The sequence below is a fragment of the Henckelia pumila genome, chromosome 4 (assembly GCF_033568475.1).
Source record: "Henckelia pumila isolate YLH828 chromosome 4, ASM3356847v2, whole genome shotgun sequence".
Classification (NCBI taxonomy): Eukaryota; Viridiplantae; Streptophyta; class Magnoliopsida; order Lamiales; family Gesneriaceae; genus Henckelia; species Henckelia pumila.
In genome coordinates, this window is record NC_133123.1 from 116,265,461 (window position 1) to 116,337,549 (window position 72,089).

General features: G+C 38.3%; 3 protein-coding genes across 3 annotated transcripts in view; 1 reads left to right on the plus strand and 2 right to left on the minus strand.

Annotated features, from left to right (window-relative positions):
- The first annotated feature begins 16,187 nt into the window (after positions 1 to 16,187).
- Positions 16,188 to 16,607, plus strand: LOC140861603 (polyadenylate-binding protein RBP47B'-like). Its single transcript, XM_073264625.1, has one exon. It carries the CDS (start codon positions 16,188 to 16,190, stop codon positions 16,605 to 16,607), a length of 420 nt encoding a protein of 139 aa, XP_073120726.1.
- Positions 16,608 to 28,215: 11,608 nt separating this feature from the next.
- On the minus strand, positions 28,216 to 35,257 carry LOC140861604 (uncharacterized). Its single transcript, XM_073264626.1, has 7 exons — positions 34,483 to 35,257; positions 34,163 to 34,255; positions 30,577 to 31,044; positions 29,605 to 29,796; positions 28,922 to 29,289; positions 28,513 to 28,689; positions 28,216 to 28,404 (listed from the first exon to the last, which is right to left on the minus strand). Exons 1-7 carry the CDS (start codon positions 35,255 to 35,257, stop codon positions 28,216 to 28,218), a joined length of 2,262 nt encoding a protein of 753 aa, XP_073120727.1.
- Positions 35,258 to 66,398: 31,141 nt separating this feature from the next.
- Positions 66,399 to 72,089, minus strand: part of LOC140863416 (probable ADP-ribosylation factor GTPase-activating protein AGD9) — a 5,781-nt gene continuing 90 nt past the window's right edge. The window contains exons 1-7 of the mRNA XM_073266839.1: positions 71,988 to 72,089; positions 71,663 to 71,781; positions 69,055 to 69,520; positions 68,653 to 68,922; positions 68,038 to 68,163; positions 67,069 to 67,167; positions 66,399 to 66,781 (exon numbers count right to left, since the gene is read on the minus strand). The exon at positions 71,988 to 72,089 is cut by the window's right edge and continues 90 nt beyond it. Of these exons, the coding sequence (XP_073122940.1) occupies positions 66,674 to 66,781; positions 67,069 to 67,167; positions 68,038 to 68,163; positions 68,653 to 68,922; positions 69,055 to 69,520; positions 71,663 to 71,781; positions 71,988 to 72,056 (1,257 nt within the window). The 5' untranslated portion in view covers positions 72,057 to 72,089 and the 3' untranslated portion in view covers positions 66,399 to 66,673. The remainder of the gene's footprint in view (positions 66,782 to 67,068; positions 67,168 to 68,037; positions 68,164 to 68,652; positions 68,923 to 69,054; positions 69,521 to 71,662; positions 71,782 to 71,987) is intronic.

Genomic DNA, 72,089 nt, shown 5'->3' on the forward strand with positions numbered 1-72,089 from the left:
CCTTGTGTTCCTCAAATCAAATCTGATCTGATATCGACAAATCATGGTTGATCTGATATTATATACTTCAATAGTAGCATTTCAACACAAAGAAATCGGATTTTCTTTCATCATATCATCATAACATTATCTCAAAATCGACTCATTAGCTGTTACATGAATTGTAATCATTAAGTGGCAACACATCAAGACAAATAATACCGAATCAGGTATTAAAGTTCTGAGAATAATCTCAAAATCTGGAAAATCAAGTCAGATAATCCATCAATCGAACAATGGTATAATGTAATCACATATAACCAACTCTCAGAACATTAATCAATCAATCGATGCCACATCTGTCGAATAAATCTAAAGTCTTAATCCTGACAATAGATTTTAATCATTCCTGTAATTTCATCATATCTCTATCTTCTTCACAGATCTGAATAGATAGCTGTTATTCACAGCTCATACAGTGTATTCAGAGCTGTTGATAATCGGTATCATGTCAGATAAAATTCATTCTCGAAATTCAATTCATCTACTCTGATTATTCTTCCAATTCAAGGATATCATGTTTTACCTCAAAAAGTACTCAAAGTCTTCGGATCATCTGTATTACAATGTAATAGTAAACCCAATGTTTCAATCTGAAATATTATTTCTTGGCTTACTGTTTGTCTTGTAACGAATCTAATCACAATTCAGTGATTTGATCATACAGACAGATTATCGTATCCAGTAATTTCAATCAATCTGTTCATAACTACCACCTGTTTACTTCATATAAACTGTTTCATCTTGGTAGTTTCACAAAATACTCTTTCAAATCATGATCTCAAACCAATTCTGGAATTTCTAAACTATCACTGAACTCATCTGGTCAACGATTTTCAACTTCATTAGAAACTCTCTGTACGTTTAACTTCGAAAACGTACTAATTCTGTTACCTCTATTTGCTTTATCTTCTGATAAAACAATTATTGGATGAATCTTAAATTCATTATCGTGCATTATCTTCAAAATCTGATATTGCTTTTCTGACATATCAATCACAATCAGATAATCAATCATAATAGAATTCATTCATTCTGATCTGAGGCTTCAATTCATATCTCTATATGGAATTCTATACTGAATTCTCATCGCTTCAGTTTACTTTCTGTGTTTCTTTCATCTTCTAAACAGTTCTGGATTGCTTTCAATCAAAAATCATTCTAATTGGTCATATATTCATCTGAATATTCAAACCAATCTGAAATCAATTGATCGAATGCCTGTTTCATTCTTCATTTATATTTCTCAATTGAATTCTAATAACTTGATCTCATCTCAATGTGCTTTAATCCTTCCAAATCAATTCTCACTTAATTTGGATTACAGCAATTCTGACTGTTTTAGTATCTATCTCGATACTTCAAGCACATAAATTCAAAAGATCAATCAATCACGCATTCATCTCTTCTTTTCGTTCTATTTCCCAAATCTCAATTGGAAATTCTATCAGTTACAAGTAAAAAATATTATAATATACTAAATGTATACATCAAACAATCAGTGACTCTTGAAATTCATAATCAGGGAAACTCACTTAAGTCAAGATCATCCACAGAACAATAATATGAATGACAATATGCTAAGTGAAAACAACTCACTAGCATCTCAACTTAAGACAAGTAAATCAAATCAGACCCTAACAAAGAATAAGAGTCCATCAAAATCGATTGAGGTCGGTACCAAAACCTCAAAATCAATATCAAGAATTTCAAAAATCATGATTTATGATGTAATAACTTCAGTAAAATCAAATAAAAGACTCATCTGTAACTGATTTTCATATCATCATCTATTTTGTAAACCTCAAAAGCAGTAGTCAATTCACAAACTCATCAATTCTCTGATAAATTCCAGGTCAAAACTTAAACTAAAGTCAAGAATCTTACTGAAATATATCTGCCATCTCTACTCATCGGCATATCTTTCAATTCTGGTTTAGATCATGAACATATCTAGTGCATTGAATATACTTATTTCAGAATATTTCTGTAATCAAACATCATATATCGAACCGAAATCACATAATCTTAATTCGAGATTCTATATCATCATATTCAATTGCACATTATGTTCTTACTGATCTAATTTAATCGCTTCTTATCATCAATTCCTCTACTCATGTGTATTCAATTATTGCATCATCATCTATCATGCAATATAAACAGATATTTCAATACGAACAAAATCATTTTCAGTTTCAGTTCATCAAAGCAATAGTTCCATTCTTCAGTTCAATTCACACAGTCTCTTTTCTGATACAGAGGTGATCATATAATAAGCTTTCAGCTATCATGAATCTATTGCACCAATAATAGACAGGTCAAAACAAAATAAATCTGTTACCTGAAATTTCATTCTCAGGTGCAATTTCATTCTGATTCTCTGTATACTTCTGGAATAGAAATTGTAGCTAAATATGTGGTTCTCTCACACACCGTAGCATCTTTACAATTTCAGTCCTTTTGCTTCATCATTCAGCTTCAGTTCTATTAAACAAGACTATGTCTTTCATAACATGTTTCAGTCGTCAACATTTATTCAGACATATTCTTCGAATTCAAGCCATAATTAAACAACTCAATCTTGAGCTTCATTATTATTATCCATAATTCAAAGAATTATAATAGGCTTGAAAATCTAATAAGACATTCTTCAAAATTCAAAATATTCAGCTTCAAGAGGGTATATTTTTCCTTCTCATCATTTTTATCTGTTGTGGCAAAGAAACATTAATAAAACTCTGTTCTAAGCACTTACCAACAAATAAATATACCTTTATTTTGTCAGAATTTCTTCGTCAAACTCTATCAGTTGGTTGCTAGGTTTCGAAGTTGGTATACAATCCATCTGATACATCATTCATCGGTATCTTTCAGATATCCGAACATAGGTCTTCAGAACAACTTCTACCTGCAATACCTCTATTCATTCGCTGATATTCTGTTTTGTTCAATCAGAGATACTTCATTCAGCTGAGCAATAATACAGTTCTGTTCAATCTGGCCATACCATTCTGTTCAGTATGGCCATACAACTCTGTCAGTCTGGGGTGCTTACGTCACCCAAAGAACAATGTTCTCTTCGATTCTGGGTGCTTACATCACCCGGGGAAATTCTTATAATAACATCGATATGAATTCGAAAATTTACAAATCAGTAAATTAATCAATTCAATTTCAAAGGTAGATCACGAGCACACGCCTTTTATCAAATCATCGAATCAAATACTGCATAATCATGCAATACTAAAAATGCATGTGACTCACTCTTCCCCACTCAACTTCTATCTCAGTCCAGAACCTACGCTCTGATACCACCTGTTGTGGGGACCTCGGGTTGCTAATCTTAAATCTTAAGGGGCAATTAATGAATAAGCATCATTAATCTAATAAGGATCAAACAATTTTTTTTTTTCAAAGTGGGGGTGCGCCCGGGCGGTTAAAAACAGCCGCCCGGACGCCCCTGTTTTTTTTTAAAACAGTAGACTGAGCCCCGGGTGCGCCCGGGCTGTAATTTTTTGCCGCTCGGGCGAATCCTGGGCAGAAAAATCTGCTCTGATCTTTTGTCAACAACTTGATCCTTTCAATCCATCCAACTCAAGTCTAAAACATGATATATAAGATCCAAATCATGCATATAAACATTAACAAGATCTCAAGCATCTATACATGCATTTGTTACATCGAACAAGTCTCTAAATAACGATAAACGGCATAAACTATCTCAAGTTCATACATGCATTTCAAAACCAACAAGTTCTAAGGTTTGATGCTTCTAGATCTCAAGACTTCATCTACAACCCGAGTCCTCACGTGCTAGACTCTCTCTCCCAGCTGTCAATAACGTCGTTGATCAGCTCCTGCCCTCTCTGTTGTCATGCACACATACAAAACAAGACAACAACCGGATAAACTCCGGTGAGAAATCATTCTCAGTATAATCGACATATAAATGCATTAAATAAAATTCATATCAACTCTAAACATGTCAATTCAAAAATAGAGTTAAAATAACACATATATCAACTCAAAATTCAAGACTTCAATTTATATAGCGCGCTTATCTCAAGAATTGATTCTTATCACTTCATTGCCATCAAGATTCGTAACCGATCTTGACATGGATATCCATCTATCGTAGCCATTCCGGGCTAGAAAATAAGGTTAACCGCAATCTTGGCATAGAATCAATTCAATATACAATCATATCAAAAGCAATAAAGATCCACTACCTGTGATGGATCGACAATAACATAAGTTCTACCTCAAGAACAAGTATTTAAACAAGTATGTGATTTGTTCGGGATAACTCAAGAATCATCATTCTCGAGTATCGAATCCCTGACTCTCGATGTCATCTTATACCTTTCATTCTCGAGTTTGTCATGTTCCACATCTGGATAGGAAGTACCACAACTCCTACAAAAAATTTGATCATTCAAACATCAATCAATCTTCAATCAAATTCACTTCAATCTTGATCACTTCTTCTTCGGTTTCAAGTTGAGGTTCTTGAGTCAATAGTCTCCTATTAAACTCTGAAACATATAATCAAAACATGCATATCAAACGTCATTCTATTCAATCATTTCAGAATTGAATCAAAATCATCAATATAGATTCAATCAACATCATTTCAAACTTCAACTTCTTCTTATTCGGTACAACTCGGAGTCGTGAATCGTTAGCCTTCGAAACTCAACTGAAATCGAGAAATAAAAATGCCATAACATTCATAACATCTAAACAACTATCTCAACTCAGTTATAGGCTATCAAAATGATGTCAAAACATCAACCGGCGGCATAGCGATTCAAAATCGATAATCGACTTAATATCGACTTCGAAGCTAACTTCTTTAACTTCAATCCAATTCATACGTCCATTCTAAATCATTAATACATCATTCTAATCCTTATAACAGCAACTAAGTATATTAAATACAAGCTGGATATCATAACAAATTCATTCCTTAATCCATATTCGATCCGGTTTCGAAAATAAACAATACAACACGTCAAGAACATAATCATATACCAAAGTACTGATCTCTACCAAATTTCGTTCTTCAAAACATGCCAAGATGATTAAATACTTACATCAAATCGAAGGCCTCATTGCAAGGATTCCAGAACACTTTTCGGAATCGAAATCGGACAATCGGATAAAAAATTACGGGGTTTTGAAAATTGGAAATCAAAAGAACTTGAAGGTCTCGGCTACCTCTGTTCAAAATTCTGAATGAAATATCTGAATTACACGTTGAAGCTGACTAAGACATGTAATTTTGGATATATTCAATCAATATTGCAATTTAGTCCCTCAAGTCTTCATTAATTTCAATTGAGTTCTCGGCCTTATTTTTAATTCAATTTCAATCCAAAATAATTTAAGAATATTAGAATTAAAATCGAAACTCTAAATATTCTAAAATTAAATATACTCGGATTAAAATTAAATAAATTTGGATTAATTAAATAATCTTGGATTTTTTCACTTTAGCCCTTGCAACTTCGATATTTGCAAATCAGTCCCTGATCGGGTTGTATCTTCAAAATTAATCTTCTTTAATTCCCGAAACATGGAATTTAATCTTAAATCCCATAAATATTCAAATTGAATATTTATTCTTTTAATTTAAGAATTCTCGGAATTTAATTCTCAAAATCCGTAAATTCTCAAATTAAATATTTTCGGCTCGGAAATTAAATCTATCATGTTCATAACTTCTCAAATCAATATTAGCCCATAATATGGAATTTAATTCTCAAATTTTATAATTAATAATTTAATATTTTCGGGCCTTACAAGTGAAGAGTCTTTCGGGGTGGCTTCCTTGGTCGACTCAGAATGGATGGCTACATGTCACACATTCCTTTCAACCTAGAGAAGCGCCTGATGTTGAAAATTGGATCTTCTCTTCCAGCTCCATCCTGCTGGGATCCACATAATACGAACTTCTGATGCCAACCTTGGCAATGACGATCTTGGAAAAGCCTAGACTTCCTGCTATTCCAATTCCTGATACTGCTATCGTCATTGAAACCAAATTGTAATCCTACAAAGGATAACCCAAAATCAATACTATGTCCCAAAGAATCTTATTGCATGCTCTGATACCATAAATGTAGTGACCCGCGCCGTGATCACCTACTAATCAGAACTTAAGCATGCAATTAATCAATAAAATAATCTTAATCAGAGAAACTGCGGAATATTAAAATAAAATAATACCAGGTATGCAAAACCTAGTGGTCAACCCTGCTATCCAGCCTTGGTCACAACCTAACCTCCCTGTCTCCGGGAGAACTACCTGCAACTGCCCCATGGAATAGGACATCCAGCCAACAGAAAATAACCGGAAGTGAGCCTAACATGCTCAGTATGAGAGTATGAGTATACGATGTTATGTGTGCATGTATGCAAGTGAACTGGATACCAAGACTCTCAGGTCAAGAAACATGCTCAAATACCAGGCCCAGGGTATATAGCACGTTGTGCCGTCGCATCAGGAGGTGGCTCATATACCCAGTGGATAATGGTGACCTGATACTAGTACATGTGTCCAACAATAAAGGTGACCTGACACAAGACTTACGTATCCAACCATCCACAAACTCGTAGGGTGAGCACCCTACTACAGGATACCTCTAAGGTAAAAGCTCAATATGCTTATGTATGCAACATACAGTCATGACATGCTGTATATAAAAACATATAATCCATGCAAACACATAATACATGCATACTCAATCTGGATATCTCGAATAATACTTCCGTACCTTTCTAAGGCAGATCCTAGAAGCTCCCATCTAGGTCCAAGCCTACCATGCAACACTAAAACATAAATAACCATGCATTACCTAGCATGCCAAACATCACCTACTAGGCTCTAAAAGCCTTAAATAAACTATAGCCTACTCCCTATTTACTATAGGGGACCAAAGCCATACCTTTGTCCGTCGTCAGCCTGCTGATGACGCATGCCCCAGAGCCTGGGCATAGCCTAGCTACGACCCCTAGACGCCTCGCCAGAGCTCCGCCGCCTGGCTGCTACTGCGGACACTGTCCGCTATAAAAAATACTATTTCCTACTCCAACTCTTAAAGAAAGAGTCCCGAAGCCCTTAAAATAGAGCCATTACCGGGAGAGGAGAGGAAATTGATATTCCAAAATGAGAGCCTCGGACCCCTTTTTATTGGCCTGGGTTTGGACGGTCCGAACTGGGTTCGGAGGCTCCGAACCGGGCATGATTCCCACGTGTAGAGTGCATTTTTGACACCTCAATCAGGCGGGAGTTCGGACGGTTCGAACTGGGTTCGGAGAGTCCGAACTGTCACTTGTCCGAGCCACTTTTGACACATGTTCTGTACTGAGTTTGGAGGGCCCAAACTTGGGTTCAGAGGGCCCGAACTGGTCCGTGTGCTCCAAACTGTTTTGGTCCTTCCAAAGTCATTTTTGGACCCCCGGGACCTACCCCACCATTTTCGGACGTTTCGGATCTGATTTTCCACTTATTTTCACCAAATAAGGACTTTTTAAACATGTTTTGACACTTTTAAATTATATGTCATTTTCTAACATGTTTAAAATCACTTAATCTTGTAAAATGGAACCGGGCTACTACACCCACTCTAGGTTTCAAGCCTATCATCAGCTCTACAATGCAAATACCCATGCATCATTCATTTAGCTCTAAAAGCCTTAACTAAGCTATTGCATACTCCTAAATAATTTAAGGAGACCAAAGCTATACCTGCGTCCGTCGTTAGCCCACTGATGGCGACTATCCTGCAACTAGGGGCACACCTCTCCTGCAGCTCCACAGCTTTGAGCAAGGCTCCACTACACGAGCACTGCTCCGCTACTATGTCAGACAGTGTCTGACTATGCTAAAATATATTTCCTACTCCAACTCTAAAATAAGAGTACCCAAAACCCGAAAATAGAGCCATGTGGGTAAAGGAGAGGAAAATGGTGCGAGTTGAAATGAACTCCTCGGCCCTCTATTTATGGAGCACGATTAGGCTGTCCGATCATGCATTCGGATCGTCCGAACTCGATCGGAGCCTCCGATCCTGCATCGGGCCGTCCGTACTGTGCCACACGTCAAAATCCTCACATGCAACCATATACCTGTCCGAACACGATCGGAGCCTCCGATCCTGCTTCGGAGCATCTTATCTCCTGCTGACGTTTCCAGTGAATGAAAGAGTGGGTGTCCGGTGAGCCAACTTGTGGCTAAGGGCTTTGATGACTTTTTGTATAAACAATCTTTTGTTTAATATAATTTACACTTTTATTAATGGCAATGACTTTATCTTTCTTCATATTGTTATATTGTGATATACTATTGTTGTTTTGATAAAGACCTTGAATATACTATAGTGTATGTAAGATGTGGTAGAACATGGAGATGTCTATCATGAAACACATCTTATAGTCACTGTATATTCTAAACTGTTCCTAGTCGATTGAGCCGTCCGATAATAAGGATAAGGATCGCTCGAGTTTGAGACTAGCATTTGCGATGCGGAGTACCACGTTTCATTGGTAAGGAACATAGAGATGTTCAAAGCATGCAAATGGATATTCATACGATGAATGATCGAACTACCCTATCCGGACTTTCCAAGTGGTTATCACTTATCGAGTGGATATAGTCCGCGGTTTTGGTTGTACACCATTAGTCCTTACTACTTGAGACATCATTGAGACTCTATATGCTAGTACTGTGCTTTGACTCGTTTACCGACTCTATTGGGGTCTTCAGGTGTCGGGATTGGGTACAGTTACAACACATGTAGGAGTCGATGCTTTGTTGTCAAGGATTCACCACATACTTGCGAGTGTGGATATCCTATGCGATCTGAGGAGATATTAGTGTGACGAATCTCTGGCCAGAGTACATGATGTGATTTAAGAAATGGTTTCTTAGTAGAACATGCGATGTCACTATTTGATCTTCAAGATGCATTGCATAGTTATCGAATCTCGAGCGACTCTCGATATACCAATGGTTGTTGATTCGATCGGGATATATGGATGAAGGGACCGTACTGTACGCTAACCAAAATCTACTGGTTCTTGTAGGCACTATCAGTGATACCTAGGGAATCATGGGGCGATGTTGCTAGGCGCTCATACCATGATTCGATGGGCAAGTCGGAAATTGTTGTTCCGAGTCACAAGGAGTTGTGAGCCCACGGCTAGCTGTATCCCTGAACCATTGAGGGTCACACAGTGTAATGGATTTTTAATCCCCGTTGAGATAGTTAAATTTAAAGAGTTAAATTTAATGAACGAAGAAGTTGGACTTCTTATTTAAGAGTAGAGGAGTAAGATTTCCTAAAATGACATAGGGATGGCCATTTTTGGAAATAACTGAATTCGGATTCAGAAAAATTTATCTTGACTTTAAAAGGTGCAGAAATGGTTTCTGTGCACATTGGTAAAATCGGTTTATCAATCGGAGTCACGATGAATTTTATATTAATTTCTGAACATGCGGGCTTTGCTTGTCGGGCCTGAACTTATGACTAATGGGCCCTAAGCTGTTAGTGGCCTACATTATAAATAAGTTATTGCAGTACAGAAATTACACACAATAGGTCACAATTTTCGAAAACCTAAGTAATTTTCTAATGTGTGTGGCCGCCCCCCCTTACCCTCTCTCGGTCAGAAAAATCCAGCCTGTGATTTTGAATTACAGTCTGGTTTAACGAATCAAATTCGTTAATCTCTTCGTAGAAAACTTCTGATAGATTTTCTAGTGCAATCTATCAGAGGGATTAAATCTCTATTCGTGGACCTGATTGAAGAACAGTTCATCCATCGGTTCCAGGGAGATACAACAAGAGCAGAGAAATCTGTTGGTGTCCAAAATCTCGATTCGAGATTAAAGGTAAAAATTTTATAATTGTTATTTAATTTTTACACACACGTAATTTAATCGTAAAGATTTGATACCCAATATGGAATTGTTTCATATAATAAATATTTTTAAACTTCCGCTGCACCGGGTATCAATCTTGTTTGATCTGAAAGCCGCGTTTTCCAACAATGAAGTAATATTTCAGGACAACTGGAAGGAGGGGTTAGGAGCCTCCGAACTCCGTTCGGAACGTCCGATCACTTTGGAGCTTCCCGGCTATTTTCGAGTGTTCTGGATTCATTTTCGAACTCCGTTAATCCATTTGGGATTTTTTTAATCATGTTTTACTAAATCTAAACATGATCACTTGATTAATTACTTATTAATCGTTAATTCTGGATACAGGTTACTACAGTGTAACACATAGTGGTTAACATCATTTCACTCGCCTCTAGCATGCGTCCCATGGTGTTCAACATGATTTCGATCATCTTCAGTTCCTTAGAGCTGATGGAATCGAGATGAACTGAATAGATCATCGCACTTTCTGATCCATAATGTTCTGGTGGTTCCTCGGACTCTTTTTCCTGTGTAGAAAAATCTTCACCTCCTTCGTAATGCTTTATGTGGTCTTCGACGACATTGATCCCACCGGGCATGCCATTTGTTTGGATCAGATTTTTGTTTGCATACAGGCGTGCCAGAAATGAATCGTACCAAAATTGAAAAAAAAATAAAAAGAAAAATCTAAATTCTATAAAAAAAATGATTACGAGTCCCGGTTCCACCGTCGGTCTCGGTTTCTCCGGTTTAACGCTAAAGAACATAAGAAATAACGAATGACAATTCTTAATAGCAATCGAAAATATTAACTTTGCTGCTAAAACTTGAAAATGACAAATGTTTTTCATAAAAAAAACATAAAAAGATACCACTGGAAACATGAAGGAACTAAGGAAATACATGCTGGAAATTTATACTGATATTCTAATAACATGAAAATAAAAGCTTGAAAAATTATGCAGAAAGTTTGCTGTAAAAATCGAGAGCTTTTGGAGCTTGATTTGTATTGATTGATTGTTTATTCTTTGTGTTCTACATGAATGCCCCTTTTATATGCTGGTTCCCGAGTCAGATCCTCAAGTGCTCACCTTCATTAGCCCACTAATTGCAGCACTAACAACCCCACTAACTCTTAACTGCTTTGACTTGGTTTTCCTCTCAATCTTTCTCAACTTAGTTCTTCGAGTGCCGAAGGTTCCCCGAGTGCCCAACTTTAACATTCCACTACTTGTAACAGTTTTGACTTGGTCTTCTATTCTTTTTTCGCTTGGTTCCTCGAGAGTCAAACCAGTATCTCGAGTGCCCAACTCCACCATCCCACTACTTGCATTGTGGGTCTTGGAAGTTGTTGAACAAATCTTTGTAGTTTTTGTAGCTTTATTGTGCTTTAATTCACCGAGGCCTATCATTAAAATTTTTAATTGATTAAATGATAAATTAATAGCACAAATTAATTTATGGATCAAACACTTCCACAATCAAATCTCCTTAATTTTTTATAGGATCTTTCTCACTTTTAATCCTCACGTAGAATATCTTTAACTCTCTTTTTTTTGAACGAAAAGAAAAAATAATTCATATGTGTATAAGGATACTCTTTTACATGGCCCATTAATTACACTCTCTCACTAGAATTCGACCAATCCTAATAATGATTTCTGCATATTAAATTTCATACATAAATACATATAATTCTTGAGTCGACATTATAAATCACTTATTTGACCCAATTAAATTAGATAATATATAAATATAATTGACATTAAATAGGTAAGTATACATTAAAGAGAATAAAATATTATATAGACATAAAGGATAAAAAATAACTATCTAGTTTCCTTGGCAACCATATATCTAATCCATCTACTATATCAACATGAAATCAAAACGATCTTTGTTACATTTATTCATAACTAGATCCATCAACTATCACGTTACTAATATATTCAATGACATAGATCAAGTATGGATGTGTAGCATGTAAATTATATGCGATGTAATCAGAATTATTTTCAACTAGTCCAACTTTATTCTTGAACGATATCTAAGAAATCATAAATAACATTCAGAGTTTAAAGATTGAACCATATAATTTATTCTGCAGAATACAAACATAAAAAAATGTATATATGTACAAAAAAACATCGAAATACAAACTCACACTAAACATGTACATCATCGAATAGTACAACACCCATATGATTAGTATGCTCATGAAAGACTTTATGTGGTAATCCTTTATTAAACAGATCTGCAATCATAAAGTTTGTCCCAATATGTTCTAATTCTATGGTAACTTTACGACTCTGAACTCTTTTTTTAATAACAAGAAACTTGATGAATATGTATTTTGACTTCGAAGAGCTTTTATCTATTGTTATTGGAATAAATTATAGCGAAATTATCATCACAACGTATATTCAATTGTATTTCAATATTTTCCACAACATGAAGCCTAGTGAAAAAATTTTACAACCATATTCTATGATTCAGGTCGGGTCCCTATATCATCGGGCTTACCATTGACGAAGGTATAAGATATTTTAACCATATCTTGAGCGTCGAGAAGTAGAAGGGTGATATCGAGGTTTTAGTGAATCCATACTCAAGTTGTGACTCTCGACATCAACGGATGCACGACTAACGAATGTATAGTCCTCAATACCTAACAGTCTTCTAGAGTAGCTGTTGGATAAGTAAAACCTTCTAGATAAGAAATAGTGATTTGATGTTCACTTGATATTTAGGCTTGGATTTTAGAGCATGTGATCCTAGACCAGTTGGAGGAGCATAGGTATTGTCCAAGATATCTAGGTTTGCGTATGTAGTTGTATGTGTTGCATTTTACATGACATATTGTATATGCATATATTATGTCATGATTTTTATGTTGTGTGAATTATGCATATCATGTTAATCCTATCATGTTCTTGAGATAGCTATCTCTGTTAGTGAGAATCTCTCAACCCTCTATTTTTTGGAAGATTGGACACTGGAAGCCAATTTCCTTGGCCATGGTTGTTAGGGATAGTAGTTTTCCACGATCTTGATTTGGTGTGGAAGACACCTCCTGATACGACGTCACAGTGTTCTACACACCATGACACCTCCATATTGAGCATGTAACATTATTTTGATCCCGGAACTATATACTCATACTTTTGTACAAGGCAATTTATCCCTCATGTCCTTGATTTTATACTTAGACACCCTATTCCATGAGACAAGTCTCAAGTTAGACAGGCTAGTTGGAAGCCACCGTTGAGCGGCCAGTACCTTTGGTGTAATCAAGAGACGGTTACTAAGTTATTTGTATTCTGGTTTGACACTTAGTTCGATTTAGTTGTATAACAATTATGTTTAATATTTATTATTTCAAGATTGTAATATGTTTAACTACTTAAATTTTTGATGTTCAACTTATCATGTTTTATAATATTTAATTTCATGCTATTAAGTTCTATTTAGTAGGTGATTCGGGTCGGGTTCCTACAAATCCTCCACTGGATCCAATCATTGAGGAAAATTTTCTCTTAGGCTGTACATAACAATTCCAAAGTTTCTTCTACTGTTCTTTTGATTTACAATGCTTTCAACTTGGATTTAAGTTTTCTTATTTTTCATCTATCACAGTGGGCTTTACAAATTGAACATTTTCCTTTGTCTTTGTCCAGTTGTGATTGAGTACCAGTTAATAAGAGGTGCAATCATTTTTTATGAAGCCAAGATCGGTTCTGTCTCCAGTAGAATTCTGTAACTTTTGTATTTTTTTCCCTAAATAAATAGAAGACTTTCCATGCATTTACCAATAGGTTTAGTCTTTTTTCTCCCTATGAAAACTATCGTAATATACACTTTCATTCTTAGTATTTAACTTAATAACTTCTGCTTTTAGAACCTCACAACTACAGAACTACTCTATTGCATAAAACTGTGCCTATTTTTTTGTTCACTTAAGTTTTTGTTTTCAGCCTTAACTTTCTCAAATGTCTGAAAAAGATTTTGGTACTCTTTCAATTAAGCTTTTGTTTTCACCGATTTTCCTCAGCTTCTCTAACGAGTTCTAGCCATATACCTTAAGTTTTCTAGCTAGTTCTAGGGCAGTTTAGCTTTGGGAAGCTTCGAAACTAGTTTCGGCTTGAGAAGGGCCACCATCAGATCGAGACTTTATCAACGGACTGACGGCTGACATAGATATAACCCTAAAACTTTGAGTAGTGAGTTAAGAAGCATATTTAGTAATTCTGAATATGGTATGATAGTAATTTCAGTATGTTGGTACTGTTTAGGTTCATACTAGTAGACTTTTGTCATATTGTTTAGTGAGGTACGCGAAGTACTGATTGAGATATCCAATGGTAGTATGCACACTTATATGTTGCATTCTTATCTGTTGCATTATACATGATTTAATGATCCTTGTACTGTATTGTGGACGATTGCGTATCGAGAGCTATAATGTACGACGGGACCCTGCGGTCTCTGATTACCCTGGACATTGTAGGTCCACGTCTTTTTTATGAGTGTTGGAGCCAAAACATGCATAGGGCAGATAAGAGAATACACTCTCAGGCGCCTCTATCCAAAATTTTGTGTACTCATACATTTTTGTATTGGGAAATTTTTGCTCACATCCTTGTTTTCATCTTGAACACTCCATTCCACGGGACATGTCTTAGGTTGGACAGATCGGACGACCAGGGCAGTGGCTAGAGTAGTTGAGTTCTCGATGGTGATCCATTTGCAGTTTATTTGGTTTCTCGTATTCTCATGCAGAATTGTGATTAGTACTTTGATGGTTGTATTAATGTTTGAGACTGTGATTATCGTCTGTTTTCATTTGGGGTTGTAAGAATACTCAAGTTGTTTATGTTGTTTATTTGATGTTGTTAAGTTTAATTATGCATGCTTATTAGTATGTTTAGTAGTGGCTCGGGTAAGGACGCTACATCAACTGTGGTTGGCAACTAAGACCTGTCTCTTATTTATGAGTACAGTATACCACTTAAAGAATAAGTGCGGAAATGGTCCATAGTACTTTAGTAAAACAAAGTAATAGGCAACATATAAAAGAAACATGATTGTTTGTTTCTGGAAGGTTGAAGGATAAAATCTTTCTATGTTTTTCCTTCTTATGTTTTCAGAAGGTATCATTAGAATATTTTGATCATCACAACATTTGTACAAACCCGCTTCAGTATACTTATCTTTGCCTACTGAAACTCCTAGAGCTGAACTTTAAATGCTATGCAATAGAAAAATTTTGAAAAAATATCTTTACATAGATTACAAATACTCACTTGAATGAAGAACAAAGATTTACATGATTTGTGAGTAATTCAATAGTACAAATGATCATTTTGATCAGATGAACTTTGAGTGTTTGATGCAAGTTGCTTTAGCAGTAGCCTTGTAAGATGCTCGCTATAATAATTCGATAAATACGAAAGTCACACAACTATGTAACAAAACATAAGCAGCACATCATATGTCCAAATTTAAATGAAAATTCAACAAAGAATAACTTCATCAGTTTATGTTTGTAAAAACAAAGAGTAACTTCAAAAGCTACAATAAATATGGTTTATATGAGTTGGTATTTACTCCGGTCGGGGACGTGAAAACCATGGAAGTCGATACAGATGCAGATTCGTTTTTGCTGCTGTTTTGATTTTCAAACATGGGATTCTGGGCTTGTGGGGCTGTGTTATTTGAGGTTGAATCTTCATCTTGAGACTTGTTCTTTGATCCCATTTTTTCCTGTTCCTTAGCCTCTTCCAGGTACATTTCTTCTACCATTGCCATCCATAATTGAACCCGAGCAATGATGAACCAATTCGACACCTGATTTCAAAGCAAACCAACTCAAGTTTTACCCAAAAAAAAAATACAAGCAGAAAACATTCATTGATCAAGAACAAAACATTGCCTTGTCTGAATCCTTGGGATATCTGCTCATTTCAAATACAAACAAAACAAGACTCATATGCATCGAAAAATCAATCCGAAATCCAACCAAAAAGTCTCAAACCATGTATTCGAGATCACCAAACAAATCACGGGTGGAGGAAGTGCTCGAAAATCCAAGAACGAAGAACAAAAATAGATCGTTTGGAACTATAAATCAAGAATAGTTCAAGACAATAACACATAACATACCAATTCCCGTAACAGATCAGAATTGACCAAATATCTCCTTTCTCAACATAGCATGCTACAGTTAACTCAAGTATTTGAAGAACAAAAGGAAAGGGTTCTGCAATCTTATCATGGGAACCAGATTCCCGGGACTAAGCTGACTTTTAGATTGAATTATGCATCATTTGGTGTAGGAGAAAAGCATATTGATGGAGGCCCTGGACACTCTATTTTTGTTGGGGATTTAGCACCAGATGTTACAGACTATCTGCTGCAGGAGACTTTCCGAGTTAGTTATCCATCAGTTAGAGGAGCCAAGGTTGTGACAGATCCAAACACTGGCCATTCTAAGGGATATGGGTTCGTTAAGTTTGCTTATGAGATCGAGAGGAATCGAGCGATGGTTGAGATGAATGGTATCTATTGCTCAACTAGGCCCATGCGAATTAGCGCAGAAACACCCAAGAAAACAACTGCTGCTGTCCCACAATAGTATGTTGCAGCCAAAGGTGAACTTGTTGGTACACATTTTCAGATCAGTCAGATCTAATATCCGGAGCAGCGAAAGTTTAAAAATTTTTCTTTTTTGATATGGAACGATTCCATATCATGGGTATCAAATCCTTACGATTAAAATAAAAAAGTAAAATAATAATAAAAATTATAATTTTACCTCTTCAAGCTATGGCTTGATTAATGGACTCCAACAGATTAAATCTGCTCTTGTTGTAAATCCCAGGAACTGATGACTTGCTCGATCAATCTCCGGAATTAGGTCCACGAACAGAAAACTAAAACCCTCTGAATGATTGCACTAGAAATCAATCAGATGTTTATCAAAGAGATTAAACAGATTTGATCTGTCAATTCAGAATGTAATTTTTTTTATAAAAATCACAGACTGAATTCTCTCAAAAAGGGACAGGATTTTCGAAAAACCCTTTAGAATATATTATATGATTTTCGAAAATTGCAAGACTTGAATTGTGTTGTTTTCGAAAATTACACACCCATATATATATATATAATTTCTAGACTGGATTAAGTTATATGTCTATTAAGACACTAACTCCTTAGGGCCCATAATCCATAACTTAAGCCCAACAAGCCAAGCCTGTTATTATAGAAATTAATATAAAATTCATCATGACTCCGATTGATAAACTGATTTTACCAATGTGCATAGAAACCATTTATGCACCTTTTAAAGTCAAGATAATTTTTCTGAATCGAATTCAGTGATTTCCAAAAATGCCCATCCCTATGTCATTTTAGGAAATTTCACTTCCTTTAGTTAAGAAGTCCAACTTCTCTTTCGCTAAATTTAACTCTTTAAATTTAACTATCTCAACGGGAATTAGTAATCCATTACTTGTGTGACCCTCAATGGTTCAGGGATACAGCTAGCCGTGGGCTCACAAGTCCTTGTGATTCGGAACAACAATTTCCGACTTACCCATCGAATCATGGTAAGAGAGCCTAGCAACATCGCCCCATGATTCCCTAGGTATCACTGATAGTGCCTGCAAGAACCAGTAGGTTTTGGTTAGCTTACAGTACGGTCCCTTCATCCATATATCCCGATCGAATCAACAACCATTGGTACATCGAGAGTCGTTAGAGATTCGATAACTATGCAATGCATCTTGAAGATCAAATAGTGACATCGCATGTGCTACTAGGAAACCAAGTAACCTAAAGCACATGATGTACTCTGGCCAGAGATTTTTCACACTAATATCTCCTCAGATCGCATAGGATATCCACACTCGCAAGCGTGTGGTGAATCCTTGACAATAAAGCATTGACTCTTATATGTGTCGTAACTGTACCCAATCCCGACAACTGATGACCCCAATAGAGTCGGTAAACGAGTCAAAGTACAGTACTAGCATATAGAGTCTCCATGATGTTTCAAGTAATAAGGACGAATGGTGTACAACCAAAACCGCGGACTTATCCACTCAATTAATAATAACCACTTGGAAAGTCCGAATAGGGTAGTTCGATCATTCATCATATGAATATCCATTTGCATGCTTTGAACATCTCTATGTTCCATACCAATGAAACGTGGTACTTGGCATCGCAAATTCTAGTCTCGATCTCGAGCGATCCTTATCCTTATTTGCGGACGGCTCAATTGACTAGGAACTGTTTAGAATATACAGTGCTTATAAGATGTGTCTCATGATAGTGATCTCTCTTTATTCACTATCTCATCTTACTTATACTATAGTATATTCAAGATCTTTATCAAAACAACATTATTATATCACAATATAACATTATGAAGAAAGATAAAGAAAATGCCATTAATGAATGTAAATTATATTAAACAAAGATTGTTTATACATAGATTCATAAAAGCCCTTAGCCACAAGTTGGCTAACCGGGCACCCACTCTTTCAATCTCCCACTTGCCCTAAAGCCAACTAGTCATACTACGTAGTCCCATTGCTTCGCGATGTTTGTCAAACAATGGTCCTGGTAAGGGCTTAGTAAGTGGATCAGCGATATTGTCTGCAGAGGCCACTCTCTCGACAGTGATGTCTCCTCTTTCCATGATCTCCCGGATGATGTGGTATTTTCTCAGTATGTGTTTGGATCTTTGATGAGACCTTGGTTCCTTTGCATGAGCAACATCACCAGTGTTGTCACAGTACACCGGGACTGGACCAACAGCTTCAGGAATGACCCCGAACTCTTGGACGAAATTCCTCATCCAAACGGCCTCTTTAGCAGCAGCTGATGCTGCAATGTATTCTGCCTCAGTGGTGGAATCCGCTATGGTGTCCTGCCTGGAACTCTTCCAAGAGACAGCACCACTATTGAGCATGAATACAAATCCAAAGGTTGACTTCGAGTCATCCACGTCACTTTGGAAGCTAGAGTCGGTATAGCCTTCCAATTTCAATTCTCTTCCCCCATAAACCATGAATACATTCTTAGTCCTTCTTAAGTACTTAAGAATATCCTTCACAGCTTTCCAATGCATTTGACCGGGATTGGCTTGATATCTGCTCGTGACACTCAGAGCATAGGCCACATACGATCTGGTAGATATCATCCCATACATGATACTCCCTATGGCTGACGCATATGGTACGTGTGTCATTTTCTCTATCTCTTCGTCAGTCTTGGGAGACATTTGACTTGGATAGAGAAACTCCATGGCACATAGGTAGATGTCCTCTCTTGGACTCATCCATAGAAAACCTATTCAATATGGTGTCGATGTAGGTTGCTTGAGTGAGTCCTATCATTCTCTTAGATCTATCTCTATAGATCTGTATTCCTAGAATATAGGACGCCTCACCCTAGTCCTTGATCGAGAATCTACCTGATAACCATATCTTTGTTGACTGCAACATTCCTACATCATTCCCAATGAGTAGGATGTCATCAACGTAAAGCACTAAGAATGTCACAGCATCCTTAACCACTTTCTTGTATACGCACGGTTCCTCCGGGTTCTTGATGAAACCAAAGTCCTTTATTGTTTCATCAAATTTCTGGTTCTAACTTCTTGTTGCTTGTTTGAGACCATAAATTGATCTCTGAAGCTTTCATACCTTATGCTTGCTTCCCATGGATGTGAATCCCTCGGGCTGCATCATATAGATCTATTCCTTAATGTTTCCATTAAGAAATGCAGTCTTCACATCCATTTGTCATATCTCATAGTCATACCAAGCTGCTATGACAATAAAGATTCTTATGGACTTGAACATTGCAACTGGTGAAAAAGTTTCATCATAGTCAACACCTTGTCTTTGAGTATAACCTTTTGCGACCAATCGTGCCTTGTAGGTCAGTACCTTATCATCAGGCCCAAGTTTTCTCTTGTAGATCCATTTACACCTTATTGGAACAATTCCATCGGGAGGATCTACTAAAGACCAAACTTGGTTTGTATGCATCGAGTCTATTTCCGACTGCATAGCTTCAAGCCATAAGTTCGAATCATCATCAGAAATTGCATTCTTGAAGTTTCTTGGATCACATCCAATGTCGGGTTCACTTTGATCCCCTTCAAGAAGCAGACCATGTTGAATAGGAGGTCTAGAAGTCCTCTCGGATCTTCAAGGAAGAGGCGTGTCAAGTATTGGTTCCAGAGGTGCGGGATCGTTATTTTGTATCTCGGGTTCTTCTCATATTTCTTCGAGTTCCATCATCTTGCCTTTCTTATCAAGTAAGAACTCCTTCTCCATGAAGGTGGCATTCCTCGAAACAAACACTTTTGTTTCAGTAGGATGATAGAAATAATATCCGATTGAATTCTTTGGATACCCTACAAAATAACATAAGGTGGATCGACTATCCAACTTATCTCCCACTGTTTGCTTCACGTAAGCAGTACATCCCCAAATTCTTAAGTACGAATATTTAGGAGCTTTTCCATTCCATAATTCATATGGAGTTTTGTTCACTGCTTTAGTGTGGACATTGTTTAACAAAAATACCGCCGTTTCAAGTGCATAACCCCAAAACGAAGGTGGGAGCTCAGTGAAGCTCATCATAGATCGAACCATGTCCAACAAAGTTCGATTGCGATGCTCCGAAACGCCATTTAGCTGAGGTGTCATAGGAGGAGTCCACTGAGAGAGAATCCTATTCTCTTTTAGATAGCCCAAAAACTCGGTACTTAAGTATTCTCCACCTCGATCTGATCGAAGTGCTTTAATACTCCTACCTAGTTTTTTTTCTACTTCAGCCTTGAATTCTTTGAACTTTTCAAATGATTCAGACTTATATTTCATCAAATATAAATACCCGTACCTAGAATAATCATCAGTAAAGGTAATGAAGTAGGTGTGATCATATTTAGTACCAATACTAAATAGGCCGCAAACATCTATATGGATCAAATCCAACAGATTTTGACTACGCTCAGGTTTTCCATTAAATGGAGTTTTAGTAATTTTTCCTTTTAGGCAGGATTCACAAGTAGGTAGAGAGTTTATATCAGACATATCAAAAACATGCCCTCTCCCACTAGCTTGTTCATCCTCCTTAAGGAAATATGACCTAACCTAGCGTGTCAAAGGTTTGCAGGGTTATCTCTATCGTTTCTCCTTTTGTTGTTGTTGCCGGTTTATCAACATAATTAACTGGAACGTCTTTTAATTTTAAGTAATATAGATCGTTTTCAAGTTGTCCATTTCCAATCAAACATTCATTCTTGTACATATTGCAAATCTCAATCCCAAAATTTCAAGAAAAACCATCTCTATCAAGCATAAAAATAGAAATATTGTTTTAATGAAATCTGGCACAAATGAAACATCTCTCAAAAATAGCTTAAAATTGTTTTACAAAATTTTAAACAAATGTCTCCTACAGCTTTGGCTTCAACTTTGGAACCATTCCCGAGCTGGGTCTTACCCATCCTTAGCCTACGACTTCTTGTCATCATCTGCAACTCTTTGCAAATGTGAGATCCACATCTGGTATCCTATACCCAAGAAGTATTATTAAGTGATACATTTATTTCAATATAAAATATATCTTTTGCAGTTCGTAACTGCTCGATATATTCTTTTTTGTTGCGCTTCCAGTAACCGGGTTTCTTGCAGTGATGGCAAACTTCTTTAGACTTGTCCAACTTTGCATGTAACATTTGGCCTTGAGATCATGGTCCCACCATTTCTCTAGTTCGGCCAACCTTTCCGAAGTTACATCAGCCGGGGCTGTTTTCGGAGGAGCATTTTCTAGCACGTAGAAAATCTTCTCCGAACTCAGGACAATCTTAACTTACGGAACTAATCCGTATAGTTTGCGCCAGTCATTTTATTTTGTTTGAGAATAGAAACATGTGGATTACTCGAATTAATCATAATGAAATACTGAGATGAAAGCAGATAATTATCAGTGATTGCTTAATTAATTTACTAAGACATAAAATAAGGCGAGATTAATTTTATGAATTACACTCCCACTATTTTAACGATTTCACTACCCTCTAGTGAAAACGAGAAAAATGGTTTCCTTAGTAGGAACATGGAGTCCAATTGACAAACCATAGTCCCGAATAATATCAGCCAACCATAATTTTCAAAAGGTAGAGCCCAATTGCTTCCAAAGCAACCCCCATGTTTTTACCTCATGTCCAATAAGAGCCCAATAATATGACGCCGTTTATTGTGACATGTCAAGATTACCCACCAATATTAAGTTGTGATGGATGGTCGCCATGTGGATCCCCAATAATATGAGCCAATCCCATGGGAGTTTCACCCAACTTACAACATGTGTCGATCCAATGTACAGCTTTCTGACGAACGGGCCCCCGAATAATATGAGCCGGACCATGCCCGCGGGTAGCATCTCATGCATTGATCGTTGATGGAAGGTAGGAACATTTAAACAATATTTAAATTCCCTTTTGTTAATCTTGATATCAATTTTAAATAATATTTAAAATGAGGGATTTTAATTTTGAAAAATTGTCTCATCATTTAATAATTTGTATGCTTGCGGGATTCATGCAATTTAGTCTAAACATGCATACAACAATAATATCATATATTATATTTAGGATGATCGACCCCAAAACTAATCGACCCGTGGTTGCCAATCACGAGTCTAAGTCCAATCCTAGGTGATATGCAAGTATGCAATGTAATCCTATTACATTGAGCTTCCAATTTACATTTCTTCGGTCTTTATTGTCTGCTGGGCCCACCTTTTGCTTCATATCTTTATCTCCCACTAAGTCTAATAAATTTACAATAAATTTCGATGACAAGTAGGGGATACATATTTAAGGGTGGTAACGGGCCATAAACAAGGCCCACATTTTATTACAAATGATAAATCAAATTGGGCCATAAACCAAGCCCATTAATAAAACCCAACAACAATATACATAAACCAAATGTAAATTTCCTAACATACACCTACAAAATTGGTCATGGCAATCGATCATCCTTTATCCAATATTTAATTCAATAATTAAATCATTGGATAACATGCAATGACAACATAATTAAAAGATAAAATCAAATTTTATCTAATATATACATAAGATCATATCTTATCATCAATTGTACCAAAATAATTAATTCTATAAAATTTAATTTAACGGATAAAATTTATAAATTTTTCAAAAATTCAAATTTATCCAAAAATCAATTTTAAAAATTTGGACTCAAAAAATTTGACCCGATGCCTCGTGGACCAATCAAAAATAATTTTCGATCGGACCAAAAACTAAAATGTCAAAAAATTAAAATTTTAATTAAAAAATCAAATTTTAATTTTTCGGGATGCCCGGGACCGCCCCCACGTGGGGCATGGGCTCGGACAGCCCGTCGCTGCCCTTGGGCAGCGCCGATCGCCGCCCTGGGCAGCGACGATCGCTGCCCCGGTTTGCCCATCAAATTTAATTTAAAAATTTTTGTTTTCGTTTCTAAAACCCGAGGCTTAAAAATTTTGTACAATCGATTAATTTAATCGTTTGATCTGAGAGCAACCTGGCTCTGATACCACTGTTGGTACACTTTTTCAGATCAGTCAGATCTGATACCCGGAGCAGCGGAAGTTTAAAATTTTTTTTTTCTGATATGGAACGATTCCATATCATGGATATCAAATCCTTACGATCAAAATAAACAAGTAAAATAATAATAACAATTATAATTTTACCGCTTCAAGCTATTGCTTGATTAATGGACTCCAACAGATTAAATCTGCTCTTGTTGTAAATCCCAGGAACTGATGACTTGCTCGATCAATATCCGGAATTAGGTCCACAAACAGAAAACTAAAACTCTCTGATTGATTGCACTAGAAATCAATCAGATGTTTATCGAAGAGATTAAACATATTTGATCTGTCAATTCAGAATGTAATTTTTCATAAAAATCACAGACTGAATTCTCTCAAAAAGGGACAGGATTTTCGAAAAACCCTTTAGAATATATTATATGATTTTCGAAAATTGCAAGACTTGAATTGTGTTGTTTTTGAAAATTACACACACACACACACACACACACACACACACATATATATATATATATATATATATATATATATATATATATATATATATATATATAATTTCTAGACTGGATTAAGTTATATGTCTATTAGGACACTAACTCCTTAGGGCCCATAATCCATAACTTAAGCCCAACAAGCCAAGCATGTAATTATAGAAATTAATATAAAATTCATCATGACTCCGATTGATAAACTGATTTTACCAATGTGTATAGAAACCATTTCTGCACCTTTTAAAGTCAAGATAATTTTTCTGAATCCGAATTCAGTGATTTTCAAAAATGCCCATCCCTATGTCATTTTAGGAAATTTCACTCCCTTTAGTTAAGAAGTCCAACTTCTCTTTCGCTAAATTTAACTCTATAAATTTAACTATCTCAACAGGGATTAGTAATCCATTACTTGTGTGACCCTCAATGGTTCAGGGATACAGCTAGCCGTGGGCTCACAACTCCTTGTGACTCGGAACAACAATTTTCGACTTATCCATCGAATCATGGTAAGAGCGCCTTGCAACATCGCCCCATGATTCCCTAGGTATCACTGATAGTGCCTACAAGAACCAGTAGGTTTTGGTTAGCGTACAGTACGGTTCCTTCATCCATATATCCCGATCGAATCAACAACCATTGGTATATCGAGAGTCGTTCGAGATTCGATAACTATGCAATGCATCTTGAAGATCAAATAGTGACATCGCATGTGCTACTAGGAAACCAAGTAACCTAAAGCACATGATGTACTCTGGCCAGAGATTTGTTGAAACGACTACATCCTAATACAACTCAAAATTATTATTATTTTTTTAAAATAGGTAAATATCTAAATATAAAATATATTTAAAAATCATGCATCTATAAATGAATAAATAAAACAATACTTAATATAATATATATATATATATAATAAATAATTACTTTTTAAAATAATTATAAACATAAACAATTTTCCATAAAAATGTTCCCACTAAAATCCATAATAAGAATTTGCATGCAAACAAAATAAGTGTAACTCATGCAATAAAATCATCATCGACCTCTCAATAAAAATTCTCACCTAAAATCCATAAACCATAATTAAATCATAAAACATGTGCGGAAAACATAATAATATTCAATTCATTGAAAACTTGACTAGAGCGATGGTCACGGACTAGCCGGCCGCCGGGAGCTCATATGTCTTCACCACCAGTCGGAGCAACATTCTCTAGATCTATTTCTTGCTCACCTGCATCATTTAAGTCTAGTGAGCCTAGAGGCTCAACACGTTCTATCTCATAGTAACAACATGAATAAAATTGATGCACCACATAATACATGCAAGATACATAATAAATAATATATATATCTATGCATGTCCTTATAATACATGTATCATAATCATCACGTAACATAACATACATAATCATACGTAATCATCATGCATTAAAATAAGGGCATATCATCGTTTAAAAATCTGAAGGTTATATTCATGCTGTGTGACGTGTCATGTCGATTGATCAATCTAAAACCAACGTACGTGGCGGTGGGATCTCCACATCTTGGCCCTTTCATCAGGAAAACATAATCATAATCGTATGGAAAGGCAATCGGGCCCCAGTATCCCGACCCACAGTCCCTTGTCATATGGAAAGGTCTCCGGGCTTAGGCATCCCATCTCCAATCCCGTAGGTTGTCACACACCCACTTCAACTCCCTTAAAATATTTTTCATTGCCCATCATCACACATATACATATAGTATCATGCGCATACATAAAAATTTCATGATCTTATTTTCATAAAATATTGCCCGTAAATATATATTTAATTATTTAATAATAAATGTAAAAAAAAACAATACTTTTCTTACTTAAACTATTCATGCAATAATTAAATATATATTTACGGACCATGCATAATTTTTATGGATTGGTTCAGGCTGCTGACTCCTTAGACTTAAGCCCATTAACTTTTAGACTGGCCCAAAAATTCCTATGGGCCCCCAAAGCCCATAACAATTATTGGGCTAACTTAAATAAAATTATTTGGAGGCCCAAATTAATTTTATAACTAATTAATTTATCCCAAAAACATAATAAATCATTAAATACTTAAATATAAAAATACCCGAGCCCGGACCACCTAACCCAAACCCGGACCAACCTGACATGACCCATGACCCTAATGACCCGACCCAGGCCCCAAACTTGACCCGGAACCCAGCTGGAAACCCAACCCCATCCCCCTCTCTTCTCTCCACTGTCGCGGCTTGAGCAGCCTCTAAACAGAGGCGGCGGCTGCCCTGCACCGGCCACCACCGGTCGGTGCACCCCCACCTATACCTATCCCACTTCAAGAGCTTTCCAACAAGACAAAAACCAGACCAAACCATCGACTATGGAGGGAGAACGAAGCTCCGCAATCTCGCCCATCTGCAGCTCGCGCGCAGACGTGAGCAGCTGCGGAATTTTCCTTCGTTCTCGATGCTCCGACCACCAATGACCATGAACCCACTTCCAAATCTTAGAAAACATCTAGGAGGTTCAAACCCAACAAGCCTTACCCCAATTCGTGGTATGAGGAAGGAGAACGACCCCTCTTCCCCGAAACCCTTAACTGCGCGATTTGGTGCATCAGAAGTGAACAGCTTCGGTTCTAGCCTATCTCAGCCTCAAATCCCAACCTAGCTCGACCCTAGGGACCCTAACACACCACTTAACCATGAGCCAGCAGTCCCTAATAGATCCATGACAGAAAAACGTGAAGGAATTGTAAGAAAAGTGGATCAAACGTGGGCTGTTCATATAGCTATGCATAAATTTCAAGCAAACAATTCATGGAAATGTTAAAACAAGGTGTTCATGATCTAAACTGAATATATGACATAAATGGTGAGAAAATAAGAGAATTCGAACGTGCCTTGATTTATTTTCGAAGTAAAAACGAGATAACGACGCGTACGACGATCTCCGGGACGAACGGCATTCAAAACTTCAAGTAAATCTTCAAAGTACTTGTGTGTGATGTGAGTTTTCTGGTGAAAACGATGGAGAAGAAGGAGATGGCGGCTAGGGTGATTAAACGTGAGTTTTGGGGAGCTAGGGTAGGATTTTTAGTTTAAATTATGCTTAGGATAATTAACCAATTAATATCCTAGTAAAAAAAATATATTTTCAAACTCCTTAATACACTAGAAAATATGATAATAACTCTAAATCTCGAAATATTAACTTAAAGGATTTTTAAAAGTCCCTAAAAGTCAATAAAAGGGTTCAATTTGGAGGAAAAAGAATACTATATATATATATAATTAATTATAGTAAAATTTTCCTAGAATAATACCTTAGAATAATATTTTAAGGTCCATAAAAATTTCATAAAATATATTTGGTAAAAAACCAACATCTCGTCCGTCCACGGTCCCGTCTACGCGGTAAAATAAATATTATTTCTAAGAATTTCATAAATAAAATAAACGGGTTAACTGAGATAAATAATATTTAAATCATGCAAATAAAATCACATAATTCACATAAATTCATTTAACCCATTTTCAATATTTTTACTTTAATTATTTCCTAGTTATGCATGTGAAATCACCTAAGAAAATTTTGGGCGTTACAACTCTCCCTCCCTTAAATTGAATTTCGTCCTCGAAATTAGATTATGTACCAAATAACTCCGGATAACGAGTCCTCATGTCGGCCTCGGTCTCCCAAGTAGCTTCCTCCTCGGAATGATTCAGCCACTGGACCTTGACCATCGGAATAGACCGCATCCTAAGTCTCCTTTCCTCACGAGCCAAGATCCGAACGAGTCTCTCCTCGAATGCTAGCTCTGGTGACAGCTGTAGAGGCTCAAAATCCAAAACATGCGACGGATTAGAGACATACCTCCGAAGCATAGATACATGAAACACGTTGTGAACTTTCGCAAGGCTCGGTGGTAGTGCCAAACGATAAACCAATGTGCCAATCCTCTCCAAAATATCAAACGGACCGATATACCTCGGGTTGAGCTTGCCTCTCCTACCAAAATGCATCACGCCTTTCATAGGCGAGACCTTCAAGAATACATGATCTCCCACGGCAAACTCGAGGTCTCGTCGTCGTCAATCAGCATAATTCTTCTGACGACTCTGTGTGGTCCTCATCCGCTCTCGGATCTGAGCTACAATATCCGCTGTCTGCTGCACAATCTCGGGTCCTAGCAAGAGCCTCTCTCCAACCTCGTCCCAATGCACAGGAGATCTACACCGTCTCCCGTAAAGAGCCTTGTATGGAGCCATACCTATAGACGCCTGAAAACTATTGTTATAAGTAAACTCCACTAAAGGCAATCTTGACTCCCACGAGCCCTGGAAATCAATCACACATGCCCTCAACAAATCCTCAAGTGTCTGAATTACTCTCTCCAACTGACCATCTGTCTGAGGATGAAAAGAAGTGCTGAACAATAACTTAGTCCACAAAGCTGTATGCAGACTCTTCCAAAATGCAGAAGTGAACCTTGGATCTCGGTCCGACACGATGGACACTGGAATACCGTGAAGTCTTATTATCTCCTTAATGTAAAGTTCTGCAAACTAAGTCATAGTAAAAGTAGTCCTCACCGGCAGAAAATGTGCAGATTTGGTGAGTCGATCGACAATCACCCAAATCGCTGTTGATCCTCTAGTACTCCTCGGTAGCCCAACTACAAAATCCATAGAGATGTTCTCCCATTTTCACTCCGGAATGGGAAGTGGTCGTAAAAATCCCGCTGGTCGCTGATGCTCTGCCTTGACTTGCTGACAAGTCAAGCATTCGGAAACAAACCGACCAATATCTCCCTTCATACCCGGCCACCAATACAAGGTCCTCAAATCTCGGTACATCTTCGTACCCCCTGGATGGATGGAATACGGCATGTGCCTCTGACATGATATCTTCTCTCAACTGATCAGTACTCGGTACCCATATACGTACTTTGTATCGAACAATGTCATCATCCACTGTATAAAGAAGACTACCCTTCAACTCATCCTTGCGCCTCATGCGCTGCAATTGTTCATCAGTGGTCTGTCCCTCTCGAATCCGATCCTGTAGAGTCGGTTGTACTACAAGAGTGGATAATCTCGGTGCGTGGCCACTAGAGTAGATCTCTAGGTCAAACCTCTGAATCTCATCCTGTAGAGGTTTCTGAACTGAAACACAAGACAACACTGAAGTCTTCTGACTCAAAGCATCGGCTACTACATTAGCTTTACCCGGGTGGTAGCTAATGTCATAGTCGTAGTCCTTAACTAACTCCAACCATCGGCGTTGTCTCATATTCAACTCCTTTTGTGTGAAGAAGTACTTGAGACTCTTGTGATCAGTGAAAATCTGGCACTTCTCACCGTACAAGTAATGTCTCCATATCTTGAGCGCAAACACAATAGCTGCAAGCTCTAAGTCATGCGTCGGATAGTTCTTCTCATGAGTCTTCAACTGTCTCGATGCATAAGCAATCACTTTACCATTCTGCATAAGAACAACGCCTAAGCCCATCTTAGACGCATCTGTATACACCACAAACTCCTCATGATCCAATGGCATTGCCAACACTGGTGCAGAAGTAAGTGCCTCCTTAAGCTGATCAAAGCTCCTCTGACACTCTTGGCTCCAAACATACTTGGCATTCTTCTTGGTCAATGATGTCAAGGGTACGGCTATAGAAGAAAAACCCTTGATGAACTTTCAATAATAACCGGCTAAACCTAAGAAGCTGCGTATCTCAGAGGCATTCTTCGGAATTCCCCAATTTTGGACAGCCTCGACTTTTGATGGATCCACTGCTATGCCCTCTTTAGAAATAATGTGGCCCAAGAATGTCACCTGCTCGAGCCAAAACTCGCATTTGCTGAATTTCGCAAACAACTTCTGCTCTCTCAAAGTCTGCAAAGCTGTCTGCAAATGATGTCTATGCTCCTCCAAGCTCCTCGAATATATCAGAATATCGTCAATGAAGACAATGACGAACTGATCAAGATATGGCCTAAAGACACGGTTCATGAGATCCATGAAAACCGCTGGAGCATTAGTCAGGCCAAATGGCATCACCATAAACTCGTAATGCCCATAACGTGTCCGAAAGGCAGTCTTGGACACATCCTCCTCTCTGACTCGAAGCTGATGATAACCTGATCGCAGATCGATCTTAGAAAACACCGAAGCTCCCTGCAACTGATCAAATAAATCCTCTATCCTCGGCATTGGATACTTATTCTTTATGGTGACTCTACTCAGCTCTCAATAGTCAATACATAACCTCATGCTGCCGTCCTTCTTCTTCACAAATAAGACCGGCGCACCCCAAGGTGACACACTAGGGCGGATAAAGCCCTTCTCCAAAAGCTCTTGTATCTGATCCCGCAATTCTTTCATCTCAATGGGAGCAAGACGATACGGTGCCTTAGAGATAGGCACAGTACCCGGCATCAGCTCAATACTGAACTCCACCTCTCTGGCTGGTGGAATTCCTACTACATCATCCGAAAAGACATCCAAAAACTCACAAACGATCTCAACATCTGCAATAGATTTAGAAGACGGCTCATCCGCTGCAACTACTAAACTTGCAAGGAATCCCTGACAACCCTTGCGCAATAACTTCTTTGCACGCACATAAGATATGACATGCGAAGCACCACTGCTCTGAGCTGCAAAGAATATGAAAGAATCTCTGTCTGACGGATTCACTGAAATTGATCGCCTCCGAAAATCTATCGAAGCTCCATTAACTGATAACCAATCCATGCCAAGAATGAGATCAAATCCTGACATCGGTAGAACCACTAGATCGGCTCTAATCAGATTCCCCTGAAGCTCCAACTCAACACCATTAAGTACACTAGAGGTAGTAAGAATCTCGCCAGATGGCAAGGTAATGTCATAGCCCTTAACAGCATGTAGTGACCCTGCATGGTATCACCTACTAACTGGCAACTACTAGCATGCAGGGTCATTACATTTTTGGTATCAGAGAATGCTTAGATTTTGGGATTAGTACTTGGGATTTAGATTAGTCTTGAGTAATTCTTGTGCATTGGGATTTTAATGTGCAATTCTTTTCAGGATATGGATGACGAGAGTCACGGCAGTGTTGGCCAGGGAGGTGGTCATCATCATCGTCATCACCGCCATCATGATGATCAACATCGTCATAATGAGGGTAGACGTCGCTACTCTATCAATAAGTTTATGCAAGTAGGACCGAAACCTTTGGTGGGAGGCGAAAATCCTGAACAGGCGAGGAGTTGGATGTCTAAACTCGAGAGTACTTTTCGTGCTTTCGATTGTACTGAGGATCAGAAATTGGAAGTTCTAGAATTTGTTCTAGAGGATCGAGCACGTTTTTGGTGGGATGCCAAGGCTGCTCAGGCACGTACTGAGAGAGGACAGGTGACTTGGGGGGATTCTGTCGGGAGTTCCAGAAACTGTATTTTCCTCCGGCTGTTCGCCAAGCACGATCTATGGATTTGCTTACTCTGAGGCAAGGATCAATGACTATTGATCAATATCAGCAACGATTTCTTGATCTGCTATCTTTCATTCCTCATATCAATGAGAGTGATGCATCGAAGTATGATATCTTTCTACAAGGTTTGAACCAAGATATCTACTCTCAGGTTGTCGTCTGTGATGACCCGGTATCTTTTGAGACTTTGGTAAACCGTTGCCGTCTTGTGGAGACTAGCAACAGGCGGGCACAGTTGATGATGCCAGCACAGCCTAGTGGATCTTTTGAGCCTCGAGCTCAATCTGTTGTGCAATCTGGACCTACGTCTTCTTCTACTCCTACTACTTCATCTGGATCTCGTGGTTCACGAGGTATGTTCCATTTTGGGAAAAAGAAGAAGAAGGAGGAGTTTTGTAGTCAATGTGGAGGGAAGCATCCTGCAGCTTCATGTCGGAGAGCTACTGGTGCTTGTTATATTTGCGGTCAGCAGGGACATCTGCGGAGAGATTGTCCTCAGCATATGAGTTCTGCTAGTGGATCGGGATCACAGGTTGGATCTCAAGCTTCTATTGTTCCACGTCAGCAGCCAGCACCACAGAGTTCTTCTGGTTATCGTCCCCAGACTCAAGGGCAGGTGTTTGCTCTATCTCAGGAACAGGCTGAGGGAAGCGATCGCATGTTGGCAGGTACCTTTCTGTTATGTGGTATTCCTGCACTTGTATTAATTGATACTGGAGCATCGCATTCCTTTATTTCTAGTCGCTTTGTTAAGATACATAGATTACCTTATGTATCATTAGATATGGATTTAGTTGTATCTACTCCATTGGAGCAAGAGATAGTAACTAAGCGTCTAGTGATGGGTTGCCTTCTGGAGTTTGAGGGTAATGTGTTAGCAGCTAATTTGATGATATTAGCGATGATAGATTTTGACTGTATCTTGGGAATAGATATGCTGACTTTGTATCAGGCTACTGTGGATTGTTATCAGCGTCTGGTACAGTTTCATCCGGTTGAGGGTGATAGCTGGTATTTTTATGGTGAGGGTGCTCGACCTCCGATGCCACTTGTTTCGGCTCTGAAGGCATGTCATGTCTTGGATTCAGGTTGGCCCTCACCCTGCATGGTATCACCTACTAACTGGCAACTAATAACATGCATTAAACTTAATACAGCAAAGTAACTTAACAGAGTAAAACATGCGGAAACAAAACCATAATTTACATATCAGCTTAGTACATAATCCAGGCTTAAAACTGTAGTGATACAACCTAAATTGAAAACTTAAATAGTAAACATTATACAGCTATATCGAATCCTGCTGTATAATAAAATCCTCAAGGCTTCTGCTCCCTAGTCCTGCCTTGAACTACCAGCTCCGTCCATCCTGCGACCTGCCCCATGGAATAGGGTGTCCAAGATAACAACTAGGACGTGAGCGCTAACGCCCAGTACATAGACATGAATAAACATATGTATAATGCATGCTACATGATGACTGGTAAAGGGTCATCCGAAAAGTCATGCTCAGAACCGGCGCCACATGAGTGCTGCCACCGCACAGATCAACCTTTGGGTGCAACCACACTCGTCTAGTACACCAGAATAGACAGATATAAATTCCCCCGCTGTCGCGGTACTCTCAGTGATAGACTATCGAGTATAGAGCTGAGCGGCTCTATAGTCAGGTATAACAAGGTATAGGCTCAACGTGTATATGCACATGACATATGAATATAGAAAACGGTAAATCATACATCATGCCATATAATAATGCCAAATAAATGCAACATATAAACATGTATACTTGCTGGCAATCTCAGTCAATGTGTACGTACCTCTAGGCTAGTTCAAGTATAGTAAGATCCTAGGTTCCAAACCTATATTCAAAAGTTCACCGTATCACTACATAAATTCTATAAGCCTTAACCAAGCTAATAAGTACTCCCAAAACTTAAATAGATTCCCTGACCATACCTTCGTCCGTAGTTAGCCCTTTGGAGTCGCTAGTTCCGGATGACTATAACCACAACTTGGTTATTCCAGAACCTCTATTATAACCGATAGGGCCCTCAAGTATATATCTCACACTATATAACTGAAAAAAGAAACTCGCGAATTCATATTTCAAAATGAAATCGAACGAGCCCTATTTATAGGCAAAATTCCCGGCCAGGATCGGAACTTCCAATTTCAGGATCGGAGCTTCCGATCCAGCTCATTGCGTGCATGCAGGACACGCCATGATCGGAACTTCCGATCCGACGATCGGAGCTTCCGATCTCATCCCCAATCAACACTTGTCAAAACTCGCGGCTGAGTCATCGGGCAAAGCTGGCAGCTAGAGATCGGAACTTACATTCCTGGATCGGAGCTTCCGATCTCGTGTTTCCGCTGAGCTTCCGAAGTGGTTGGGATCGGAGCTTCCGATCCGGCCCAAAGTCAAAAGCCCAAATTCTCTTCCGAAGTCCAATAACACTCCGAAATTGATTAATTACCAACCCTTAATCATGTTTAACATATTATTATCTTAAAATGAGTTCTGGGTTACTACACAGCATCCTCAGGTATGATACCTACCCGCCTAACAAATTCTTGAGAGATAAACGAATGCGTAGCTCTTGAGTCTAGCAACGCATACGTAGCATTACCTCTAACGAGGATCTTCCCTGCACTCAGAAAATGTCCCAACGCACATACAACTTAAGAATAATTTAATTGAACCCATAATTCATAACAATTCCCTTAAGTATACTACTACCCAAATTCCTAGTCATTTCCTTTATACTACACATGCAAGAGCAATTCACTCAAAATATCACATAGATACGAAATTTCCACGCTATCCAAATAATCATGCAAGCTATCGAATCTTAAATACAAAAGTTAGGATAACCCATGATCAAAGACGTGTCTGGGTTAGCTTCCTCTGCCTGCATGACATATACACGCCCCGGGATGTTCCTTGCATTAGGGCAGTTCATCGCAATGTGCCCCGGTAGCTTACACTTGTAGCAGACTCCCGTACCATACATGCACTGCCCTGAATGAGGCTTCTGACAAGTCTTGCATAAAGGAATACCTCCAGGATTTGGGGCGGTTGCCCTTTTCTGCTGCGGCCTCTGCTGGCCCTGCTGCCTTTGCTGTGGTGTGGGAGGATTCGGGCCCTTAGCCGGCCCAGTAATCTGCTTCTTCGCCGGCTGCGAAGACTGACCACGGAAAGGCTGCTGAAACTGCCTCTTCTGCTGGTAAGCTGCTTGCATCTCCTTCCTCCCTTGCTCGGACCTCAAAGCTCTCTTCACTTCTGCACTATAATTCGCCACATCAGCCATGAAAACTTCGTGCTTGATATCCGATCTAAGCCCATCAGTAAAGTGCCTCAGCCTCTCCTGCTCGTCATTCGCAATCAGGGGCGCGAAATGACATCCTCTCTCGAACTGCTTCACATATTTCGCAACTGACTTGTCTCCCTGACGGAGACTCATAAACTCCTTGATCAATCTGCCTCGTTCCTCCGCAGTGTAGTACTTCTCAAAGAACATAGTCCTGAAATTCGCCCAAGTCAGGGTCGTCAAGTTCACTCCGATTACAGCTCCTTCCCACCAAAGAGCTGCATCCTCCTTAAGCATGTAGATAGCACATCGAACCCTATCAGCATCAGTGACTCCCATATAGGCAAATATGGTCTCTAAAGATCGGATCCACTCCTCAACAAAAAGTGGATCGGTAGTTCCCTTGAACTCCTTGGGCTCCTGCTTCTTGAATCTTTCCGCTACATCCTCCTCATGAGACTTCCTTGGCTAAGAAGCCTGGTTCTCGAGCAGTCTCGTAATCCCGGACCACATGTTCACACAGGCCTGCTCAAATGGAGTAAGTGGAGGTGGCGGAGGTGGGTTCTGGTTCGTGTCATCGCCATTAGTGGGGTTGGTTTCCTGAGGATTCCTTCGGGGACCCATACTGCAATTTCCATAAATCTCTCATGTGATCACAATGCATAACTAAGTATACTTAAACTTTTTTCATAATTTAAACCAATATATCATAATTAATCCTAAGCCCCATAATTAAACATAATTAAAACATTAAAACTTACAGACTGGTAGTGCGACTTCTGAGCTCCACGTAGTAGGCTAGTACCTTCCAAGGACCGCGCTCTGATACCAAATGAAACGACTACATCCTAATACTCTCAAAATTATTAATATTTTTTTAAAATAGGTAAATATCTAAATATAAAATATATTTAAAAATCATGCATCTATAAATGAATAAATAAAAAAATACTTAATATAATATATATATATAATAAATAATTACTTTTTAAAATAATTATAAACATAAACAATTTTCCATAAAAATGTTCCCACTAAAATCCATAATAAGAATTTGCATGCAAACAAAATAAGTATAACTCATTCAATAAAATCATCATCGACCTCTCAATAAAAATTCTCACCTAAAATCCATAAACCATAATTAAATCATAAAACATGTGCGGAAAACATAATAATATTCAATTCATTGAAAACTTGACTAGAGCGATGGTCACGGGCTAGCCGGCCGTCGGGAGCTCATATGTCTTCACCACCAGTCGGAGCAACATTCTCTAGATCTATTTCTTGCTCACCTGCACTATTTAAGTCTAGTGAGCCTAGAGGCTCAACACGTTCTATCTCATAGTAACAACATGAATAAAATTGATGAACCACATAATACATGCAAGATACATAATAAATAATATATATATCCATGCATGTCCTTATAATACATGTATCATAATCATCATGTAACATAGCATACATAATCATATGTAATCATAATGCATCAAAATAAGGGCATATCATCCTTTAAAAATCTGAAGGTTATATCCATGTTGTGTGACGTGTCATGTCGATTGATCAATCTAAAACCAACGTACGTGGCGGTGGGATCTCCACCTCTTGGCCCATTCATCAGGCAAACATAATCATAATCGTATGGAAAGGCAATCGGGCCCCAGTATCCCGACCCACAGTCCCGTGTTATATGGAAAGGTCTCCGGGCCTAGGCATCCCATCTCCAATCCTGTAGGTTGTCACACACCCACTTCAACTCCCTTAAAATATTTTTCATTGCCCAGCATCACACATATACATATAGTATCATGTGCATACATACAAATTTTCATGATCTTATTTTCATAAAATATTGTCCGTAAATATATATTTAATTATTTAATAATAAATGTAAAAAAACAATACTTTTCTTAATTAAACTATTCATGCAATAATTAAATATATATTTACGGACCATGCATAATTTTCATGGATTGGTTCAGGCTGCTGACTCCTTAGACTTAAGCCCATTAACTTTTAGACTGGCCCAAAGATTCACAAACTGGCCCATAAATTCCTATGGGCCCCCAAGCCCATAAAAATCATTGGGCTAACTTAAATAAAATATTTGAGTTCCAAATAAAATTATTTGGAGGCCCAAATTAATTTTATAACTAATTAATTTATCCCAAAAATACAATAAATCATTAAATACTTAAAAATAAAAATACCCGAGCCCGGACCACCTTACCCAAACCCGAACCAACCTGACATGACCCATGACCCTACTGACCCAACCCAGGTCCCAGACTTGACCCGGAACCCAGCTGGAAACCCAACCCGATCCCCCTCTCTTCTCTCCACAGTCGTGTCTTGAGCAGCCTCTAACAGAGGCGGCGGCCGCCCTGCACCAGCCACCACCGGCCGGTGCACCCCCACCTATACCTAGCCCACTTCAAGGCCTTTCCAACAAGACAAAAACCAGACCAAACCATCGACTATGGAGGGAGAACGAAGCTCCGCAATCTCGCCCATCTGCAGCTCGCACGCAGACGCGAGCAGCTGTAGAATTTTCCTTTGTTCTCGATGCTCCAACCACCAATGACCATGAACCCACTTCCAAATCTTAGAAAACATCTAGGAGGTTCAAACCCAACAAGCCTTACCCCAATTCGTTGTCTGAGGAAGGAGAACGACCCCTCTTCCCCGAAACCCTTAACTGCGCGATTTGGTGCATCAGAAGTGAACAGCTTCGGTTCTAGCCTATCTCAGCCTCAAATCCCGACCTAGCTCGACCCTAGGGACCCTAACACACCATGTAACCATGAGCCAGCAGTCCCTAATAGATCCATGACAGAAAAACGTGAAGGAATCGTAAGAAAAGTGGATCAAACGTGGGTTGTTCATATAGCTATGCATAAATTTCAAGCAAACAATTCATGGAAATGTTAAAACAAGGTGTTCATGATCTAAACTGAATATAAGACATAAATGGTGAGAAAATAAGAGAATTCGAACGTGCCTTGATTTATTTTCGAAGTAAAAATGAGATAATGACGCGTACGACGATCTCCGGGACGAACGAACTTCAAAACTTCAAATAATTCTTCAAAGTACTTGTGTGTGATGTGAGTTTTCTGGTGAAAATGATGGAAAAGAAGAAGATGGCGGCTAGGGTGATTGAACATGAGTTTTGGGGAGCTAGGGTAGGATTTTTAGTTTAAATTATGCTTAGGATAATTAACCAATTAATATACTAGTAAAAAAAATATATTTTCAAACTCCTTAATACACTAGAAAATCTGATAATAACTCTAAATCTCGAAATATTAACTTAAGGGATTTTTAAAAGTCCCTAAAAGTCAATAAAAGGGTTCAATTTGGAGGAAAAAGAATACTATATATATATATAATTAATTATACTAAAATTTTTCTAGAATAATACCTTAAAATAATATTTTAAGGTCCATAAAAATTTCATAAAATATTTTTGATAAAAAACCAACATCTCGTCCGTCCACGGTCCGTCTACGTGGTAAAATAAATATTATTTCTAAGAATTTCATAAATAAAATAAATACGGGTTAACTGAGATAAATAATATTTAAATCATACAAATAAAATCACATAATTCACATAAAGTCATTTAACTCATTTTCAACATTTTTACTTTAATTATTTCCTAGTTATGCATGTGAAATCACCTAAGAAAATTCTGGGCGTTACATTTGTCACACTAATATCGCCTCAGATCGCATAGGATATCCACACTCGCAAGCGTGTGGTGAATCCTTGACAACAAAGAATTGACTCTTATATGTGTCGTAACTGTACCCAATCCCGACACCTGATGACCCCAATAGAGTCGGTAAATGAGTCAAAGTACAGTACTAGCATATAGAGTCTCCATGATGTTTCAAGTAATAAGGACTAATGGTGTACAACCAAAACCGCTGACTTATCCACTCAATTAATAATAACCACTTGGAAAGTCCGAATAGGGTAGTTCGATCATTCATCATATGAATATCCATTTGCATGTTTTGAACATCTCTATGTTCCATACCAATGAAACGTTGTACTTGGCATCGCAAATGCTAGTCTCGATCTCGAGCGATCCTTATCCTTATTTGCGGACGGATCAATTGACTAGGAACTGTTTAGAATATACAGTGGTTATAAGATGTGTCTCATGATAGTGATCTCTCTTTATTCACTATCTCATCTTACTTATACTATAGTATATTCAAGGTCTTTATCAAAACAACAATAGTATATCACAATATAACATTATGAAGAAAGATAAAGAAAATGTCATTAATGAATGTAAATTATATTAAAGAAAGATTGTTTATACATAGAGTCATAAAAGCCCTTAGCCACAAATTGGCTAACCGGGCACCCACTCTTTCAGAACTTTCTTTTCAATGCATTATGAATTGACCTACAAGTTTTTGACTTTTTTAAAGCTTTTTTAATGAGTTATGGTTACATATTTTATTCGACTCTTTTGGGAGCACCTTCATTATGCAATAGAATTTTGCTTTCAATGACCTCGAGCTAAACTTGTTTCGAATTACTTTGATTGAAAGGAGCTGCATGGAATGTAATGACAAACAAAATTATTAATCTCTAGTAAACTAAAAACAACAAATATATCACTTTCTCTATCCACAAAAAATGAACTGAAAGCATATAGAAAAAAGCATCAAGAACACACAAACTTACAGCTAGTAGAATGCACACAAGGTAACTAAGTTTGTAGTGACCCTTACCCGGATCACCTACTAAACAGAACTTAGACATGCAATTAACTTAATTAAACAGATATCAGAAACATCTTGCGGAAACCATAAACATTATACAATCCCAAGTAAAGGAATCTGTAATTTATCCAAATATTATACAACCAAATCGAATAGCTGTATCAACCTCAAAACAACAGAAATAAAACCTAAACGAAGCTCCAGCTGGTCAACCACTGACTAGCCCCTCCTGGATCCACCCGCCTCATCCAATCGCAAACCTGCCCCATGGAATAGGGTGTCCAGAAACACAGAGTACGAGACGTGAGCATACGACGCTCAGCACGAGAGTGAGTATACATGCATGCAAAGTGAACTCCCTATAAACTCAAGGTCAAAGATCAGATAACAGAGACAGACCGGGCCCTGGTATGTAGCACGCTGTGCCGTCGCTTCAGGAGGTGGCTCCCATACCATAATACCAGTGGATATGCCGGACCCAAATCGATGGAAGTCCAACCACTAACAGGATAGGGAAAAACCCTACTAACAGACATCTCGAAAGAGATAGCTCAGTATGCAAATGAATGCAGCATAAATCAATGACATATAAATCATGCAGTCACATAATACATGCATACTCAGTCAGGATATCTCGAACAGTACTTTCGTACCTCAAATCAGTGCAAGATCTACCAATTCTAGGTCCACGCCTATAGTCTACTCTACACTGTCAAATGATACTACTATTATTAAAGTGCTCTAAAAGCCTTAACTAAGCTATTGCATACTCCTAAATATTTATAGGAAGCAAAAGCTATACCTTCGTCCGTCGTTAGCCCTTTGATGTCGATGCCTCCAGAACTTGGGCACAACTCTGCTATGACTTCCGAACGCCTCGCCGACCGCCGGGTCAAGCCTAGGAAGGCTAGAACAACTCGAATAGACTAGAAAGGAGAGGGAAATACTCGGAATTGGCAATTAGAAATGAAGCCTCGGCCCTCTATTTATAGACAACGATCGGAACTTCCGATCCTCGATCGGAACGTCCGAACCTCGATCGAAACGTCCGATCCTGCCATCGGAGCTACCGAAGATCCTGATCTGCCACGTGTCAAAATATCACTTGTTGACTTCGGATAGGGGTGATCGGAGCTTACGATCCTGATCGGAGCTTCCGATCTAGCCACACGTCATGCCTGATGTAATATTATCGGTGCCTCCGATCGCTCATCGGAGCTTCCGATCCTGTTCGGAGCTTCCGATCCGTCCGATACCCAATTTTTTTAATTAGCATAATCCTTTAATTACTCAATTAGGGTACGGGCTACTACATTCTCCCCCACTTAAGATATTTCATCCTCGAAATCAGATCTTAAGTATTGAATGCAATACAGAAATCAGAAACATTCTTTATTCAAATCAAACGTTTACAGAGTTTGCAACTGAATACAACTTAAGAATGAAATCAAAACAACTCAGGATGGTCTTCACGCATCCTATCCTCAAGCTCCCAAGTAGCTTTCTCAGTGCCTCGGCACTGCCACTGAACTAAAACCAAAGGAATGACTTTGTTCCGTAAAACCTTATCCTTATAATCTAGGATACGAATAGGTTTCTCAACATAGGTCAAATCCTTGTTCAACTGAACCTCAGACCGCTGCAGAATATGAGATTTATCCGCCACATACCATCGCAACAGAGATACGTGGAACATGTCGTGAATACTGGATAGGTGCGATGGCAAAGCTAGTCGATAAGACAAATCACCGATGCTCTCCAAGATCTCAAACGGACCGATAAACCTGGGAGACAACTTACCCTTAATACCAAATCTGAGAATCTTACGGAAAGGTGACACTCTCAGAAACACTTTCTCCCCGACATCGAACTGCAAAGGCCTACGCTTGGTATTAGCATAGCTAGTCTGGCGATCCTATGCTGTCTTAATCCATTTCTTGATCTGATCAACAATGTCTACCGCCTGCTGGATAAATTCCGGTCCCTCAGCCTGTCTCTCCCCCACTTCTACCCAGAAGAGTGGAGTACGACAACGTCGTCCGTACAACGCCTCAAAAGGTGCCATCCCAATACTAGTATGATAGTTGTTGTTGTATTCGAACTCGATCAATGGCAAATGATCCTGCCAGGCTGAACCAAAATCCATAACGCACGCTCTAAGCATATCTTCCAAAGTACGGATAGTGCGCTCTGACTGACCATAAGTCTTCGGATGATAGGCAGTACTCAAACTGAGAGTAGTACCCATCGCACGCTGAACACTCCCCCAGAATCTAGAAGTAAACCTGGGTTCCCGATCACTGACAATGCTCACAGGCACTCCATGAAGTCGAAGGATCTCCTGAATGTACAACCGTGCCATACGATCCACATTGTACTCCCGGCTATAGGCAATGAAATGCGCGGACTTGGTGAGTCGGTCCACCACAACCCAGATAGCATCACAGTTCCTTGGAGATAACGGCAAATGGGTCACAATGTCCATTGTGATAAACTCCCATTTCCATTCAGGAATAGGCAGACTGTGAAGCAATCCTCCAGGTCGTCGGTGCTCTGTCTTGACCTGTTGACACACCAAACATCTCGAAACAAACTGATAAACACTGCGTTTCATACCCTTCCACCAGAAACGAGTACGTAGATCCTTGTACATCTTGTTGCTCCCAGGATGAATACTCAACTTAGTGCGATGTGCTTGAGACAAAATCTCCTCTCGCAACTCTTCATCCTGCGGAATCACAAGCCTACCAGACAAACACAGAAAGCCATCTGACTGATAATGAAATCCAGACGAGATACCCTCGTTAGCTAGACGAGCTAAACGCTGGGTCTTCGAATCAGACATCTGAGAATCTCGAATCCACGAATACAAAGCTGGCTCAGATAGTATCACAAACATCTGGATACTCTGCATACCTTTCTTATGCTTGAAGGTATATCCCGAAGTACAACAGTCACTGATCGCACTAGACATCGAACAAGTCTGAAGTGCGGATAGTCGCACCTTGCAACTCAATGCATCAGCGGTGAGATTAGCAGCTCCCGGATGGTACTTAATCTCGCAATCATAGTCCTTAAGCAAGTCCATCCAACGTCTCTGCCTCATGTTCAACTCCGCCTGAGTGAACAAATACTTGAGACTCTTATGGTCGGTGAAGATCTCAAATTTCTCGCCATACAGATAATGACGCCAGATCTTCAAAGCGAACACAATGGCTGCCAATTCCAAATCATGGACTGGATAGTTGTCCTCATGAAGCTTCAGCTGTCTAGAAGCGTATGCGATCACATGCCCATTCTGAGTCAGGACACAACCTAACCCCTGAAGAGAAGCATCCGTGTATACCACATACCCTCCAGATCCTGACGGTAATGCCAACACCGGCGCAGAAGTCAACCGTCGTCGAAGCTCACAGAAATTCTCCTCACACTCGGAGGACCACTCGAAATCCACACCCTTGCGGGTAAGCTGCGTCAAAGGTCGAGCTAACTGAGAGAAGTTTAGAATGAAGCGACGATAATACCCTGATAGACCCAGAAAACTACGGATCTCAGCAACTGTCGTCGGACGCGACCAATTAAGTACCGCTTCAATCTTGCTTGGATCAACAGAAATCCCTTCCCTGGATATGATATGGCCAAGAAAGACCACTCGATCCATCCATAACTCACACTTGCTCAGCTTGGCGTACAACTGATCATCCCGAAGAGTCTGTAGTACCAACCGCAAGTGAGAAACATGTTCTTCCATATTACGCGAATACACCAAGATGTAGTCAATGAAGACCACGACAAACTTGTCCAAATACTCCCTGAAGACACGGTTCATCAAATCCATGAATATAGCTAGCGCATTAGTCAAACCAAATGGCATTACTAGGAACTCGTAATGCCCATAGCGAGTACGAAATGCAGTCTTGGCTACGTCTTAATCACGGACTCTCAACTGATGATACCCAGATCTCAAGTCAATCTTGGAGTAAACTGACGTGCCCTGCAGCTGATCAAACAAGTCATCAATACGAGGCAAGGGATACTTGTTCTTCACAGTGACTCGATTCAGCTGTCGATAGTCAATGCACAGCCGCATCGACCCATCCTTCTTCTTTACAAAAAGAACAGGAGCTCCCCAAGGAGATACACTAGGATGAATGTACCCCTTGTCCAAAAGATCCTGTAGCTGATTCTTCAATTCACGCATCTCTGACGGAGCCAGACGATACGGTGCTCGAGAAATAGGTGAAGTACCCGGCATCAACTCTATGCCAAACTCGACTTCCCTAGCAGGAGGAAAACCCGGAATCTCATCAGGAAATACATCTGGAAATTCATCCACAACAGGAATGCTCTCTATCCCAATACTCTCAGCGGACAAATCAACTGCATAGATAAGGTAGCCTTCCCCGCCAGACTCTAGAGCTCGCCAGGCCCTCAAAGCTGATACCAAAGGCATCGGGGGTCGCACTCCCTCACCATAGAAAAATCAGCTCTCACTCCCCTCCGGATGAAAGCGTACTAATATCTGATAGCAATCCACTGAAGCTCGATAGGTAGTCAACATATCTATTCCCAGAATGCAATCAAAGTCGTCCATCGCCAGGACCATGAGATTCGCTAACAGAATGTTCTCTTCGAACTCTAAAGGGCAACCCATCACTAGACGCTTAGCCAAAGCAGATTGGCCCGTCGGAGTAGAAACATACATCACTACGTCTAGTGTAATGCATGGTAACTCATGCCTCTTAACAAAACGTGCAGAAATGAAGGAATGAGATGCACCAGTGTCAATTAGTACAAGAGCAGGTATACCATAAAGCAAAAATGTACCTGCGATGACTTTCTCATTCTCCTCCACTGCCTGATCATGTCTCAGGGCAAACACCTGGCCAGAAGCTCGTGGCCTCAAATGAGAACTCCCAACAGGCTGTCCCTGCGACCTCTGCTGTATGGTGGCCTGAGAACCAGATCCTGAACCAGATCCAGAACCGCCTCCCCCAGATAGTGGACAATCTCTCCGGATATGACCAGTCTCTCCACAACGGAAACAAGCTTCAGAAGCTCTACGGCACTTGTCGGATGGATGGTTCTTCACACAGTGATCACACTTGTCCTTCTTACCGAAACGGACAACAACTCCAGAACCAGAGGAAGAAGTAGATCCAGACTTCTTGAAAGATTGGGCACGGAGACCCAAAGAACTAGCAGGCCTCAATTGAGAGAAAGACCTGTTCTGCCGAATGCTGTCCTCCGCCTGGTGACAACGGCTCACCAAACCCTCGTAGGACATGTCGTCGCCAACCGCCACACGGTCATGGATCTCAGGGTTAAGGCCCTGAAGGAACAGATTATACTTCATCTCTGAGCTATCAGCAATCTCGGGGCAATAGGATAGCAGATCAAAGAACCTCTGCTGATACTCATCAATAGACATGGCTCCCTGTCGCAGACTTAGTAGCTCGCCTGCCTTCGACTGACGGAGTGCAAGAGGAAAATACCGCTTTTGGAAAGCTGTGCGGAACTCGGCCAAGGTGGCCACTCCTCTCGCCGCAACAAAAGGTGCAGAAGTAAACCTCCACCACCTGCGCGCACGTCCATCCAGAAGATAACCAAGGGTCTCCATCTTCTGCTCCTCGGCGCATTGGAAAGTCTGAAAAGTCGTCTCCATGCGGTCTAACCAGTTCTCCGCATCCTCCGGAGACTCACCTCCAACTAAGGGCTTAGGACCCATAGCTAAGAATCGACGCACAGTGAAACGCTCGTCTTCATGATGACGATGACGCCGTTTTCGACGAGGCTCCCGGTCGGCATCACCCCAATGCCCACCAATACTGCCATGAGAACTCTAGTCATCACGATTTGCCATCTACAAAAATACCTCATGATGAGACTAAATCCCAAGAATACTTTGCATGCTCTGATACCATAAATGTAGTGACCCTTACCCGGATCACCTACTAAACAGAACTTAGGCATGTAATTAACTTAATTAAACAGATATCAGAAACATCTTGCGTAAACCATAAACATTATACAATCCCAAGTAAAGGAATCTGTAATTTATCCAAATATTATACAACCAAATCGAATAGCTGTATCAACCTCAAAACAACAGAAATAAAACCTAGACGAAGCTCCAGCTGGTCAACCACTGACTAGCCCCTCCTGGATCCACCCGCCTCGTCCAATCGCAAACCTGCCCCATGGAATAGGGTGTCCAGAAACACAGAGTACGAGACGTGAGCATAAGACGCTCAGCACGAGAGTATGAGTATACATGCATGCAAAGTGAACTCCCTATAAACTCGAGGTCAAGGATCAGATAACAGAGACAGACCGGGCCCTGGTATGTAGCACGTTGTGTCGTCGCTTCAGGAGGTGGCTCCCATACCATAATACCAGTGGATATGTCGGACCCAAATCGATGGAAGTCCAACCACTAACAGGATAGGGAAAAACCCTACTAACAGACATCTCGAAGGAGATAGCTCAGTATGCAAATGAATGCAGCATAAATCAATGACATATAAATCATGCAGTCACATAATACATGCATACTCAGTCAGGATATCTTGAACAGTACTTTCGTACCTCAAATCAGTGCAAGCTCTACCAACTCTAGGTCCACGCCTATAGTCTGCTCTACACTGTCAAATGATACTACTATCATTAAAGTGCTCTAAAAGCCTTAACTAAGCTATTGCATACTCCTAAATATTTATAGGAAGCAAAAGCTATACCTTCGTACGTCGTTAGCCCTTTGATGTCGATGCCTCCAGAACTTGGGCACAACTCTGCTACGACTTTCGAACGCCTCGCCGACCGCCGGGTCAAGCCTAGGAAGGCTAGAACAACTCGAATAGACTAGAAAGGAGAGGGAAATACTCGGAATTGGAAATTGGAAATGAAGCATCGGCCCTCTATTTATAGACAACGATCGGAACTTCCGATCCTCGATCGAAACGTCCGAACCTCGATCGGAACGTCCGATCCTGCCATCGGAGCTTCCGAAGATCCTGATCTGCCACGTGTCAAAATATCACTTGTTGACTTCGGATAGGGGTGATCGGAGCTTCCGATCCTGATCGGAGCTTCCGATCTAGCCACACGTCATGCCTGACGTAATATTATCGGTGCCTCCGATCGCTCATCGGAGCTTCCGATCCTGTTTGGAGCTTTCGATCCATTTGATACCCAATTTATTTAATTAGCATAATCTTTTAATTACTCAATTAGGGTACGGGCTACTACAAAGTTGAACCACTTGATCGATCACATAGACATTGAAAAAACTAATTTCGTAGTAATAAACTACCTGCTTAACAAAACAGAAATAAAACGAAAACAATGGTCTATTTCCAAAAAAGGAGAATTCAAACTTCTTGTGATTTTAACCAAAGAATACAATTCAAGAGATAAACTATCTACGAACACAAAACAAGCATACAATCTCAAAATACAATAAGAACACAAACAAGAAACACAAGAACACCACAATTACTTGGTTCGGATTGAGATCAATCCTACATCCAAGGTTCTGGGATTATTCCCAAATGAATTCACTATGAATCAATAGTTTCAATCGATACACCCTCAATCAAGAACAATATGAACTTGAATAATAACAATAAGTGTAAAACTTGGCCAATAAATCTGGAATCATATAGCAGCTCCTCGATTCTCTGCTCTCGTCTCAAATCTCTGAGCTTTGAGGAAGAAATAAGCTTGACTCCAATGTTATAGATCTCGACTTCTTTCATCGGATACGATACTCTTTCACTCTTCAACTAATCCCATCTATCTAATCTCAAGCTCTGTTCCCGACTGCTTTATTTAGTTGCTAACCAACTTAACAGATTAAGTAACCAACTCAAATTAGATCTCAGCCATCGGATTAGGATTAACTTAGAGAGTGAATCCTAGCCATCCAAATGACCACTAATTTAAGTCAACTATAGTCTTCACAAAGCTCCAGCTTTGACTGAAATTAGATGTCCATAGCAAATTCAAAGAGATCCCATCAAGCAGATTTCAACCTACTTCATCATACGGAGCATACTCAATGCTCCATTAAGTTTGCTAACTGGTATCACCTTCGTCATCATGTCAGCTGGATTGACAAAAGTATCAATCTTCTGGATATTCACAGTCCTTTGAGCGATGATATCTCTCACAAAGTGTAGCCTAACATCAATATGCTTTGTTCTCTCGTGAAATACTGAGTTTTTGGACAAACTTATAGCACTTTGTGAATCACTAAAGATTGCAACAGTCTTCTGTTCAAAACCCAATTCAGAAACAAAGCCCTTAATCCACAAGCCTTCCTTCACAGCCTCTGTAAGTGATATATACTCGGCTTCAGTTGTAGACAAAGCTACAACATTCTGAATACTTGATTTCCAGCTAACTACATTCCCACTAACTGTAAATACATACCCAGAGATCGATCTTCTCTTGTCAAGGTCAAAAGCATAGTCAGAGTCACATAATCCCTTAACCTCACATGCAATTGCAAAATTATTTGAGTATACAATTTTGAGATTTGTAGACCCCTTCAAGTATCTAAATAACCAATTGACAGGCTGCCAATGTTCCCTACTTGGTTTGATCATAAACCTACTTACAAGCCCCAGTCCATAGGAAATATCAGGCCTAGTTGATAACATCAAATACATAATACTTCCAACCGCATTTGAATATGGTACATGTCTCATATGAGATAATTCCAGCTCCTATTGTTCACCTTTCACAGCCATTAGTTTGAAGTGAGCACCAATTGGTGTGTTTACTGATTTAGCTTCTCCCATATTAATGATTCCAAGTATCTAGCTTGTTAGTATACTTCTCTTGAGACAGTGTTAGTGTCCTTATCTTCATGTTTCTACTGATCTCAACACCCAAAATCTGTTTAGCCGGTCCAAGATCTTTCATCTCAAATTCAGTGTTGAGTAGATGCTTTAGCTTTTGTATCTCAGTATGATCTTCACATGCTATAAGCATATCATCGACATAAATCAAAAGATAGATGTAAAGATGATTAGGCACCAACCTAAAATACACACAACTATCATACTTGAATCTGGTAAATCCTTGTAGCAGTATAAAGTCATCAAAACACTTGTACCATTGTCTAGGAGACTGTCTTAGACCATAGAGAGCCTTTTGTAACAAACAAACTCTTCCAGCTTGAGAATCAACTTCAAAACCTTCTGGTTGAGACGTGAATATTTTTTCTTCTAAATTTCCATGCATGAAAGCGGTCTTCACGTCTAATTTTTCGAGCTCAAGGTCCTGAACCGCTGTTATTGCTAGCAAGATTCTGATAGATGTATGTTTTACCACCGGAAAAAACACCTCATGATAATCCACTCCTTCTACTTGTGAGAACCCTTTTTCTACTAACCTAGCCTTATACCTTGGTTTTTCAACCCCTGGTACACCTGGTTTCCTTTTAAATACCCACTTGCACCCTATGACCTTTTTATCCTTAGGCCTATCAACCAGTACCCAAGTTTTGTTTTTCATCAGGGATGTATACTCATCCTTCATAGTTATCTTTCATTGATTCCAATATTTGCACCTCATAGCTTCTATATAAGAAGTTGGCTCTTCTAATTCCATTAAGTCAACCACATTTAGTGCAAAATCAGTAAATTCAGATGAGACAAATCTTGATGGCAGTCTAATATCTCTTCTTACTCTATCTCTTGCAAGGAGGTATTCATCCACTGATTGATATTGATTTGAATCACCGTGCTCACTTTGATTTAAATCTGTCTTGTCTACATAACCTTTTGGTGTTATGTTTGCATCCCGCTTAATGTCATAAAAGCCTTATGATGTATCCAAATTTGCTCCACCTTTATTCTGATCTTCATTGGTTTTGAGATTTTGCAAAATGTTCCTGTCAAGAGTGTTCTGCTCAGCTTGATTAGAGCTGGCTGTATCTTCACCTTGCATGTCAGTTTTATAAAATTCACATTCATTGAATACTATATCTCGACTAATAACACATTTAAGATCACCAAGTAACCAGACTTTATAACCTTTAACACCCATTGGATAACCAAGAAAAATACCTTTCTTTGCTCTAGGTTTTAACTTTCCTTGGTTTGAATGAACAAATACAGTACAACCAAAAGTTCTAAGATGTTTATAAGTCGGTTTTTTATTAGACCATTTATGTTCTGGGACCATAAAATTAATGGCAGAAGAAGGTGATAGATTTATGAGGTAACAGGCTATTGATGCAGCTTCTGCCCAGAATTTTGAAGGTAACCCACTCTCATTTAGTATGCATCTTACTTTGTCCATAATGGTTCTATTCATGCGTTCTGCAACACCATTTTGTTGCGGTGTATAAGTATAAGTTCTATGTCTTGTTATACCATTTTTAGCACAGAAATAATTAAACACATGATTACAAAACTCAAGACCATTATCTGTCCTCAATGTCTTAATTTTATTACCTGATTGATTTTCAACTAGAGTTTTCCACTCCACAAACTTATTAAAATCTTCATCTTTAGTTCTTAGGAAGTAAATCCACACTTTCCTAGAATAATCATCAATCAAAGAAATAAAATATTGACATTTTGAGAGTGAGAGTTGTACCGAAGGTGATCCCCACAAATCTGCATGAATATAGTCCAGTACTTGCTTTGTATTGTGAGTGGCTTTATTGAACTTGAGCCTGTGAGCCTTTCCCAGTACACAATTTTCACAGAATTTGAGATCACTAATCTGTTCAGAATCTAGGAGCCTTGTTTACTTATCTCTTGTAGTCCTCTAAGACTCATATGGCCGAGTCTTTGGTGCCATAGAAACGTATTGTATTTTGATGGTATAGACACATTTGCCTCTGCTTTTAGAGTAGTTTCCTGAAGTACATAGAGTCCATGATTCAGTATTCCTTTCATTATAACCAACGAACCTTTTAAGACCTTCAGAGTGCCATTCTGGGCTTTATAGCTAAATCCCTTTATATCCAGTGTTCCTAGGGAAATTAAATTCCTTTTCAAGTCAGGGATATATATCACATTAGTTATAATCTTTACTGTTCCATCCCACATTTTCAATCTTATGGATCCAATGCCATGAATTTTGCAGGATTCATTATTTCCCAGCAATACATAGCCATCCTCAACCTGTCTCATATCTGTAAACCAATCCTCTCTTGGAGTCATATGATAAGAACACCCTAAATCAAGTATCCACTCCTCTTTAGTATCTTCTGATGATATGGATAGAACTTCAGCGACTTCATATCCTTCCAATATATTTGATGTATCAGTAATTGAGGTTGTTTCTTGTCCCTGACTTTGTTTTCTGGAAGGGCAGAATCTTCTAATGTGTCCCTCCTTCTTGCAAGACCAGCAAGTTCTCTTTGTTCTTGATTTTGATCTTGATCGAGGCCTCCACTTAACATTGTGATATTTTCTTTCCAAAGACCTACCTCTCACATTTAATCCTTCACCAGCTGGTTTTTGGAATTTGCCATTTGCCTTCAAGTCTAACCTTTGAGTATGCGGCACCAGTTACCTCCTCAAGAGTGAGTGTTTCTCTTCCATACTTAAGAGTATCTCTCAACTGATCATATGACTTAGGAAATGCATTTAACAGAAAGATGGCTTGATCCTCTTCATCAATCTTAACATCCATATTTTCTAGATCTGCCAGCAACTTAGTGAATTCATCTATGTTCTCATCTATTGTCTTACTTTCATCCATCTTGTAGCTATTGAACTTTTGTTTCAGATATATACGGTTTGGTAGAGCCTTTGTCATGTACAACTGTTCTAAATTCAGCCACATGTAAGCCGCACTCTTCTCACGTACAACCTTTCTTAGAATCTGATCACTGAGACTGAGAACGATTGTATTTCTTGCCTTCTTCAATATTTCTACCTTGTTTTCTTTTGTATCCGAAATTTTGGATTCACCAAGAAGAGCATCATCCAGTCCTAAGTTGCCGAGATGTGCAATCATATTTTACCTCCAAAGATTAAAGTCATTCTTTCCATCGAATTTCTCCACCTCAAACCTTGATGTGGGCATTGAAAGAGTGGGTGCCCGGTGAGCCAACTTGTGGCTAAGGGCTTTGATGACTCTATGTATAAACAATCTTTTGTTTAATATAATTTACACTTTTATAATGGCATTTACTTTATCTTTTATCATATTATTATGTTGTGACATACTATAAGATGTTTAGATGAAGACCTTGAATATACTATAGTGTATGTAAGATGTGGTAGCACATGGGGATGGCTATCATGAAACACATCTTATAGTCACTGTATATTCTAAACAGTTCCTAGTCGATTGAGCCGTCCGTTAATAAGGATAAGGATCGCTCGAGATTGAGACTAGCATTTACGATGCCGAGTACCACGTTTCATTGGTATGGAACATAGAGATGTTCAAAGCATGCAAATGGATATTCATACGATGAATGATCGAACTACCCTATCCGGACTTTCCAAGTGGTTATCACTTATCGAGTGGATAAAGTCCGCGGTTTTGGTTGTACACCATTAGTCCTTACTACTTGAAACATCATTGAGACTCTATATGCTAGTAATGTACTTTGACTCATTTACCGACTCTATTAGGGTCATCAGGTGTCGAGATTGGGTACAGTTACGACACATATAGGAGTCGATGCTTTGTTGTCAAGGATTCACCACATACTTTCTAGTATGGATATCCTATGCAATCTGAGGAGATATTAGTGTGACGAATCTTTGGCCAGAGTACATGATGTGTTTTAAGAAATGGTTTCTTAGTAGCACATGCGATGTCACTATTTGATCTTCAAGATGCATTGCATAGTTATCGAATCTCGAACGACTCTCGATTTACCAATGGTTGTTGATTCGATCGGGATATATGGATGAAGGGACCGTACTGTATGCTAACCAAAATCTATTGGTTCTTGCAGGCACTATCAGTGATACCTAGGGAATCATGGGGCGATGTTGCTAGGCGCTCTTACCATGATTCGATGGGCAAGTCGGAAATTGTTGTTCCGAGTCACAAGGAGTTGTGAGCCCACGGCTAGCTGTATCCCTGAACCATTGAGGGTCACACAAGTAATGGATTTTTAATCCCCGTTGAGATAGTTAAATTTAAAGAGTTAAATTTAATGAACAAAGAAGTGGGACTTCTTATTTAAGAGTAGAGGGAGTAAGATTTCCTAAAATGACATAGGGATGGGCATTTTTGGAAATCACTGAATTCGGATTCAGAAAATTTATCTTGACTTTAAAAGATGCAGAAATGGTTTCTGTGCACATTGGTGAAATTGGTTTATCAATCTGAGTCACGATGAATTTTATATTAATTTTTGAACATGCGGGCTTTGCTTGTCAGGCTTGAACTTATGACTAATGGGCCCTAAGCTGTTAGCAGCCCACATTATAAATAAGTTATTGCAGTACAGAAATTACAGAACAGAGGTCACAAAATATTTTCGAAACCCTATTTTTCCCTACTGTGGCCGCCGCCCCTCCCTTTTTGCTCGAAAAAATCCGGCCTGTGAATTTTGAATTTGCAGTCTGGTTTAACGGATCAAATTCGTTAATTCTCTTCGTAGAAACTTCTGATAGATTTTCTAGTGCAATCTATCATAGGGATTAAACTTATGTTCGTGGACCTGATTGAAGAATTGTTCGTCCATCAGTTCCTAGGATATACAACAAGAGCAGAGTAATAAAAGTGGGCCTGGTTTATGGCCCGTTCCCACCCCTTAAAATATATCCCCTACTTGTCATAGTTATTTATTGTAAATACATTAGACTTAGTGGGAGATGAAGATTTGAAGACGGAGTTGGGCCCAGCAGACAATAAAGACAGAAGAAATGTAAATTGGAAGCTCAATGTAATAGGATTGCATTGCATACTTGCATATTACCTAGGATTCGACTTAGACTCGTGATTGGCAACCACGGGTCGATTAGAAATGGAATCGATCATCCTATATAATATATTATATTATCGTTGTATGCATGTTTAGACTAAATTGTATGAATCCCGCAAGCATACAAATTTTAAATGATGAGACAAATTTTCAAAATTAAAATCCCTCATTTTAAATATGATTTAAAATTGATATCAAGATTAAAAGGAAATTTAAATATTGTTTAAATGTTCCTACCTTCCATCAACGATCAATGTATGAGATGCTACCCGCGGATACGGTCCGGCTCATATTATTGGGGGGGCCCGTTCGTCGGAAAGCTGTACATTGGATCGACACATGTTGTAAGTTGGGTGGAACTCCCATGGGATCGGCTCATATTATTGGGGGATCCACATGGCGACCGTCCATCACAACTTAATATTGATGGGTCATCTTGACATGTCACAATAAACGGCGTCATATTATTGGGCCCTTATCGGACATGAGGTAAACACATGGGGGTTGCTTTGGAAGCAATTGGGCTCTACCTTTTGAAAATTATGGTTGGCTGATATTATTCGGGACCATAGCTTGTCAATTGGACTCCATGTTCCCACTAAGGAAAACAGTTTCCCGTTTTCACTAGAGGGTAGTGAAATCGTTAAAATAGTGGGAGTGAGATTCATAAAATAAATTTTGCCTATTTTATGTCTTAGTAAATTAATTAAACAATCACTGATTATTGTCTGTTTCTTTTCAGTATTTCATTAAGATCAATTCGCGCAATCCACTATTCTCTATTCTCGAACAAAATAAACTGACTGACGCAAACTATACGGAATGGTTCCGTAAGTTGAAGATTGTCTTGACCTCGGAGAAGATGTTCTACATGTTAGAAAAATCTCCTCCGAAGGAAGCACCAGCTGACATAAGTCCGGAAGAGTTGGCCAAACTTGATACATGGTGGGACCATGATATCAAGGCCAAATGCTATATGCAAGCTTCGATGTCTGATGAACTCCAGAGGCGATTTGAGGATACCGTGAATGCTGCTGACATTCACGTACAACTCAAGGAACTTTTTGGGGCTCAATCGAGAGCTGAAAGGTTCGCTACTGTAAAAGAGTTAATGACGTGTCGCATGCGTGAAGGGACTTCGGTCCGTGATCATGGGGTACGCGTGATTTGGCTCATACAGAAGTTGGTAACGCTTGATTTGGTGTTGGAGCATGAACTCAATGTGGACTTATTACTTCTCTCTCTTCCTTCTTCGTTTGACGGATTTGTGGTGAATTTCAATATGAACAAGATAGAGGCCTCCCTTGAAGAGATGGTCAATATGCTTGTAACATATGAAGCCACTTTAAAGAAGGATAAACCAGTTCTCTTGGTGGGCTCCTCTTCTTCTGCTAAGAAGGGGCCAAGTACAAATGGTAAGAAACGTTCTGCCCCACCCAAGAAAACCGGACCCGAGAAGAAGAACAAGACAAAGGCTTCAAACATGGAAAAGTCCAAGGATGTTTGCCATCACTGCAAGAAACCCGGTCATTGGAAACGTAACTACAAGGAATATCTAGAGCAGTTGCGAACTGCGAAGGGTATGTTCTATATTGAAATAAATGTTTCACTTAATACTACTTCTTGGGTATTGGATACCGGATGTGGATCTCACATTTGCAATGATTTGCAGGTGATGACAATAAGTCGCAAGCTTAGAATGGGTGAGACCCAGCTGAGGCTCGGAAATGGTTCTAGAGTTGAAGCCAAAGCTGTGGGAGACGTTTATTTAATTTTGCAGAACGATTTTAAGTTACTTTTGAGAGATGTTTTATTTGTTCCAGATTTGATTAAAAACATTATTTCTGTTTCTATGCTTGATAGAGATGGTTTTTCTTGCAATTTTGTGAATGAGATTTGCAATATTTACAAGAATGAATGTTTGATTGGAAATGGACAACTTGAAAATGATCTATATAACTTAAAATTAAAAGACGTTCCAATAAATTATGTTGATAAACCGGTAACAACGAACAAAAAGAAAATCGATAGTCAAAACCCGGCAAACCTTTGGCATGCTAGGCTAGGTCATATTTCCTCAAGGAGGATGAACAAGCTAGTAGGAGAGGGCATGTTTGATATGTCTGATATTAACTCTCTACCTACTTGTGAGTCCTGCCTGAAAGGAAAAATGACTAAATCTCCTTTTAAGGGAAAACCTGAGCGTAGTCAAAATCTGTTGGATTTGATCCATACAGATGTTTGTGGTCCATTTAGAATTGGTACTCAATTTGGCCACACCTACTTCATTACCTTTACTGATGATTATTCAAGGTATGGGTATTTATATTTAATGAAATATAAGTCTGAAGCATTTGAAAAGTTCAAAAAATTCAAGGCTGAAGTAGAAAACAAGCTAGGTAAAAGTATTAAAGCACTTCGATCGGATCGAGGTGGAGAATACTTAAGTACCGAGTTTTTGGACTATCTGAAAGAGAATGGGATTCTCTCTCAGTGGACTCCTCCTATGACACCTCAGCTGAATGGTGTATCGGAGCATCGTAATCGAACTTTGTTGGACATGGTTCGATCCATGATGAGCTTCACTGAGCTTCCACCTTCGATTTGGGGCTACGCGCTTGAAACGGCGGTATTGTTGTTGAACAACGTCCACACCAAGGCAGTGGACAAAACACCATACGAGTTATGGAATGGCAAAGCTCCTAAGTATTCGTACTTGAGGATTTGGGGATGTCCAGCTTACGTGAAGCAGACAGTGGGAGATAAGTTGGATAGTCGATCCACCTTATGTTATTTTGTAGGGTATCCGAAGAATTCAATCGGATAATATTTCTATCATCCTACTGAAACAAAAGTGTTTGTTTCAAGGAATGACACCTTCTTGGAGAAGGAGTTCTTATTGGATAAGAAAGGCGAGATGATGGAACTCGAAGAAATTCGAGAAGAACCCAAGATACAAAATAATGATCCTACACCTCAGGAACCATTGATGGACACGCCTATACCTAGAAGATCCGAGAGGACTTCTAGACCTCCTATTCGATATGGTCTTCTTCTTGAAGGGGATCAAGATGAACCCGACGTTGGATGTGATCCAAGAAACTTCAAGGAAGCAATTTCTGATGCGGATTCAAATTTATGGCTTGAAGCTATGCAGTCGGAAATAGATTCGATGCATACAAACCAAGTTTGGTCTTTAGTAGATCCTCCCGATGGAATTGTTCCAATAGGGTGTAAATGGATCTACAAGAGAAAGCTTGGGCCTGATGGTAAGGTATTGACCTACAAGGCACGATTGGTGGCGAAAGGTTATACTCAAAGACAAGGAGTTGACTATGATGAAACCTTTTCACCAGTTGCAATGTTCAAGTCCATAAGAATCCTTATTGCCATAGCTGCTTGGTATGACTATGAGATATGGCAAATGGATGTGAAGACTGCATTTCTTAATGGAAACATTAAGGAAGAGACCTATATGACGCAGCCTGAGGGATACACATCCATGGGAAGCGAGCATAAGGTATGAAAGCTTCAGAGATCGATCTATGGTCTCAAACAAGCATCAAGAAGTTGGAACCAAAAATTTGATGAAACAATAAAGGATTTTGGTTTCATCAAGAACCCGGAGGAACCGTGCGTGTACAAGAAAGTAGTTAAGGATGCTGTGACATTCTTAGTACTTTATGTTGATGACATCCTACTCGTTGGAAATGACGTAGGGATGTTGCAGTCAACAAAGATATGGTTATCAGGTAGATTCTCGATGAAGGATTTGGGTGAGGCATCCTATATTCTAGGGATACAGATCTATAGAGATAGATCTAAGAGAATGATAGGACTTACTCAAGCTACTTACATCGAAACCATATTGAAAAGGTTTTCAATGGATGGGTCCAAGAGAGGACATCTACCTATGTGTCATGGAGTTTCTCTATCCAAGTCCATGTGTCCCAAGACTGATGAAGAGATAGAGAAAATGACACATGTACCATATGCGTCAGCCATAGGTAGTATCATGTATGGGATGATATCTACCAGACCGGATGTAGCATTTTCTCTGAGTGTCACGAGCAGATATCAAGCTAATCCCGGTCAAATGCATTGGAAAGCCGTGAAGGACATTCTTAAGTACTTACGAAGGACTAAGAATATGTTCATGGTATATAGAGGAAGAGAACTGAAATTGGAAGGCTATACCGACTCTAGCTTCCAAAGTGACGTGGTTGACTCGAAGTCAACCTCTGGATTTGTATTCATGCTCAATGGCGGTGCTGTCTCTTGGAAGAGTTCCAAGCAGGACACCACAGCGGATTCCACCACTGAGGCAGAATACATTGCGGCATCAGCTGTTGCTAAAGAGGCTGTTTGGATGAGGAATTTCGTCCAAGAGTTGGGCATTATTCCTGAAGTTGTTGGTCCAGTCCCGGTGTACTGTGACAACACGGGTGCCGTTGCTCAGGCAAAGGAACCAAGGTCTCATCAAAGATCCAAACACGTACTGAGGAAATACCACATCATCCGGGAGATCGTGGAAAGAGGAGACATCACTGTCGAGAGAGTGGCCTCTGCAGACAATATCGCTGATCCACTTACTAAGCCCTTGCCAGGACCATTATTTGACAAACATCGCGAAGCAATGGGACTGCGTAGTATGACTAGTTGGATTTAGGGCAAGTGGGAGATTGAAAGAGTGGGTGCCCGGTGAGCCAACTTGTGGCTAAGGGCTTTGATGACTCTATGTATAAACAATCTTTTGTTTAATATAATTTACACTTTTATAATGGCATTTACTTTATCTTTTATCATATTATTATGTTGTGACATACTATAAGATGTTTAGATGAAGACCTTGAATATACTATAGTGTATGTAAGATGTGGTAGCACATGGGGATGGCTATCATGAAACACATCTTATAGTCACTGTATATTCTAAACAGTTCCTAGTCGATTGAGTCGTCCGTTAATAAGGATAAGGATCGCTCGAGATTGAGACTAGCATTTGCGATGCCGAGTACCACGTTTCATTGGTATGGAACATAGAGATGTTCAAAGCATGCAAATGGATATTCATACGATGAATGATCGAACTACCCTATCCGGACTTTCCAAGTGGTTATCACTTATCGAGTGGATAAAGTCCGCGGTTTTGGTTGTACACCATTAGTCCTTACTACTTGAAACATCATTGAGACTCTATATGCTAGTATTGTACTTTGACTCGTTTACCGACTCTATTAGGGTCATCAGGTGTCGGGATTGGGTACAGTTACGACACATATAGGAGTCGATGCTTTGTTGTCAAGGATTCACCACATACTTTCTAGTATGGATATCCTATGCAATCTGAGGAGATATTAGTGTGACGAATCTCTGGCCAGAGTACATGATGTGTTTTAAGAAATGGTTTCTTAGTAGCACATGCGATGTCACTATTTGATCTTCAAGATGCATTGCATAGTTATCGAATCTCGAACGACTCTCGATTTACCAATGGTTGTTGATTCGATCGGGATATATGGATGAAGGGACCGTAATGTACGCTAACCAAAATCTATTGGTTCTTGCAGGCACTATCAGTGATACCTAGGGAATCATGGGGCGATGTTGCTAGGCGCTCTTACCATGATTCGATGGGCAAGTCGGAAATTATTGTTCCGAGTCACAAGGAGTTGTGAGCCCACGGCTAGCTGTATCCCTGAACCATTGAGGGTCACACAAGTAATGGATTTTTAATCCCCGTTGAGATAGTTAAATTTAAAGAGTTAAATTTAATGAACAAAGAAGTGGGACTTCTTATTTAAGAGTAGAGGGAGTAAGATTTCCTAAAATGACATAGGGATGGGCATTTTTGGAAATCACTGAATTCTGATTCAAAAAATTTATCTTGACTTTAAAAGATGCAGAAATGGTTTCTGTGCACATTGGTGAAATTGGTTTATCAATCTGAGTCACGATGAATTTTATATTAATTTTTGAACATGCGGGCTTTGCTTGTCAGGCTTGAACTTATGACTAATGGGCCCTAAGCTGTTAGCAGCCACATTATAAATAAGTTATTGCAGTACAGAAATTACAGAACAGAGGTCACAAAATATTTTCGAAAACCCTATTTTTCCCTACTGTGGCCGCCGCCCCCTCCCTTTCTGCTCGAAAAAATCCGGCCTGTGAATTTTGAATTTGCAGTCTGGTTTAACGGATCAAATTCGTTAATTCTCTTCGTAGAAACTTCTGATAGATTTTTTAGTGCAATCTATCAGAGGGATTAAACTTCTGTTCGTGGACCTGATTAAAGAATTGTTCGTCCATCAGTTCCTGGGATATACAACAAGAGCAGAGTAATCTGTTGGTGTCCATAATCTCGTTTCGAGATTTCAAGGTAAAAATTTATAATTGTTATTTAATTTTTACACGCACAATTTAATCGTAAAGTTTTGATACCCATGATATGGAATTGTTCCATATAAAATTTTTAAAAACTTCCGTTGCACCGGGTATCAATTCTGATTGATCTGATCACCGTTTTCCAACAGGCATTGCTAAGGAATATCCCTGACCAGTAGACATCCTTGTTAAGAAAGTTCACACAAGAATAAAAGAGGCGTAAGATTATCTACAAGATCAGTTACAAAGAAGCAGTGTATTTCCCAGATCGAGTTCTTTGGCCCCAAGATCTTAATCTTGAGGCTCTGATACCACTTGTTGTGATTTTAACCAAATAATCCAATTCAAGAGATAAAATATCTAAGAATACAAAACAAGCAAACAATCTCAAAATACAATAAGAACACAAACAAGAAACACAAGAACACCACAATTACTTGGTTCAGATTGAGATCAATCCTACATCCAAGGTTCTGGGATTATTTCCAAATGAATTCACTATGAATCAAGAGTTTCAATAGATACACCCTCAATCGAGACCAATATGAACTTGACTAATAATAGTAAACGTAAAACTTAGCCAATAAATCTGGAATCAGATAGCAGCTCCTCGATTCTCTGCTCTCGTCTCAAATCTCCGAGCTTTGAGGAAGAAATAAGCTTGACTTCAATGGTGTAGATCTCGACTTCTTTCAGAGTATACGATACTCTTTCACTCTTCAACTAATCTCATCTATCTAATCTCAAGATCTGTTCCCGACTGCTTTATTTAGCTGCTAACCAACTTAACAGATTAAGTAACCAACTCAAATTAGATCTCAGCCATCGGATTAGGATTAACTTAGAGAGTGAATCCTAGCCATCCAAATGACCACTAATTTAAGTCAACTATAGTCTTCACAAAAATCAATTGAGGAAATGTATAACAATTTACAAGCACAAAGGCATAGTTCATCCTTCCACGGCAAAATAAAACTCAAAATTAAAGAGTTGAATCCTATTTCATTTTTGAAACCAGAAACTAGAAACACCTTCACTCCGGAGTAATGTAACTGTCTCTTCGGCCCTCGAAATCGGACCTCATCAGCTTCTTCGCATAATCAAAATCAATAGAATGTCTCCCGGTCTATAAGCGAGTGAAATCGGAGTCGTCGAACTTAGTAAGAGCATTAACACCATCACTATTAAGGATTTGAGGGGGGCGGCAGCGGAAGTTTGAGATAAAAAAAAAAATGGGGAGAAAGGAGCTAAGGTTCTATGGTGTCGTGGCGAGAGAAACAACGATTTTGAACAAATGACCCACTTATCAGTTATCACATGACCCGACCCGTTTGACCTAGTTTGACCCACGTTTTTATTTAAAAAAACATCAAAAAAACATCTTCTCATTGTTCTTGAAAAAGTGTACTTGAAGAAAACTTTTTTAAAAAAACTTTTTCAAAAACAGTTTACAAAAATTTAACCAAACACATATTTTAAGTTTTTTTTAACTTATAAAATATTAAAAATGTTTTACAACGATTTAGGGTTCTATGGTGTCGTAGCGAGAGAAACAACGATTTTGAACAAATGACCCACTTATCACATGACCCGACCCATTTGACCTAGTTTGACCCACGTTTTTATTTTAAAAAACATAAAAAAAACATCTTCTCATTATTCTTGAAAAGGTGTACTTGAAGAAAACTTTTTTAAAAAAACTTTTTCAAAAACAGTTTACAAAAATTTAACCAAACACACATATTTTAAGTTTTTTTTAACTTATAAAATACTAGAAATGTTTTACAAGTACACGTCCAAACGGAGCACTAACTTCTATTGATTTTTCCTAAAGAGCGTTTACTGATTTGCTTTATTAAAAAGAGTTTATAAGCTCCTAGAGCTTAAAAGCTGTTTTATGAGCTTATAAGCTGTTATGACTTTTTTTAAAAATAAGCTGTTAAAGTGTTTGTGTAAACTTATTTTAAACAACTTAAAGATATTAATATGTTTGGTATTATAAGATATTTTTATGGTCAAAATTACCAAAAAGAGTATAATGCTATGAAGATAATGTTTTGAGTTATACATATACGAAAATAGTTTTAGAATAAACCTATAATAAAAAAATAAAACTATTTTAGATTTGGCTTATAGGCTAGATTTGACACCGTATATGTCCAGTATACATGACGTGTCTCATGTATTCCTGTTGTGACTTTACGTGACCGACGAGTCTCACATCCTGCATCATCTGACTTATAAAACACTAAAAATGTTTTACAAGTACACGTCCAAACGGAGCCCTAACTTCTATTGATTTTCCTAAAGAGCGTTTACTGATTTGCTTTATTAAAAAAAGCTTATAAGCTCCTAGAGCTTAAAAGCTGTTTTATGAGCTTATAAGCTGTCAGGAATTATTTTAAAAATAAGTTGTTAAATTGTTTAGGTAAACTTATTTTAAACAACTTAAAGATATTGATATGTTTGGTATTATAAGATATTTTTATGGTCAAAATTGCCAAAAAGAGTATAATGCTATGAAAATAATGTTTTGAGTTATACATATACGAAAGTAGTTTTAGAATAAACCTATAATAAAAAAATAAAACTATTTTAGATTTGGCTTATAGACTAGATTTTCCACTGTATATGTCCAGTATACATGACGTGTCTCATGTATTCCTGTTGTGACTTTACGTGACCGACGAGTCTCACATCCTGCATCCTCTGAAGTTCAGTTGAACTCTGATTTGTCCTATATGGAAGGACCGGTTTGTTTCCTAGGCCGGAAGGATAAAGTGTTGCGGAACAAGACCATTCCTCTCATCCTTGTCCAGTGGCAGTTCAGAGGTAACGAAGAAGCCACTTGGGAGTTAGAGAGCCGGATGCGTGTAGAAAATCCAGAGTTATTTTGAGTTATTTGATTACTTTGGATGTATTTGTAAATAAATTGTATTCTTGAGTTGTAAATTTGAACATCAAATGTGATGTAATAAAGATGTGTCTATCCAGTTATCTGTTATTCTTGATTTCAAGGACGAAATATCTTAAGAGATGAATAATGTAGTGACCCAAACACATTTTATGTGATCAAAATATTAAACAAGATTAAAGGGTCATTACTTAAGTAAATCAAGTTATTAAACAGTTCGAAACCAAAAGATTTGGGTTTAGAACCTCCAAAGAGTTCAGTGAAAGAGTGGGTGCCCGGTTAGCCAACTTGTGGCTAAGGGCTTTTATGACTCTATGTATAAAACAATCTTTGTTTAATATAATTTACATTCATTAATGGCATTTTCTTTGTCTTTCTTCATATTGTTATATTGTGATATACTATTATTGTTTTGATAAAGACCTTGAATATACTATAGTGTAAGTAAGATGAGATAGTGAATAAAGAGAGATCACTATTATGAAACACATCTTATAGTCACTGTATATTCTAAACAGTTCCTAGTCAATTGAGCCGTCCGCTAATAAGGATAAGGATCGCTCGAGATTGAGACTAGCATTTGTGATGCCAAGTACCATGTTTCATTGGTAATGGACATGGAGATGTTCAAAACATGCAAATGGATATTCATATGATGAATGATCGAACTACCATATTCGGACTTTTTAAGTGGTTATCACTTATCGAGTGGATAAAGTCCGTGGTTTTGGTTGTACACCATTAGTCCTTACTACTTGAAACATCATTGAGACTCTATATGCTAGTACTGTATTTTGACTCGTTTACCGACTCTATTGGGGTCATCAGGTGTCGGGATTGGGTACAGTTACGACACATATAGGAGTCGATGCTTTGTTGTCAAGGATTCACCACATACTTGCGAGGGTGGATATCCTATGCGATCTGAGGAGATATTAGTGTGACGAATCTCTGGCCAGAGTACATGATGTGTTTTAGGTTACTCGATTTTCCTAGTAACACATGCGATGTCACTATTTGATCTCCAAGATGTAATGCATAGTTATCGAATCTCGAACGACTCTCGATGCACCAATGGTTGTTGATTCGATCGGGATATATGGATGAAAGGACCGTACTGTACGCTAACCAAAATCTATTGGTTCTTGCAGGCACTATCAGTGATACCTAAGGAATCATGGGGCGATGTTGCTAGACGCTCTTACCATGATTCGTTGGGCAAGTCGGAAATTGTTGTTTCGAGTCACAAGGAGTTGTGAGCCCACGGCTAGCTGTATCCCTGAACCATTGAGGGTCACACAAGTAATGGATTACTAAACCCCGTTGAGATAGTTAAATTTAAAGAGTTAAATTTAATGAAAGAGAAGTTGGACTTCTTAACTAAAAGAGAGTGGAATTTCCTAAAATGACATAGGAATGAGCATTTTTGAAAATCACTGAATTCGGATTCAGAAAAATTATCTTGACTTTAAAAGGTGCAGAAATGGTTTCTGTGCACATTGGTGAAATCGGTTTATCAATCGGAGTCATGATAAATTTTATATTAATTTCTATAACAACGGGCTTGGCTTGTTGGGCTTAAGTTATGGATTGTGGGCCCTAAGGAGTTAGAGTCCTAATACAATTATAACTTAATCTAGTCTAAAAATTATCTATAAATACATGTGTAGTGTTCGAAAATTGACACAATTAATTCTAGCAATTTTCGAAATTCACATAAAATAATTCAAGGGGATTTTCGAAAATCCTCTGTCCCTTTCGAGAAAATTCGGTCTGTGATTTTTGTGAAAAATTACATTCCGAATTAACAGATCAAATCTGTTTATTCTCTACGATAAACTTCTGATTGATTTCTAGTGCAATCAATTAGAGGGTTTCTGTTTTCTGTTCGTGGACCTTATTCCGGAGATTGATCGTGAAGCCATCGGTTCCCGGGATATACAAGAAGAGCAGATTAAATTCTGTTGGTGTCCATAATCAAGCCGTTGTTTGAATAGGTAAAATATTTAATTATTTATATATTTTACTTGCAACAATTTTAATCGTTAGGATTTGATACCCACGATATGGAATCGTTCCATATCGAAAAATAAAATTTTTAAACTTCCGCTTCTCCGGGTATCACATCCGTGTGATCAGAGAACGCATGTTCCAACATTCAGATCCACCGAAGTGAGCTCGAAAGCACCAAACATAGATCGAACCATCCGATTAAAGCTAGGCCATGCAAATGGTGGGGTGTCAAAAGTGCACGGACACATGGGAGATCGGATCCACTGATCACGAGTTGGTACGTGGTCAGGTAATCATTTTACACAGATTATATGATGTGAGAGCCACCTTCTAGTACGACGGCATAGAATGCTACATGTCCTGACGCTATTTGATTGACCAGAGTTCTTGGTCACGATCTTTGGTATCTCGTACACTTGTATTCATGCTCATATAACACTTGTATAGCCATACTCTCGTATAGAGTGTTTTATCGCTTACGTCCTCGGTTTTGTCTTAGACACCTCATTCCACAGGGCAGATCTTAGGTTGGATGGACCTGGCAGGAGCAGTCGTTGTTTCGTTGAGGTGGCAAGAGCAACACTGTCGAGAGTGACGATCTTGATCCATTTACTGTTTCGATTTTATTACTATGACTTTCGATATGATTGTTAAACATTTGATATTTACAAGTTTCTTTTGATGGGGTTGTACGTATAACCATGTTTAAGTTATTTTCCCTATTTATCTGATTATATTTTATTTATGCTAATTGCAGGCCATAAAATTGTTTATTAGGTGATTCAAGATTAAGCACTACATAATATAGAACGGCTCATCACTAGGGTGCAAACAAATTGAACATGTTCGTGAGCTTTATGAGCTCGCTCGATAAATATTTGATTCGTATTCGAGCTTATCGAATTCGAACATGTTCGAACTTTTTTTCGAGCCGAGCTCGAGCCGAAATTACACTGTTCGATAGTTCGCGAATAGATCGCGAACCTTAATATTTAATTAATATAATATAATTATATAATAAATATATATACATTTCGAACTTTTTTCGAACATTTCGAGCTTTTCGAACCATAATATCCGAATAGTTCACGAATAGATTCGAATATTTCGAGCCGAACTCGAACTCGAGCTTCATTTCGAGTCGAACTCGAGCCAAAATATTTGAAATTATCGAACTTCGAATCGAACTCGAACTCGAATATACTCTTATCGAGTTGAATTCGAGCCTTAAAATTTTACCATTATTCGGCTCGATTCGATTCGTTTGCACCCCTACTCATCACGATGGAATGAAAATCCTCTACCAAGGTAGATTATGGGTTAAAAGAGCCGGAAAAAAAAAATAATTATAATTAATTAAAATTTTTATTTCTTTCATAAATATTTATGAAAATATCAATAAATTCCTAATTATTATATCAATAAATTTCCTAATTATTGATTTCACAGACATACATTTTAAACAAAAAAAAATACAACTTTCTCAAAAAAAAAAAAACATATATCAACAACATATATAATATACAAAACAAATTTAATGTTTTTTAGATTTTCCTTCAGACCCGTGGGCCAACCAACCCATGGGTCTGAAGATTTTCTTGTGAACTTTTTAAGCAGATGCAACGGCAGAAGATATGCTATGTAGCTATAAAATTTCAAATCTCATTTCAATCTCTTCATCAAACAAAAACTTGTGAACTTTTTTCTTCCACAAACTACATAATCTCAAAACATTATCCATAACAAAACATTTTCTTAATAAAATATGTAAGTATTTCATCAGAGGATTCGGTCCTGAATGTCTGTTAAAAATGACGATGCAATGGAAGTCAGTTTCTTCCCGGTTTCTCCAGCAATGTTCTTCAGAGAGGAGATGTCTTGTTGTGCCTGATGACCAAGATAATAAAACATGATTCAGCAAAGAAAGAAATCGATGGTAGCATCTGTTTGGGCTTCCCAGCAGATAACCAAACAACATTTTCGACTATTGTTTCACATGTAATTCCCTTGAATCTAAATATATTGCTAAAAAATCGATATCCTCTAGCAATGTCTAATGGGCCAGCATCCACATGTTTTGAATGGTAAAAACAGATGGCAGAAGAAAGAGAGATCAATATTTTCGCAACAAAAGATATCAAGGATAATGGAAAGACATAATGTTTTGTGTGCACCTGGAAAGACAGACGATTAATGAGATCACTAGCAGAAACATCCAGAGAACCACTAGTATCACGGCCAAAGAAATCAGCACTAGAGATTGACGTTGAACCCTGCATACATGAGGACAAATGTTTGTAATCATGTAAATGTATGATCTTGAAGATTTTACAATGCCACACTGCTTAATCGTCACGAATTAACCAACAGGAACGAGCGAGGCCATTGAAATGGGGAAAAAATCTTTCAGATTTATTAGGATTTCTTACAAATCGAGATTTACTAAGTTATCCTCGTATTTAAGTTTTGTATTACAAAACGCAACTGAACCATCAATTTTCAAAATGATCGTAAAATGCAATTGGATGTTAGTAATTTAGTAATCCAGAAAAGCATGTGAGTTATTTCTGATATTAAACAGTCCCATACCAAGTAGTGAATCTAAGGTTCTATTCCCTCGATATATTACTATATCAGAAGAAAGATGAAAAAACACCCAGAGAGTAGAATAAAGTACCGTTTGGTACAAGTACAATTAGTACTTGTACAACTTATCATATCCAATCCCGCGTTCTTCTCGTCATATTATTTATTCATCTATTAATTATTTATTTTACATCAATCAAATCATTAATCATTTATCTTACATCAATCAAATCATTAAATTTAAATTACTATATTACCCTTATAAATAATATTATTCATATTTTATTTATTCTCAAAAGGACAAAATGGTAATTTATATTTTTAATATAAAATTCAATCAATCAAATCAAATAAACTATAATCTATCAATAAAATCAAATACTAAATTAACTATCATTTTCTATTTATTTTATATTACATTATATTACTTATCCAAATATTATTTATCCTATCCTCGAACCAAACGGGGTGCCTAAGGCAAATAACCAACTCCCCAAACACCAAAAGATGATGAAATCCAAGGGAAGGTGAAAAATAAGATGAAAATGAATACATACAGAGAACTTCTGCAGGGAAACTGAAGCATCTGCCTCCTTGTCTTTATTTTGATCACCAAAATACTGGGCTGATGAAATAGATTTTGCATTGGAGAACTTTTTCCTTGCATCATCAGTTTCCTCAACCTGATGGGTATCGAGATAGGAATTTTACTCAAAAATATCATGCATGATAGAAAAAGATGAATTACCAACCTCCAATCATGTCTCGGTGATAGAAAGATAAAGAAATTAACAAAATAACATCCAGCAACAATTACACAGAATTTAAGGAGCAAGATTTGTGTGGAGAAAATATAAAAAAGATCATTGTAAGATAATGAGTTTTTTCAAATGTGAGTAAATCTCAATAAAAATTATTTTCGGAAACATAAAAATGCAAAGAGCCACTTCTCACTCCTTCAAATCAAAGGATTCACAATCTTGTTCTTTTCATTCAGAGTGAAGACATTATAGTCCCTTCAGCAATAACTTTCTGTTCTTTAATTAATTGCTTATAATCAAGTCAAATGAGGACATGCTTCACATTATAAACTTCTGCATTTCAAATACTACAAAGTAAATGGCGAGAACATAAATAGTTTCTCATATCGTCAATGAAAATATCTCTCTTACTTGCACTTTTGTTGTGTTTGAGGTGCCCTTCTTTGGGAAGCCACTGTCCATGCCAAATTCAGCAAAAAAGTTGGACGATTTTGGCGGTGCTATGTGGTTAATAACTCGAGCACTTCCAGATGTACCGTCTGTAGGTTGGGCATTGTCATTGTACTCAAATCGAGATGTAATTGATGAACCAACTGCTGGGGTGCTACTATTTGAAGAGGTGACTGAAGAAACTTGTGTCGGTGGTTCTTCCGGTTTCTGTTCATAAAGGCTTTCACTAGGCTGCAACGGATAAAACATTTGGCCACTTAATAGATTGAGAAATTGATTATAATGTTGCAAAAGACCAAATTATAAAAATTTCATGTTATAACTCACTTTAAAACATTTCATTTATAACAGAAATCATATTACCTTGGTAGTAAGCTTTCTAGCACCAAGCCCCGTGGTTTTCCCAGTTTTCTTTGCACCAAGAGGCTTTTTAACAGTAGTCATCGAAACGGTATGAGAGGCTCTTGGGGAAGCAGAAAAGTCAGCAGAACCATTTTTAAACGAAGAACTTTCTTTCAGAGTGTCTTGGGAAGACTTTCTTTTTTGGTCTTCAATGAGGTTACAGTTAACATCAGAAAATCCATTAGAAGCCTTAGGTGACTGAGAAGCAACAGGAGATGAAGGTAAACCGGCCTCTTCTGAATTGCTTTTTGCAACTTCTTTTGAAAGTAATTGCTTATATAATTCGGCAGCCCTTGATGTATATTTTGCCTCAATCTTGCCTCCATCAGTCCATCCATGCTGCTTGAAGAAAACTTGAGCTCGTGTATTTCCACCAAAGGACATCATCTTCAACTGCTCGGGAGTCCAGGAATCCAAATTTGTTGACCTGCAAGTTAAAGTCAGCTTCCATGAAGATAGAACACAATATTTTGAGAAGGTTCTTTAAAGATTACTATGTGCCAATTATGTTACGTATTTTCATTTCCATTCGACTTCAAAAATTTTAGGTCTTCGCAGCCCAAAGTATGATAGACTACAGGAACTCGAACCAGAAAATCGCAATGTTCAAAACACATACTCTAACTCTTTAGCTCATTATTTTCTTACTTTTAAGTATTTTTCTCCTTGATTTAATTTGTTTTTACTCACATATGGTCTGATGCTATTTTTTACTTTTCTTCTTTTTCCTCATCCTAGTGAGGCTGAGTGCATATTCACCTTTGGTCTTATGCCTGCATTAATTATTTCTATATTTTTTTGAAACCCATGTGATGTATCCATTAAAAAGGCTCTGAAAAAGATTTCAAAGTTCTGCCACGATGTCGAGCACATTTGAAAATATTAATAACCTAAACAACGCTTAAGATAAATTCATCTACATTTCCACCCTCCAAAACATTAATGCTAAATAAACACTGTGAGTGCCTAATCATTTTTTAATCTATTCACTTGCAATTATTTGTCAAAAGTCCAGATTTATCAAGTTCAAATGCTTAGTTCTTATTACAGTCCACATATCTGATTCAAACATTTCACCATGTCAACAGTAGTTTGTGTATGCTATTGACGCACAATACAGCATATGACTAGTCATTTCAAAACGAATATACAGTCATCTCTGCAAGCACAGGTAAAGGACTTCAGGTTAGCTCTCCACACAGCAGCCAACCAAGCGTAGGTTCAAAAGCATTTCCACCGCTGATATGGAAATTTTGCAACGCTGGGTTAGCATAGCCCTCAAACAAAAGTCAAACTTCCCCTAGTGAGATATACTGATTTAGATAAATCACCATATTCTGCTTCATGATTATGCATACCCTCAAAAAAAAGGAGAGATCTTCATGTGAGAGTTCGTAAGACGGTTATTTACATTCATAACAAAATGGCTGGCAAAGAAACATTTTAGGATACCAGAGGTTAGCAGTTCCAAGCTTATGGATAGATGTGGATCACTCATTAAATATGAAAAACTTTGTTGGTCTGTTTACAAAATATGTAAAAAAATAAGCCTGAAGTCAACCAAATCAACAAGGAATCATCTAGAATGTATGTTAAATTGTCGCAAAGAAAGTTCAATTTTCTAGTAAAAGTCGAGACAAACCTTCCAATACTTTCTGATAGTGCAGTACAGTATTTTTGCAATTCACAATGTTCATCTAAAACTCACAACCAGCATGAAGTCACTGACTTAGGTTTCAATCATTTAATTTAGCAAACTTAATGCAATATAATTCTCTGCCCTCACTCGCGGCTGATGGCACTGAGTTTAAAATAAAATTAGATTCATAGCTCTAGCATAATCCACATAATTTTCACAAAAAGAACAACACTATGTCACCATACATGACAATCAAAAACAGCCTACTCATTTCATGGACTTCTCAAAATAGATATTAACATAAGTTCCTGAACCTGAATTCGAGCGAAGGACACCAGTCAAAAAACAAGTTCATAGTTCTGAAGAGCATGTCTAGCACATTGGTCAAAAAATTCAAAGTCTACACTGTTTCTAACCATATGAAAATCAAATATAGTCACTCCGGTAGTGTTTGATCAGATTTTCAATCAACTCAACTAAAACATTTTCAGAAAAATGCTAGAAAATAATTTTTGAGATGTTATTTGGGTATAAATTTTGAAAGTTGATGTGATATGTGCAGAAAGAGATGTAGTTATATGAGGAAGAAAAATATTACAACAATTTAATCCGAAAAGTGATTGACCTCGGAATTGAACTCCAGGGCCAAACCAAACAAGGCCTCAGTTTTTCTTTGCCAGTGAAGTCAAATATTAATGAAATTACACAGATACTAAGCTAGAATTGAATTTCTCAGAATACAATTAATCTCGCAAGATTTCACCTTTTGACATGCACAACATTCTACAACCTGAGAAATCTTTCATAGCAGCACATATGTTATAACATTAAAAAATGAAATCGCAAAATACAAATTAAGCTAAATCAAAATCTACCTCAAAATCAAACAGAAAACAACATAACAAAAACTCAAATCGGTGAAACAATCACCTAACGAAGCTTATGTGGACACCCAGGCTGCGATGAACGGCCGAGCAATCAATGCACAAGAAGATCCCGTATGTCACCGACGCCCAAGTCGGATTCTTCGCGTTGCAATCGAAACACATCTGAAATCAGAAACACGTAATCGCGTCGGTCTAGATCAGATCCCATCATCACCGCACAAAAATCGACATCATGTGCATCAGTTAATCAAAATCATCACATAAACCAAATATTCAGGCACAATTACTTAAAACAGCGAATCAATCGAAATTCCCATAAAATAAAGCGATCATAATCGAAAAAACAGCATAAAAACACAAAATTTCACCTTATTCTCGGATTTCGACATGAGTTTGCGAAAAATTAGGTTCTTGTCGGTGTAGCTGTCGAAAGCCATTGCTGCTCGGCAAAAATTTGTGCGATTTGTGAG

Excerpts from the sequence above, each read along its gene's own strand:
- LOC140861603 (XM_073264625.1), top strand. The coding sequence starts at position 16,188 with ATGCTACAGTTAACTCAAGTATTTGAAGAACAAAAGGAAAGGGTTCTG.
- LOC140861604 (XM_073264626.1), bottom strand. The coding sequence starts at position 35,257 with ATGGGAGTCACTGATGCTGATAGGGTTCGATGTGCTATCTACATGCTT. Across the intron at positions 29,290-29,604 it reads CGTTGTTCTTATGCAGAATG|TTCAGAAACCTCTACAGGAT; the intron begins GTAAAGTGATTG and ends CTTGTGTTTCAG. Across the intron at positions 28,405-28,512 it reads CAGATGGTCAGTTGGAGAGA|GCGTCTATAGGTATGGCTCC; the intron begins GTAATTCAGACA and ends AATAGTTTTCAG.